Source organism: Lissotriton helveticus, chromosome 8, assembly GCF_964261635.1.
Source record: "Lissotriton helveticus chromosome 8, aLisHel1.1, whole genome shotgun sequence".
NCBI classification, from domain to species: domain Eukaryota; kingdom Metazoa; phylum Chordata; class Amphibia; order Caudata; family Salamandridae; genus Lissotriton; species Lissotriton helveticus.
Genome location: NC_136069.1, coordinates 1,280,081,943 through 1,280,154,031, shown reverse-complemented (window position 1 = coordinate 1,280,154,031; position 72,089 = coordinate 1,280,081,943).

The following is a 72,089-nucleotide window of genomic DNA, read 5'->3' as shown; positions in this document are numbered from 1 at the left end:
ATTGTTTAAGAGAGTAAGTATATGTAAGTTTCCTTAGAAGTAAAGTGGTAGTGTGTGTATAGCTGTATATGCAAATAAATGGATGTTCAATAGTTTATTTGCATGTGTGAGTATGTGTGTGAGTAACTTTTGGATGACTATCGGTGTGTAACAGGATGTATACGTGTATCACTACATATGATGAGTGAGTATATGTATGAGTGACTATATAGAACTGTTGGTGAATGAGTGCATGTGTATATAGATGGCGGAATTATTGAATTGGTTGTTGTAACTGGTATGGGTATCTCCATTTTTTTGAAAATTTTTGTTTCTATTTCTGAATATTTGTTTCAAGGATTACATTACAGTGAAAGGAGCTCTGTCACTCTGCAACAAGGATGGTGTCATGAGTGATGTCATGAGTGATGTCACTGACCATGTCATGAGTGATGTAATATGTGACGTCATCAGCAGTGCATTGCAGGCGCGCAAGTTATAGTGAGTCCAACTAACTATAACGGGGGAATTTCAATGGTTTTATGTCAGTAAAATTTCCAGCTAACTATAACTGGTGTGAAACCTATGGTTTTTTCAGTGAATTTAATAGGTTTTTTTAATGCTAATTCCTAACTATAACTGGCGTGAAACCTATGGTTTTTTCAGTGAATTTCATAGGTTTTTTAAATGCTAATTCCTAACTATAACTGGTGTGAAACCTATGGTTTTTTCAGTGAATTTCAATGTTTTTTTAAATGCTAATTCCTAACTATAACTGGTGTGAAACCTATGGTTTTTTCAGTGAATTTCAATGGTTTTTTTAATAGCAAATCTCTATAGGTATGAAAAGTAATATTTTTTATAACGAATTTTATATTGTATAATTATGTAATAGTTTATTTTTTTTATTTTTTTTTTACCCTGGGGCGCTCCCGGGGAGCGTCCCGGTAGCGCTATTCCCGCCAACGAAAACAACATTGTGACGTATCGCGTAGACGCGTGATGTGTCATATGACGCACAGCGTAAGCGCACCCGGAAGCACGCGAGCGCACACGATCGCGCAACGTCCTGACGCGCTTACGCTACACGACCCCGGGCGTGCCCCGGAGCGCAACTACGGGCGCGCCCCGGGGCACGTAGCGTAAGCGCGTCGGGTCATGTGACCTGAAAATAACACTTTCTATTGGTGCAGAACAGTTTTGGTTTCCAAATGAGTAAAGCCCGGGTCATGTGACCTGAAAATAACACTTCTCATTGGTTCAGGACAGTTTTTTTTCCCAAATGATGAAAGACCCCACCTTTTTTCTTTATTCTGACTTTGTCCTTTGACTGAGGAAGACCTGTTTCAGCAATACAGAGAATTATTTTGTACTTTCAAATGGCTACTGTAGCAGCAACAGCTGGAGCATCTGCACCACCACCACCACCACCACCACCACCAAGAGTACCACCACAACAGTACATTGGTGGTCAAGAAGAGGAGGAGGATGAAGAGGAAGAGGAGGAGGGGAGAAGATGGCTGCCTGAAGAAAATACCCCATACAAGCCAAGGCCACACATTGTATGGGAGTTTTTTTCAATCCCAGAGGGCAAGAAAAAAGTAAATGCAGCCAAGGTAACTTGCCGAATCTGTGGCATGGAACTCTCAAGGGGCAACCCAAACAAAAAATATTCATTTGGTAATATTACCATGATTCGACATATGACCCGCAAGCATCCTAACAACTATTCTGCTGCAGAGATCAGGGAACTGGCCAGTAACCTCCCCCAGTCTTCAAGGACCACCTCCAAAAGAAATCAACCCACTCCATCGGGACCAGAAACAACGGAGATGATGCCTTGTATTCAACCACGATTTGCAGATTTTAGTATCACATGTATTGAGTGTGGCAAGCTCATCGCCTATGGTGAAAAGAGCGTAAAGCTCATCGTCCTTGCTGGTGACAATCACAATTGCCCCAAAAAAAAGTAATTTTTTCCGTTTTTTGTTTTTTGCTCCAGTTGAGCCATTTTTTATTCTTTTTTTTTTGTTTCTCCCCATAAAAAATACAAAAAAAATATAAAACTGTTTTGAAAAGCCCAAAAAAGTACAAAATGTTCAAAACATTTTTAAAAAAAATATAAATCAACAAAAAGAAGAAAAAAAACAGTTATTTTTAGAACTACCTTTAATTTATAAAAATAAACCTATATTTTTAAAGAATCTCTGTCAATTTTGTTTCCTTAGGGTACGCGTACCGGGGCGCGCACCCCAAAAAAAGAAAAGAAAAATGTAATGAAGGAGTTAGCATGAGGGAAGAACACAAAGAGAGTAATGTTAAGAGAAAGAGAGCTACAGGATGAACACAGAGGGATTGTTTATTACATAGTAAAAAACAGAGAAGGTGTAATAAGGTGAAAGTGAGAAAAGTAAAATGACTAAAGGAGCGAAAGAAGGGAAGAGAGAGGAAGAAGACTAAAGTAGAGATAGTGGGAGAATGTGAGTGGGTGTTGAAAGAAAAAGAAAGGACAGTAAAAAATGGAGAATGAAGGGTAGTGGCGGAACCGGGATAAATGAAGAACGGTGAGGGAGGGTGAGAAAAGACCAGTTAGTATAAGTAAAGAGGGGTGAAAGAGGGTGAAATATTGAATTAGGATAAGACATGGGGAGTGACAAAGAGAAAGGACAAAGAGAGTAAAGGAAACAGTACCTGAATGGGTTTGAGTGAAACAGCAAAGAAAGGTAAGTAATGCAGTGTGTGTGACTTATAGGGAGTCAGTGGGTGTACGTCAGGGTGTGGGTGTGTAAGGTGTGTCTGTGGGTGTGGCTGTGTGGGGTGTTTCGGTGTGGGTGAAGGTGAGGGTGTGTGAAATATCTGTGAGGGGTGTATGGGTGTGGGGTGTATATGTGCGCGATGTATGTGTGTGTATGGAATGTGTGTGTGTGTGTGAGGAGTGTGTGTGGGGGGATTTTTTGTGTGTTTGAGGTGTGTGTGTGGTGTGTGTGTGGGGTGTATGTTACAGGTGTGTGTATGTGTTGGGAGGGGGATGAGGTGTGTGTAGGAGTAAGGTAAATAATTAAGAAACACAGAATGAGTGAAGAAGAAAAGGAAGGGAACAGAGGGTAAGTTAAGTAAAGAATAGGGATTGAAAGAAGTTGAATATGAGAGGGGAAATAGGGAAATTGGAATAAACATGGAGAATAAGAATAAGTGAGGGAAGCAGAGTAAAGAAACAGGAGTGAGGTTGGTTGAGAAAATATTATTGAGCTTAAAGCAAAGGGTGATGACAAACATACTTACCATATAATAAATGTAACTTTAATTACATTTTTTACTACACTTTGTATCTGTGAAAGAGAGAAGAAAAAATAAGTTATAATTAGTAAAATATGTATTTTAAATTAAAAGTTACAAATGAAGAGGTTAAAAATCATAACAGTGTATTTAGAAATAAAGTAAGAGTGAAGGACACAGAAAGGGAAATAAAGTAAGGTAGAAGGATAAAAAGAGAAAAAAAGAAATAGAAGGAGAGCAAATTACTAAGAGTAAGGCATATAGATTCACTGACAGAGAGGAAGAGAAGAACAGAGAAATTAACTGAAGGTAAGAAAGATACTAAAACAATGTGAGTTAGCAAAACTAAGTCAGGAAACAGTAGTAAGTAAAAAGATAATAACAGAGACGGAAAGGAGTCTAATTAAGGATGCATTTAAAAGAATGAGGAATAGAAGATAACTGAGAGTAAGTGAAGAACAGTCAGAGTGAAAGGATGAAGGGAGAGAGGATAATATATAATGATTGAGGGAAATGGAGTGAGGAAGTTAGTAGACAGACACACTAAGAGAAAAACTGAGTGAGGTGGAGTACAATAAGTGAGCAAAGGAAATGAGTAAGGGAGCAAAAAAAGGAAAGAGAGGAGAAGACGACTAAAACAGTGGTACTGAGCCAAAATATTTTGGTGATGAAAGTAAAGAGAAAAACATTGAAAGAAAGGAAATGAGGGATAGTAATGGAACCAGAGTAAAAGAAATGGGATGAAGAACGATGACAGAGGAGCAGTGAAGTTGTTGTAAAAGAAATGATAGAAGGTAGATAAACACAAATGAACATAACACAAGGAGAGTGACGCACTGAGGACATAGAGGTAGTGAACGAAAAATAGAGAGAAGAGGTCAAAAGAAAGGAGCAAACAAAGATAAGCGAGGGAGAGTGGGTAATTTATAGTGATAGAGTGCGACAATACTGCTGAGTGAGTAAAGAGGAATTACTAAAAGAGCAAAGGAGGAAAGTACGGAAAAGGGAAGTAAAGCAGAGAGACTGAAAGCTGAAAAGTTATGCAAGGGAGAGAGGGGATGCAGACAGTTGAAATGAGAATGAGGGGTTGTGAAAGAAGTGGAGTAAAGGAACGGGGTTGAAAGAGAGTGAAAGAAAGACATAAATGAGTAAAAAAAGCTGAAAGAGGGTGGAAAAAGAAAAGTGAGTGTGAGACAATGGGAATATAATTTAAATGACAGAATACAAACTATAGATTAACTTGTACAACATGTTACATAGTTTATTTTTGCTGTTCTCAGAATATATTGAATTTCACTTAAAAAAGTGAGTTCAAACTACTCATCATATTACAGCGGGGAAAAAAAACACAATCAAAAAGATTGTGTTTTAAAAAAAAAAACATCTAAAGTTATAAATAACAAATGTACACTAATCTTTGATGCACTTACTTTTCCTTTAGGCCAAATAGTATATCATGAAGGTCCTTTTCGTTGGAAAGTACTCTGCTGTTCTAAACAAATTCCATTTCATCGACTTTCTAGAAGACAACCTTGAAGGACATCTGAAATATTTTCATTATTTTCATATACTCCTTCTGTTCAGTCATAACTCTTTGCTCATTCCTTCACCATTCCTTAAGGCCAAATAGTGTCAGATGTATCATTATATTTTCAAATTAATTAAAACAAACTCTAAAATTACCGTTTTTCCGACGTTCTGAAAGAAAGGCCCAAACAACATTTTCATAATATTTAAATTTACGTAATTCCATCTCTGACTTACTCATGTTCATCATTTCCAATAATACTGATATCACTACCTATAAGATCCACTTACAGTACCTATATGACAAATCAATTATTTATATTATCTTGATCACTTTTACTCAGAATATAATTTTAAATAGCAAACTAACCTTTATTAACGGCTCCCGTCTTCATAGGCCAATTACCTTTACTTACATTTCGGTTCTAAAAACACTAGATATGAATTTTTTAAGTCAAAAGGCAAACGTTGTTTAAAAGTCAAATGAGTGTCATTACAAAGGGTCCAACCTTTACAACTTTTTAAATAACATGTGTAATGCCCTGATGTTGTTGAAGGACCATCATGATAAACAATAGCTTTAGTTCCAAACGTTCTTCCTGAAATTGATAACTGAGAAGCCACAACATTTTTAATAGAAGTTGTCAATTTCGTTCCATCAGCTCTACATCGTTGGAACATTAAAATGACATAGTGACCATAACTTTGTAGAAATAATGTGGACAGCATTGTAGACTTACATTGGGTACACACCATATTGTGATCAGCTGCTTTAACTAGATTATTGAAAGACACTGATTTGCAGTCTGGTAAAGTCAAATGTATAAATCGTTCAGTGTCTATTCTAGCAGTACTTGATAAAGTACAGTTATCACAGTCATGTTGCCATTGATAAGAAAGGTTAAAAAGATTTTTTATATCTACTCCTTCATCTTCCAATACATCAAACATATACATAAAAAATTCCTGACAATCCTGCTGAATTATCTGTGAAAATTGATTTTGACCAGAAGATATGTCTAGAAGATTTCTAATTTCTGAAACACTTTCTATTTTTTCTCTATCACTGCTACATTTCTCTAACACAGAATTCATTAAACAGCAGAATGTTTGATCCCGATTTTCAACAATCTGTTCTTGTACATTTTGAAGAAAAAAAACAACATTAACTACTACATTGGCATAGCAGTTGACACCAGAACTGTTTTCAAACTGAAATCCAACAACATCTTCAACAGAATCCTTTTTCTTTCTGCTTACAATTACAGTTTTATCTACTTTTTGTCTTTTTGCTAGTACCTCACTGCAATTATCTCATTTCTTCTTTTTCGGCCTACCACACGTTTTTCAAACAGAGGATATTGAGGCAAATGTGGAGCATACTCTCTTCTTAACCTATTGTATTCTTTAACACAATCTAGATCAGCACAAATCTTTGTTTCATCACACTCAATCAAGTACAATTCTGATAAAGTTCTGACTCGTGATAATGCCACATATGCCATACCATCTTTAAACACAGAACTTCCAATGTTCACCAAAGCACTATCTACACTTAAACCTTGAGATTTATGAATTGTCACTGCATATGCCAAACAAACAGGAAACTGTTTTCGGCGAACATATAAGTCTTTCACAAGCAAAAATCTAGCTGAACAACGGCAAATTTGTTCTATTTCCTCAATGCCATCAAATTTAATTTTTAAAATTTCAATTCCATCTCTATTTTTGTAATTCACAAAACCAACAACATGACCCATTGCTCCATTTACCAGACCTCTTTCAACATTTAAATTCCTTCTCAAAATGATACGACAATTTAAACACACATTCAGAGTCTTTTCAAAACCAGCAGTTTTAGATATAATCTTCTCTAATGAATCCAATTTTGATTTCAAATTTTCTGACAAAATAATTGTTGCTCCCATATGCTCTATTTTATCCATAGCTTCCAGTTTCACTATCTCTTCATTTTCTAACTTTAACATTTTGTTGTTGAACATGGAACATTCTTTCAGAGTAGGCATCAAACATATGCCAGATTTCTTCTCGTTAATTTTCTTAAAAATATTCTCTGGAAGAATGTGTTCATTTGGGTACAAATTAGAAATTAATCGTCCATGTAAAGCTTCTTTCCCATGCTGACTTATTTTTCCGATTCTTACATCTTGTAGAATATTTTTATAATCTTCATCCTTTGCCTGCCGCATATTTTGGAGTAGTTCTGCATATTTGAAATTTAACCATATATTAACGTTTCCAATGCTTCCTAGGCACTTCCTGGTATCTTCATGCGTGACCATTTTAAACACTGGTTGACCTTTCACTGGAGTCAACTGCAGTAGATCTCCAAAAACAACAATGTGTTTTCCTCCAAATAAGACATCATAGTCTGTTCTAAGAATTTCTTGCATTCTCAAATGCACAAAAGCAAGCATTAGATTTGAGACCATGCTTACTTCATCAATGATAAGAAGTTTCATTTTCTTCAGGATTCTCGAAACTTCAGAACACGCATCTCCAGATAGATTGTGGTATTGCAATTTGTTATCATGCTCCACTGGCAGCATCAGTAAACGATGTAAAGTAATCCCTTTAATATTATGTGCTGCCAGCCCAGTTGGAGCGGTAACAACACAAGACAGCGGTGATTCAGTCCTTTTCTGCAGATAAGTTGCAATTGCTTTAATCAGAAAACTTTTTCCAGTTCCCGCTTCTCCACTCACGTACAGTCGGACAGGCTTAAATGATGTACATGAGCACTCTTTCCTCTCATGACTCAATCAATGTTCAACCTGTTCTGTGACTTCGTCATATATCCGTTTCTGCTCAAGGTTTAATTGTTTTACCAAATCTTCTAAATTAATTACATCCTCTTGAGCTTGCTCCATAGCTCTTTCCACCTCATCCATGGCAGTGGCAGCTTCATTTTGGATAATTGGTCCTCCTAGTGGATCCTGACTCAATGAAGCAGAACTCTGACTGTCTTGAGAACTGTCTCTCGCAATCTCTGCAGCAATTGTTGCTTCTTGCTCTATTTCTTCATTTAAGATTTGCAGATAATTTGGAAAAACATGACATTCTATGGTTTCCTTGGTTGCATTAAAAGAGTCTTCATAACAGAGAAAATCTCCAAGTAGTTCCTCTTCTTTACGCCATGGTTTAAAGAGTTGCAAAAGAGCCAAATAGTAAAATTCTCTTTTGTCTGGATTTTCACAACTCAATTTTCGATGATTAATCAAATGACCTTTTCTCTGTTTCACTAAACATCCTTCATATCCAATGACAGCATATATTCCATTATTGATATCTTCTCTGATGTTCCTCTTATAAATATATCTTTGCAGAACTTCATAGAGACAAGCGTTCTCAAGGTGAGGACTTCTATTTGGATAGTATGTATCCAACATGTTTGTCTTCAAAATATCTGTACTTTCTGGTTCTTTCTCTGCCAAATACTCTATCTCTTGTACAGATTTCAAAACTCGGTTTCGTGTTGCAGCAAGACCTAGACTTATCCAAATGATGGTTCTAGATTTGGCATAGAGACTTGCTGATGACAATCGATCAGAACATTCGTATGCTCCAATTTCTCGATGCGACAACATCTTCAGACTGTAACTATATAATTTCTTGCTTAGACTCTTTTCATGTGAAATGTCCTCCCACATTTCCTGCAGTTCTGTCTTTTCTTTTTTTGTGATGTAAGACGTCACATATCGAGCCACAGCAATAGAGTTGTCAGCAACGAATTGAATATCCATGTTAGCATTCCACATGGACAAAATCACTGGGTTGTAGTCGTTGATGTACTTGGACTCTTCGTTTTCTTTTTAAATTGTATGTATTTTTTGGTGATTTCCTCGTCACAGTATGTCGCAGAGAAGACATCAAATTATTTACTCTTCCTTTAGAAATCACTGGTCGTGGAAAGCCGAAACGACATTTTGTGTAGAACTTGTCCTTGTTTCTGAATTTTCGACGACAGTACTGTCCACAACGATGGAATTGAAAGCATAAAACGTGTTGCCTTAAACTGTTTTCTTCGTTAGTTTTCTGAACAGCACATGTTGAATACTCTTCAATGAAGCTCAGCACTGTCTCATCCGAATCTGTTCCAAATTTGGGTGCATCTTTAATCCACAACAACATATGTATATGAGGAGCACCTCTCGCTTGATACTCCTTTCTCCAAAAGAAATCCAAAACCTCTCCAAGGGGAGTATTTTTTTTGTTGGTAATAAAAGACATCATAGCTTCAAATCTATGATTGAAGTATCGGCATACATTCACTGTATCCAAAGAACACAGTTCTTCAGCAGTTTTGAATTCTATATTTTGAATATTTGTATTTGCCTCTCGTAGAAATTGAAGTAAGTCGTCCCATGCATACTCAGCACAGCTAAGAGTGAGGAACCATGTAGGAGTTCCTAAGTTTCTTAGCATACATTTCAATTCCCCATGACGACGGAACCAATACTCATTTGTACCACGCTGACATGCCATGAGATTGATTAAATGAGATTCCAAAATATTATCTTGCAGATTCACTTTCTCCATAAAGTCCCTCGCCGAAACATTTTGCAAATGTGCTCCACTTTTCAGTATATGGTTTGCTGCATAAGAAAGCCCAGACAAGTCACTTTCATACAGTAGATGAAACAAATAGGGAATGCATTGACGAAACCTTGGATCTTCAGCATATAATCTTACAGTTCGGTATTCAGATGCAGGAATTTGAAGTGGTCGATCGTCATATCGTCCACCTCGACCTGTTGGAAATAAATGTGGAAAACAACAAGCTTCCAAACTTTCTTCCCATACACTAATGGGACTTCCTTTTGCTGCTTTCATTTGAAACAAGTCAATTGCATTCCCCATCACTTCTTTAGAATGCAAAGGATGAACAGTATAATGTTCATATATTTCTTCACTTCTTGATACATCAACTTTTTCAATTTGGCCAGCTGAACAATCACTGTCTTCATCTGCAGCTGTTTCCTCTGCTTCAAACATACATGTTTGTAGTACTCATTGTTTTTGACCAAATACAACGTTGCCTTTTTGATTTTCCTAACATCCACTAAATCTTGCCAGATTTTCTTACTCTTTGTCAGAACCCCATTAACTTAAATAACCAGAGGTTCCTCTTCCACTTTCTCTACACCAATGGTATCAATATTTTTCTTGAAATCTAGAGGCAAATAAACAACTCTTCCCTTTAATCCTCTCTGTAAATCTGAAGGAGGCAATTTCCCTATCTTAGGCTCCATGCGAACAATAGCCTGAAAAGGATGGACACATTGAATCAAAATAGACTCATATGTATTTAAATCCATCCATTCAGAAGGAATGTCTACCAACTCCAGATTATTATGAACAGCTCTAGCAGGCATTCTGTTTTGATTTAATTTATCATAACAATATTTACAAATACACTGATCAGAACTCAAATCAAAACAATTCTCCACCCACAAATAAGTAGCAAAATCCTTCCACTCATAATTATTTATCTTTTCACTTTTTACGTATAAATCAACTAATCTAGTTTGATGCTTATAATGAGTTCGTCGACAACACACACAAGTAAAATTCGGCCTTTCACTTGATTTCACCTTAAACCTGGTAATTTCCTGGTCAAACTTTTCTGTACTTGAAATCTGTACATTGTCTTCCACAATACCTTGAATTTCTGTGTCAATTTCTACACTGTCCTCTTTTTCACCAAAATAAGAAATCTCAATTTCTTCACAAATCTTCTTCACATCTAATTCAGTTCCATGCAAAAGAGCACTGTTTAATTGTTTAAGCTTAAGTGCTGGACTTTTTGCATAATACAACATTCTCACTAATTTCCTCATTTTGGTATGATGCACTGCTAACATCCTAAAATGATGAAAAACACTCTGACAGACTTTTCTAGAAAGACAAGCCAGTGAATGCCCTTGCAAACCTGTGTTTTCTCTCAATCTGCAAGGATCTAAATCTTGCAACAACTTCATTTTCTGTTTCAGACTTTTCTTACTATATGTACATAAGAAATTACAAAACAAATCAATTGATTCCTGTCGCACACTACAAATACGACTACACTTCCAAGTGTACACTGGACCCTTAGTACGTCTCCCTAAAACTTCATCAGTTAACACCTCTTCTGGTTCTCTAGGCACAAGTTTCTCTTTTTCAATCGGACAACCGTCTTTCACCTCATATGCTCGACCACTGGTGTCAACTGCATGCACTAAATCATTCTCCTGGAAGTAACTCTCCTCATTAAAAAATGGCTCACAACTTGAACTGTGCATCCATTCTCCTGAAAAAACTTTACAAAAATTAGTCCGATTAATTACTCTTTTCCATCTACTGTTTGATTTAAAAACATCAATTGTCTTGTTAAGTGTCCTAATTCTATTGATTATTAAAATAAATATTTTTTTCTTAACTTCAAAAGCCTGATCAACAATCTTCTCTACATGTTTCTTTTTCTTATAAAAAGCAGCTCTCTGTTTTCCTTTCCTAATGTTTTTTAACAAATTTAAAACCACCCTATTGCGAAACATTCATTTACGAATGTCTCTAAACTGATTCTGCCTTCTATTCCGATACATATTATTCTCTCCTGCTCCAGTTGTTAAAAATGGCAATGTATATGCACATAAGCGGCGTTCATTTGTGTTCACTGTACCCCTTGTTGTAAGCAGAACGGATATCGCGAAGCACTGACTGTGTTATCCCGCCAGCATAGACTCATGCACACACGTACACGACAGCCATTTTAGGCACCATGGCCTCTCTGCCCGTTTGTTAAACCCCCGGCACCCCTCCCCGCGCGCACTGCTCATGCATCGGCCATAAAACCCTCTGCGTGACCCTGCTCTAGAAGTAACACTCCTGCTGGACCCACACCCCCCCATTTCCTCCCAAGAACACCCTTCCCCTCAGCTGACGAGCCCCCTCCAGCTGCACTTGGCCTTTCGACCTAGTCCCAAGTCCTAAGACCAAGCCTCGTGGATGTACACCCCTCCTTTTTCCTGCCCAGCATAACAAAACCGTGATACACCAACCGAAGTGCCCCGATCTTATCGCCTGCCCAACCTTTGATCTGATCATCCCCTCCTGCCCTCGTGTCCTGTAGGAATGTCCGGCTGAGAGATCACAATCTCTTGTTACATTCAGGAGGGGAGGATGACATCTGAGCGACTGGTATGGGAATAGGCCTGAAGCTGGGATTCCAAGCATGTTTTCTCCTACTTCAAAGCGTCTTTATTGCAATAAGGAATGTTTGTGCATCATAAACATGTGTATAAAAGACGAAGCCTCAGAGAAACTTGTTAGAGCACCTCCTGAAGACACTATGCGGGTGTCCGAAATGACAGGCTCTCCTCATGAGAAATAAAACTCTGTTCTTGTTTTCCTGCTTCCAGCGCCCGTCTCTTTATTTGGTAATTGTTCAAGATGGGAACTAAGAGGCGTCCTGCGCCAGCAGCCTGGGCATCAGGTGCGTTATGGGCTGACTTTTCCACAGTTGGCGTCCCAACGCGGGGCCCATCAGCGACATAAGGTCCGGTAAGAGAGGTCCAGACGATGGGGTGAACATCTAAACGATTGGAGTATACCTGCCTTGAGAGGGCCCTCGTCCGGCTGCCGATTGAATGAACTTCACCGATTCCGAATGGACCTCTCTCAAGTGACCTACTGTCCTGACTGGAATCCCACAGGAATGCCGCGGTAAAAACATGGAGAAAGAGAACGATCGGGCGCTGGAAAAGGGAAGGTGAAGAACTGCCCACACGGTCCGGTCCGGGTAAGGTTAAGTAGGACGTCTTTACGTCCGACTGGTAGGATGGCTTTATCCATCTGATTGATTGATTGATTGTACTTGACGTATTGGTTCTCTTTGAGACATTTTCTATTTGCAAACAGCGATGAAAAGGAACGTTCCTCTCTCTTTGCAAATAGTAAAGGATAGGTAATGCAGACGTTTGTCCCCCATTGTAATCCGTCATGCCTATCTTTCTCCCCACTGATTGTTTGTTATCGATTTTTATCGATTATTGCTCTTTGAGATATTCCCTGTCTACAAACAGGGAAGAATAGAAACATTTTGCCCCCTTTGCAGATAGTGAAGGATAGGTAATGCAGATTTTTGTCCCCGTTGTAATCCGTCATGCCTGTTTTTCTCCCCACTGATTGATTGATTGTCTGGACATTTCTTGTTCAAGGAATAGTTCTTTTGAGGTATTCTCTGTTTGCAAATAACGTAGAAAAGAAATATTCTGTCTAATCTTTGCAAGTAGTGAAGGGTAGGTAATGCGGACCTTTGTCCCCCGTTGTAATCTGTCATACCTATCTACTCCCCACTGATTGGTAAACTAGTTCCACCCGGACCATTTATTAGAGGTAGGTCATCTGGCTCGACCAGAGGGCACCCCTAATAAAAAGGACATATGCGACAATAACGAAGTAATAACCATATCCTGTTAACAGAAACTTTAGCATGAAACACGCTAGAAAAAAAAAGGGAAGAAAGAAATAAGAAAGCAGAATCAGTAGGCCACTGATGAGTTTTTGATTTCACTACAAATAGGAAAACGTAAGAAATAGCTCACGATAAAACACATGATTTCGCTAGGAATAAGAAACGTTAGAAATAAGCCCGTAATAGGAAACATGAAAATGGTGAAAGAAGCCAAGCTTGACATCGCAACGGCCACGAGGCAACCAGCCTCTTAGCCACCCCTCACTGCTCCAAACATGTCTGTCCCACCGCCTGCCACGCCCCAATAACGGTAACATGAGATAGATACAAGTCAGCAGATACCTACCCCCATTCTGGAAACTCCCGAAGTGCAACAGGTCCGCGGCTACGCCCATCCGGAAGACGAGATCTTCGGCACGTGTAGGGCGGGTCCTGCTGCCAGCCGTCGGCTGGAGGTCATCGCATAAGGTGGGCCAGAAGAGGAGCCGAGGCCGACAGGATCCGGCCGTCCCCTCTTCTTTCTTCAATAATGGCTGCGACAACACGGGGGGGATGTCTTGCCCATGCCATCGACCCCCCCTTCGCATCTCCTGGTCCAGTCACGGCTTGGTATGAGCTCCCCGTTCGGCCCTGAAGCGGCGCCTTGCAGGCCACCGGGGGGGGGATGTCTTGCCTATGCCTCCGACCCCCCCCCTCTCATCGCCTGCTCCGGCCATCATGGATATTAGCGCCGAGAAGAACGGCGTGGGGTGCGCTGGGAGGGAGAGGCGGCGCGAACGAGCCTCTCCCTCCTCCCCAGGTGGAGGCCCCCAGTGGCACCCCCAATGCTCCACTCACCCGACGAGGGTTCGGCCACTCGTAAAATGGCGGTCGACCCTGCAGGAGCGGGCCCGGCGTGAAGAGATGGCCCGGTTGCTTGTAGATTAAGAAATGAGTCCCACAATCAGAAGTGTTCTCCTCGACTTTGAAGATTCTATAAAAGCCACAGGGGCCCCCGACCCCCGCAGACACCCCCGATGGGGAATGACTGCCATGACTACCCTCGGAAAGATGAAAATATAGCCGCGAGATGTCGGCGCTCCCATACTGACGCCAGCCTCAGTTCGAATGACTGAAATCCTGCAGACTGCAGTTCGGATCAGTTCCGGTGAAAATCCAGTATGACCCGGTATAAGAAATTGTTCCCTCCCTCCCCCTTTGACTGATGGTTCATACCACCGATCCTTTCTGTTGCCCTTTAACGGAACTTTTTGGACTGCCGAAAGAGGCTCTGGGCCAACCACGAGTTGGTGGACATTTTGACTATGCCTGGATCTTCCTGGCTGCACCCAAAATGGCGCCGGTACAAATGAAACTTTCAACTCCTTGTTGTACTCCGATTGCTCAGCCTTGATGTCGTGAGATATGTATGCAGTTTTTAAAAAAAAAACACATGGATTGATATAGGATGTGTACTGATTATATGTTCGAACAATGAATTGATATGGGATGTGTACTGTCAGGTCGGACAATGAATTGATATGGGATGGGTACTGATTATGTGTTCTGACAATGAATTGATATGAGATGGGTACTGATTGAACATTCGGATAATGAATTGTAGTTAAGTTTTGGCGCATCATGATTATTGAAAAATTCGAACTTCAACACTTATGATACTCGCTCACACTGAAGTTTCGATATGATTTTATTACACTTGTCGCACTTTTAGAAATTATGAAATAAGCGACCACCGACTCCATTAGGTTTTTCACTAATAAGTATCCCCACATGTACAGTTCCAGCCTGCTCCGTGGCCGGCCCACGGGGTTGTAGGCCCGTATTTATGCACCGACATTTGTATTGAAGATTTTTGGAAAAAGCAAATGTAGTTGTCACGCGTAAATTGGTAAGTTTCGAATAAATGACCACTATTTCCGATATAATTAGATTACAGGTGAAATGGCTCAAGTCGGCCAGTAAGGGTTAAAAAGTATAGTACGCAGAAATATTGCAAAATATGAACGGTCCAGGTTTTTGTTGTATGTGTTTTTCATTTTTGTACAAGCCTAGGGCAACTGCTAAAGATCCTGGTATCTAGCCTATGCTTTATATGCTACCTGTGTCAGGAAAGTTGTTTTAAAAATACCCCTAAGTCGCCCCGAAGGAGTGCCACCTGACCCCCCTAGTGAAGGACTGGACTTTTATCAGTACCAGCGGTGCCAGGGAACAACACCTATAACCTTCATGGGATACCTGTTTCGGCGCACAAACTACAGAGACACGGGACACTTCCTTCGACGTCAAAGATTCAAGGTTTATTACTGCAGGGAACACAGAAGTCACGACAAGTACAACACGTGCAACTTGGGGAGACTGCTTCAAATTGGTTCTGTGTATCGCTCCTTTTATACAGATTTTCCCCATAGGACATCATGATACACAAAGTTTACAACCGGTTCCCATAATTATTCCTCAGAGGGGTCGCTTTGGTCACTTTGAAGCACATAAGGTCCGGAACATGAGTGCGGAAACATTTGGTGGTTCCCAACTGTAAAAACCCATCTTCCCAACATTAGCAAATTCCAACCGGCAGTAAAACAGATCGAAAATAGGAACTAAAACAGGTGGAGAGGAAGATGGAAACAGTGGGCGAGTCGAAAAGGGTGTAAAAGGGGAGGTATCGGGAAACACGAGATACAGGCATCAAAGGGACGTGCCTAATGAGATGCACGGCTGAGACAATAAACTGGCACGGCAAGATGAGCCTCGAGCGGGGCCATCTGCCTTACAGTATCATCCCCCTCATCATAAAGAAACTTACAAAGAACATGCGTCTTCCGCAAATATCGTGGGAGTCCCAGGGTCACGAAGCGGACAGTGTCCGTTCGCTGGCTACTTGAGGGCAAGAGACAAAATGGATGCCGTATCTAAGATGGGACCCGTAGGTACAGGTGAATAACCCACATAACTAACGACCAGTTTAAGTTAGCACAGCGAAACTGCGCACACTTACTAAACTCGTCATTTACGGTTCTTAGATACCAGACTCGACCATATGAGTCGAAAACATCACCTAAAATTGTCACGGAACCTCAGACGCTCCTTTTGCCCTCATGTAGGCAAGCACTAGTCGGAATCATATTCGATATTCATCAGACCCTCGAGATGTTGTTGCAGCATAGCTCTGTCCAATCGAGACCCTTTGGTAACAGGTGGCTGTCTCATACACGTTGTGGCACAGAGGCCACATAAGGCAGGACCGCACTGTACACAAAGGCAACACGTGAACAGGAACACTACAACGACTCCAATGATCGTCAGAATTTTCCAACCCCAAGTCGACATCAGGCCCCAAAACCATCCAAGTAGCGTCCAATCCCCTACATCCACGTGTATGGATTCGGAAATTTTATGCAACCTTGAGATGGCTTGATAGACAGTCGGAGCGTTATCAGGAATAAAAATACAGCAGGCCGAATGGATCACCTTACAGACCCCACCTCGATCTGCTAAGATCACATCCAAAACCATACGGTTTTGTAACGTCATAAGTCTATCCGCCTGAAGTTCTGTGGTGATATTACCAAGGGCACTGGCAGTAATATTAGCTGTCGATTCTACCACTCGAGTCAACTGTCTCAGATTCCTACTATTAACCATAGGTCCCCAAAACGGAAGGAAACCCTTGAAAAAGTCTCCTGCCTCTTGACCGGCAGTATCCTCTTCGTTAATTACGCCTCTCACAACTCTAGTCTTGTGATAATCTGCGTCTACAGTGAACGTCGGAGGCAACAAGTTTGCGATAAAACATGAGCCCACAAAGTCAGAGGGCAACCATGCATATGCACGATCATGACAGATAAAGTAGGTACCCTTGGCAGCCAGGAACACAGGGGACGAGACCATTGGCAATATATAATTTTCAGTGCAAGCACTCTCTCCAAGTCGAGCTTTCGATCTACGGCCACGACCTATTAGACAAAAATTACCAATGTGGGGTACGACCCATATCGGAGGTGAATCTTTAAGCTGTTTTTCATTAGTGAACACACTATATTCGCCTCTACTTAAAATCCTATAGGCTTGTACCTCTTCTTCAGGGATAAGCGAAAGATCATAGATATCGCTATCTAAATCCTCTATCGCTATCGACAAAGATTTTTGGTACGAGGTAGGACCAGAGTAAGGGGAACGTGGTTCTCGAATGGGGTGGAAACCCAGTGCGCTTCGAAACATTGTTTGAAATGCTCGAGCAGACCCTTGGGAGCTATACGGTAACACTAGATATGGAATTCCCTTATCCGTAGTATGGGGCATCAACCCACATACCCAACAATTAGTAGTGTTAACCACTAACTGATGCTGATGAAGGAGTTGAATAAAGGAATTATTGCGGAATTCTGCACGTCTAGCCTGCTCGTGTTCAGGTAAGATGTGAAAAGAATGAGGAGAGTCAGTGGGGATGAGTTTAAGGTCAGGGGTAGGAGTAGGTATGATAGAAGACAAGAAGTGAAACATTGTGTAATACACTGCACCCACCAAAAATGCAGAAATAGTCATAAACAATACGAATATTTGAAATATGAAACATTTGGTACGACTGAGTTGCTGCAGCTTGAATCTTCTTGCTTGAGCTTTTTCCAAGTCCATCAGCTTCGAAAATGCCATTCCCTATGACCGTCCGCAACGTTTCTTGACGCACTTCGTTCTGTGTAGCAATAGTCAATTCCTAGGAGTTCCCAGGCATCGACGGTCTTTAACCTAGCGTCAAGACCTACTAACCAGGAGGAAGTACACGCGCGGCCCTACGGTCTTTATTTCATAAATATATATATATACGCAAAAACAATGTCTCTCAGCTGTGGAAACAAAAAGGTGTAAAGAACGGAGCTCAATAAATATACAAAATAATTGTAATAACGTGAGTGTTTTACAGTGTTCAGGAAAAACGGGATAATACACTTATCAAGGGACAGAACGGATTTTTTATTAGTCTCTGGTGTTTGATCGCAGAAAATAACGAGTTTTCCCAGATCGTGTCTGTTCATTAAACAAAAGATCCATCGGAGGGACAACGCCCTGTTGATCAGTTGAGTGTTCTGGTCTTGAGTTTTCTGATGACAAGTGTTCAGTAATGCCTTTTGGCTGCACTGAGGATTCTCCGACAGGTTGTGCGTCGCTGAATGGTACAAACGCTGGCAATCCTTCGGTTTCAGTTGATGCAATGCCTTTCCTTACCCACGAGTCTGCTGGCAACGGAATGGGGACTTTCTTGGTGTGGGTGGCGTGCACCCAATTTTTCTTTCCCTCGAGACGAACTGCAGTTCTCGTGGCAAGGAGGACTTGGTAGGGTCCAGTGAATCTAGGGTCCAAATTGTTCTTGCGTGAAAAGTTGCGCGTTACCACCCAATCTCCGGGCTGGAGTTGGTGGCCTGGACCCTCCGTCTGTGTTGGCAATGCTTTGTGAACCTGTTGGTGAATTAACCTCAGTTTAGCAGTCAAGTCATGAAGATAATCAATCAACATTGGATACTCAAGTTCACAAAAAACACCTGGTCTAGGGACCCCCCAAACATTGGCAGGACGACCGAACACTATTTCATAGGGACTGAGCCCTACTCGGGAGTGTACAGTTGCCCTTGTTGACAGTAATGCTAAGGGTAAAGCGTCAGGCCACGAAAGACCTGTCGTAGCCTGAATCTTTGCTAGTTTTAGTTTAAGGGTGCCATTGTACCCTTCCACCAATCCTGCTGATTGTGGATGGTTTGCACTATGAAATTTTTGAACAATCCCTAATCCGCGACACACACTCTTCATCACGCTCCCAACAAACTCACTTCCGTTGTCTGACCACACAACCCGAGGCATTCCGTAACGGGAAAAATATTCTTTGAGTAAAATTTTTGCCGTGGACAAAGCCGTATTATCCTTAAGGGGGTAGGCCTCAATCCATCGGGAGAATGCGCACACCACAACCAATACATACTTCAAGTTATTACATCTTTCCATGTGAATAAAGTCCAACTGGATAACTTCGAAAGGGTATGCAGGAGGAGCAAAATGGCCAGGTGGAGTGGGAGTGCCCTTACCAGGATTATGCATCAAACATACCATGCAATTCTTAACCAAACGTTCAGCACATTTCGTAATACCATCATTCTTCCACACAGGAAACAGCAATTTACAGATACCTTTCGCGCTAATATGTGCTAACCCGTGTGCCATAGTCACAACAGCCAGCACATACGCATCAGGCAACATCCATCTTTTCTGTTCCGACAAGTCAATCCAACAATCATTCGCATCCAACTTTCCCGTACTTTCTTTCCACTTCGTCTTTTCAGTCTCGGTAGCCTCATTCTGAATGGATTTCACACTCTCAATAGTGTTTTCACACATACTTGATTCTGTAGGCCACCTTACCGAACTCGTCACATACATTCGAGTGCTAAGGTTCCGAGCAGTCTCCTTAGCAGTCTCATCCGCAAACGCGTTACCACGACCAACATCATCCGTCACTTTACAATGCGCACTACACTTAACAATCGCCACTTGCTTAGGCAACGTAAGTGCATCCAGAAGATCATTCACAAGCTGGCCATGCTGAATCTTCTTACCATGTGACGTAAGGAATCCTCTCTCTCTCCACAGTCGTCCAAAACTATGTGCCACACCAAATGCATACTGGCTATCTGTAAACACATTCACTCGTTTATCTTTAGACAATACACATGCTCTCGTCAAGGCAATGAGCTCAGCAGCCTGAGCTGAATTTTGACTCAACCTTGCGCTCTCCACAATTGTTTTTAATGTAACTATAGCGTACGCAGTTGTCACATCACCATTCGGTAATTTAAAACAAGAACCATCCACATACAGAGTACCATCAGGATCTATCAATGGAGTATCTTTTAGGTCAATGCGACCCTTGGTTTCTTCCTCAGTTCTGAGGTAGCAGTCATGTACTGCTTCACTGCTTGATTCTGTGTCGATCGGCAGCAATGTTGCTGGACTCAACACATTACATCGTTTTATCCGTATATGACTGGCCAACAACGTCAACTCATACCCAGACAATCTTGCGCTCGTCAGATGTTGAGTTTTCGTTCGGTTTAATAGAGTGTCGACTGCATGCGGAACCATTACCGTGAGCATATTACCCATGACTAGACCTGCAGACTGTCGAATGGACGCCGCAGCTGCCGCTGTTGCCCTTAAGCAACTTGGCAAGGCTCTTGCTACTGGGTCTAAAGTCGAAGAAAAGTATGCACATGGGCGTTGCTTACCACCAAAAGATTGTGTCAAAACACTCAACGCGCAACCATCCCTCTCGTGAACGTATAGTGTAAACGGCTTACTGTAATCAGGAGTACCCAACACAGGAGCCGAACACAACGCATCACGCAATTCAGAAAAACTTTTCTGACATTCTTCAGACCAAGGTACTGGAGATGAAACATCCTTGCACGTAAGGGCTATCAATGGTTTTGCCAACAATGAAAAATTTGGAATCCATTGTCTGCAGTAAGACGTAATACCTAAAAAGGCACGAACATCTCTCTGGGTTTTCGGCACAGTCATTCGGGAAATCACTGCAATTCTCTCTGGGGTCAACCTTCTCCCTTCTTTTGACAATAAGTGACCTAAATAGGTAACTTCTTGGCAACAATACTGTAGCTTCGAAGGTGATACCTTGTGGTGCAAGTCATGTAAATAGTGCAATAATGATACTGTAGCCGTTTTGCAAATAGCTTCTGTATCAGCTGCCACTAAAAGATCGTCTACGTATTGAATCAAAGCTGCACCTTTAGGCAATATAAAGTCATCAAGCTGACTTTTAAGTGCTTGGCTGTAGATTGATGGACTCTCACAGTAACCCTGTGGAGCGCGTTTTAGCCTAAAACTGCGACCTCCTAATGAGAATCCGAACAGGTCTCTGCTTTCTTCTGCGATCGGAATACTAAAGAAAGCATTCTTTAAATCGATCACTGTGAACCAGGAGGCAGATGCCGGAATCATTGTTAGTAAAGCCGTAATGTCGGGAACCACAGGAAATTGCGGAACCACTATTTTGTTTACCTCTCTCAAATCTATAACAAAACGATACACAGGAGGTTTAGTTGGGTCAGTTCGTTTCAAAATTGGCAATACAGGGCTATTGCACACGTTTCCACGAGTTTCTTCAACAACACCCTTTCCAATGAGATCATGAATGATTCCTAACAGTGCTCGTTCGCCTTCAAGAGAAATACGATATTGAGGTAAACGTGGTAATCGCGCATTTTGTTTCAATTGAATCATATAGGGTGGAATGTCTAACAGGCCCACATCATTGGGACCTGTGGCCCATAAGGACGCTGGGAGGGAATTCAATTCCGGTGGGAATTTATCGACCGATAAATACATGGGAGAGATCACTCTCCTCCCCAATGTAAGTTCCACTCCTTCAGGGGAACAATACAATGTTGCATATAATCGTTTCAACAAATCCAAGCCCAAAAGATTTTCACCACAGCCTGTAGATAGAATCAGTGGAGCCGTTAGCTCACGTGGTCCAATCATAAGAGGCAAAGGGTTAGAGACTGGGTTACTAACAGGGGCGCCAGAGAATCCAACGGAAACATTCGTTAAGCCAGACAAAGGTGCGCCAGGGAGTTTTGAATGCATGATGGAACTTTTCGTCGCACCAGTGTCTAACAGAAAAGGCTCAACTACACCCGATGTAGTCACTGCAACGTAAGGCCCACTCTGATCGACCGGAACTGACACTACTCCCTTTCTTTGTCTTAGGCTGTCCTAGTAGTGGTCATTTACAACAGTCTCGTGGTCTATATAATAATCATCAACATTATATTGTGCAGACCGAACTGATCCCGCATTTCGCTGGTCAAAATAATTATTTGCATCCGATTGATTCTGATGACGATCAATCTGATTGTGGGATGAACCACGACCTCTACCACGTGGTGCCTGCTGAGGACCACTGCCACGATTTCCTCGAGCTGACACACCATTTAAACGGTCTTTTAAAGCAAGACACTCATATTTCAGATGTCCCTCTTTCCTACAATATGCGCATTGATTATATCCTAGTGTAGATCTGGGATCAAAGTTGTCAGGACGCTGCTGCATCCTATCAGGCTGTGCACGGGGTCGATACTGCTGTTGCGCATCATTTTGGTTCGATCGCGGAGGGTATGCTTGTTGCAACAAGACCTTCGTTTTGAGTTCTTTCGTTTTCTTTTCTACACGATCACTTTCTTCCTTTTCCCTATTCTCATAATACTGAGCCGTTGCCAATATTTGCGCAGGGGTTGAGACTGCCCACGCACTTTCTGAATTCTTTAATTTGTTGCATAGCTCAGGCAGCAAATTTGACACAAATTTGTCAACGAATAACCGCTGACCTCCCTCAGCGCCCATGTCCTGGCCGCTGTGGTCGATAAACGCTTCCTCAAACCTCGTAAAGAAATCCGAGACGCTTTCGTCTTTCTTTTGCTTACAAGCTGACAACTTATCCCAGTTCACCTTCATCGCTGGCATGAGAGTTTTCATGAGCGTAATGATTCTCTGAGGCAAATCCAAGATCAATTGTTCAGGTTTAGCTCCACCAACTTGTAATGCATCAGCTGCTAGCAGTGCAGCCCAATCACCCCCTAATTCAACAGCGTGATTGGCTTGACGAATTTTAGCCCAAACTGGTTGCGGTACAACGTTGCCAAACAACATGTCGATGTCGGCAATATTCATAATAGAAGCTTCCACCAGTTGTGATAACTCCTTATAATAACCAGCCGGATTTTTACGCGGATCGGGTAAGGATTGCTTCACCTGCAAAACTTCCGATCGTTTCCATGGAAGATGTATCCATACCCTTTGAAAATGCGGCAGAACCGGAGGGTTAGCTTGCGGATCTCCAGGCACCCACAGTGGCGGGACTTCTCTCATGGGATACTGACCAGGAACCGCTTTCCAATTCTCAGTGGTATCATCTAATGACACTCGAGAACGTGCTGCGGGTCTAAATGCTAATAAACGTTCCACGGCACGTCGTACATCGTCACCTACAATCATACCATTTGAAAAGTTACTCTGGAGTTCAATTATGTCGGACGGTACATTCTCTACTTCATCATCGTACCATTCCTCCCTCAAAAAGTTACACATTTCCTCAAATACGAATCTCTGCGTAGGCTCATTAAACTGAGAAAATGTCTCAAAGACTATACGTGGAGTGTAATTAGCAGGATGTCTTATCCATTTACGTGCCATGGTTACTAACGTTTCTTTCTCCCTACCACTAGGGATCTGACTCCGTCTCTGAGGAGTTTCAGATGTATCAGACAAAAATAACGGACCAGAAAGAGGTGAATAAAGGGTAGCAATAGAATTAGGAACACGCTTACGAACAGAAGGAGAAAGAAAAACAGGAGCAACAACATTAGAGGTAAAAGAAGACATAGTAGGAACGGACAAGGTAGTCGGAGAAGCAGAAACAACAGTCTGAGAAGGTACAGGTACAGGAGCAGTAGGAACGATAACAGATGGAGGTACAAACGTAGGATTAACAGCGGGCTGGCCCGCAGCCGCTGGAGCAACAAGGGGAACAACAGGGGGTACTACAGGAGGAACTACAGGAGCAGTAGCACCCTGTACATAAGGAGGTGGTGATTTCATCAAGTATGATAGCAAGGAATCCTCCTTCAAATCTTCTTCTTTCTTTTCTGATTTATTCGGTAAAGCTGGGTAACATTTACCTATTTTCATATGATGCAATCTAGTAGCTATTTCCAGGTCTTTTTCTTCTTTGTCTTGTCTACATTCTTTTATAGCTTGCATTATCGGAACAAATTCCTGCTTTTTATCCTTTTTAAGTTGTTTGATTTCTTTCTGTTTGGCCTCTTTACGCCATATTCGAAAGGAATCAAACATAGCTGGCCTAGCTTTCTTTAAAAATAATTTAGCCTCAAGATTATCTAATATCAAAAGTTCAAAAGTTCCGTGTGGTGGCCATCTAAGGTCACCGTCCTTCTTCGTGTAGCGGATCCAGTAATCATTATAGATTATGGGACCCACACCGTGTCGACTATATAGATCATGTATCGGAGTTCCAACTGGAGGTATCGGACATGAGTCCTCCAACCGGGAGTCCATTGCGCAACATTTGAAAATACGAAACAAACCACTATGGCTAGGCATCGTGCTCACTAACCTAGTATCAAACTTCAAGGATTACCGAAGCAATAACACCTCGTGTAAGTCAAAACCCTCGGTTTTTGGCAATTGCAACTGTCAAATAATACTAAGAACCAATACTAAGAACCACAAATGCAATGGAACCATGCAATACAACAAAGCCGTAAGGCTATTACAAAGCTCGGAGAGCTATTACAACAAAAACCTTAAAGGTTAACACCAAAGCTTTCAAAAAGCTAAAAACAATCACTAAGGACTGGGAGCGACCCACAAATACTTAACTCAGAACTTCAATGGCGTCACCAGGAAGGCCCGTCTATCGTCTCGCTTTGTACAAAGATCTACGCCGGGCGTCGAAGACAGGTCGACAGTCAGGGCATCGGTCCGTTGCAGCCGTCAGGAGGCGGGAATCTTCGCAGGGAAAAACTTCGGGCCACTTATTTCGACAACAGGATCGATGAAGCGGGGTGCACCTTCCCTCGGAGATTTCACACGAAGTTCCTCACGAACATCAGGCTTTGGACCGGACCGGTACCGCTGAAGTCGCCCCACGTTGGGCGCCAACTGAAGGACTGGACTTTTATCAGTACCAGCGGTGCCAGGGAACAACACCTATAACCTTCATGGGATACCTGTTTCGGCGCACAAACTACAGAGACACGGGACACTTCCTTCGACGTCAAAGATTCAAGGTTTATTACTGCAGGGAACACAGAAGTCACGACAAGTACAACACGTGCAACTTGGGGAGACTGCTTCAAATTGGTTCTGTGTATCGCTCCTTTTATACAGATTTTCCCCATAGGACATCATGATACACAAAGTTTACAACCGGTTCCCATAATTATTCCTCAGAGGGGTCGCTTTGGTCACTTTGAAGCACATAAGGTCCGGAACATGAGTGCGGAAACATTTGGTGGTTCCCAACTGTAAAAACCCATCTTCCCAACATTAGCAAATTCCAACCGGCAGTAAAACAGATCGAAAATAGGAACTAAAACAGGTGGAGAGGAAGATGGAAACAGTGGGCGAGTCGAAAAGGGTGTAAAAGGGGAGGTATCGGGAAACACGAGATACAGGCATCAAAGGGACGTGCCTAATGAGATGCACGGCTGAGACAATAAACTGGCACGGCAAGATGAGCCTCGAGCGGGGCCATCTGCCTTACAGTATCATCCCCCTCATCATAAAGAAACTTACAAAGAACATGCGTCTTCCGCAAATATCGTGGGAGTCCCAGGGTCACGAAGCGGACAGTGTCCGTTCGCTGGCTACTTGAGGGCAAGAGACAAAATGGATGCCGTATCTAAGATGGGACCCGTAGGTACAGGTGAATAACCCACATAACTAACGACCAGTTTAAGTTAGCACAGCGAAACTGCGCACACTTACTAAACTCGTCATTTACGGTTCTTAGATACCAGACTCGACCATATGAGTCGAAAACATCACCTAAAATTGTCACGGAACCTCACTAGTACGAACGACAACGACCTCGTACCACTGTAGGTTGTCCCTTTTTCTCAAAGGAGAGCACGAGCTCGCCCCCCACGTTGCACCGACTGCCCTTTGTTCTGACCCCCCCCCCCCCTGCGCACGATCCGTAATACCACACTTGGGCGACCTATGCTATCCACAGGCTTCCGATAATCATCTCTCCCACACTAAATGGTCCATCTGGGCTTAAAACGCCAAGTTGGCAAGGACCGCATCCAGTGGAGATAGCCCGAGTATGTAGTAAGTAGAAGCCTTTTCGAGTTTATGCGCGCTGATGTGTCTTTAAAATGCTGCCCCCGCCACCCCCTTCTTTTTTCCTCTTTCTGCAGGTCACATCGGAGCATCAATTGAAGTACGAAAGAGAAAATGGTGATCTAGCGGACAAAGAGATGGGAAAAAGGGGTTCGATTGTGGTACCTACACACGACGAGCGAACCATGACTGTTTCTCTCCCTGAACTTAACGCTTGGGAGGACAGCCTGAAGCGGAAACTACAAAATATGACTTCGCTCGGCACCCCGAATGATGCAACTAAGAATGACGTGCACTAATGAATAAATTCCTACGTTTAACTAAATAGGGAAAGTTTAAGGAATATTCCGAGGTGAGGTTTACCCAAGTACCCTCCGCTTGGAAGACTAGGAATGTTGCCAGTGTTTAAAATCTACTACATCCTTTTCGCACCCTCATAGACATAAAACTCAAAGCTGCCCCATTGTTCTCCCAACTGACACCCACTGTTGCCACAGCCTGGAAATTGATTCGAAAATGCCACCGTGAGCATTAGCCCGACCAGGGTAGTTCTTGACCAATTGCCAAAGGCGTAAGTGTGTGCAACCACAGTCACCAGTGAAGACAGCCGACGATGAAAGAGAGGAAAAGGGTAAAAAGAGCTTGGGATGCTAAGGAGGCGCAGCATACAGGAAGAGATCATTTTTGGCCAATAACTGTTCTATGTTTTGTCTTGGATTTTTGTATATAATACCTGTAACTGTTCTATGTTCTGTCTTGGATTTTTGTATATAATACATGTACTGTCTCCCCCGCCTGAGTTTGTGTGTACGTAATGTATGGATCTACGTCGTCCCTCTACCTGTGTTTCCGTATTACTTGACCCCTGCTGTTCTGTGTTATGTGCGCACTAAATGGCCTATTATTGTACACGTCTCTCTCTCTCTCTCTCTCTCTCTCTCTCTCTCTCTCTCTCTCTCTCTCTCTCTCTCTCCATGTCATACGTGTACCGAATGGTTCGTTTAGAGTGCGGACGACTCTCTCTCTCTCTCTGAGGGTCTCCCTGTTCCCTCCTCCCTTGTGTGGTAACGTTGTGCCCCACCGGCACAAACCTAATTGGGTCTCTTCGAACACAAAGGTGTTCGGCAAAATTGACAGGAACTAAAACAATTGTAACTTGCCATATTACTACCTCTCCTTTCTGCAGAACGATAGAACCCGAGTTGGTAATGAAAGAAAGGACAGGTAAGACGACTGATGTCCCCTAAATCTGACCTTTTTATAGGGGGACTATAACGTCAATGGTCTTCTGTTTTTCAGTTCGTTAGAAATGCAATCCCCAATGCCCAGATTGCCTCACCCCTCTGCACTTAAGTGCGGATGTCCAAAGCGTCCTCGCTTCTCCCGATTGACCCCAGCTCCCTGTCCAAAGCGTCCTCGCTTCTCCCGATTGACCCCAGCTCCCTGTCCAAAGCATCCTCGCTTCTCCCGATTGACCCCAGCTCCCTGTCCAAAGCGTCCTCGCTTCTCCCGATTGACACCAGCTCCATATCAGCTATCCCCTAAGCGTAATTGATGACCTTGATTAACCGTCGCTCCCCAAGAAAAGCATGTTTAACTTCTGCCCCCCTCTCATGATGATAACCCCCCCTGCTTGCAAGAGTTAGCCGACCCCGAAGGGAAATGTTATATTGTCAGTTCTTGGGTTTAAGGACTCGATTTCGAGTTTGATAGAATACACTGTCGATGGGAGTCCGATTTCTATCCAAGTACGTCACGAATGAACGCCAAATAGGATTACGAATTCAGTAGAAATGCCCTCCTACATACTCCATAAGTGATGACTTCTGACTGTGACCGATGAACATATCCCCCACCTACTTAGGAGTGGGGACGGAATTGAGATGTATAAATGTCTTCTCCTGCCAGTTTTTCTAAAACTTGTTTTGTACCCATTCAAAGATGCAATCATCGGAGGAGAGGAGCTGGACGTAACGCACAGCCTGGCCACAGATCATGAAGCACGTATGACCTCAACCAAAGATGGAGTCGCAGAAGCAGCGAGACGCGGGACGAGGCACCACTCTCAAACTCAGCAGAAGAAGGAATGAAGGGCTGCCTTGAAGCCCTCGATTTGCTGACCCACTTGTGCCTGAAGTCCCCGTCCCTTTTGGGCCCGACTGATGGGCCTGCCTGCTCGTCATCCTTTGCTCCTCTGGTCCCTTGGTGCGTTCAAAGATCTGATCCCACTCCGCCCTCTCTTCCCTCGATTATTCAACAACATCCCCTTTCCGCATAACTTTTGACTCAGAAAAGAAGAGCAGCATTTAGATAGAATAAGGTTTTGCCACAGAGGAAGAAAGACACGCAGGTGCCCAGCATGAGGCACCCCTAAGAAGATCAGTTAGGAAACAGGACTGTGATCTAACAGCAGAGGACTGATCGCACCCTGCAACGCGAAAGGACGAATCCGAGCTGGACCTATAGCTCCACCGCCGGTGCTCAACAGCGCCAACGAAAGAACATGGACTACCAGAGCCTACCAGTGATGGCTCGCTGTTAAAAAGACATTGTGACGAAGACCCCCTTCCTGAACTTTCTACCCACCCCTTGACTAATTGCTTGTATCGAACTGAATTCCTCCCTCAACCATTTTTGTATTGCTTTCAAAAATGTTTCATCGGTCACTCATGTATTTAGTTTTCCAAAAATCTCTTATAGCACTGACGAAACCCGAAGGTATCAGAGCACTTTTTACTGTATGTTGATGTCACCGGAGAGAAAGTCAGAACCTGATTCTATAATGTGTCGGAACCTTTTTCTTGATTGATCCCGACTAAGTATTATGCCGATCTCTAGACTTGTATGAATAACCCAACAAATGTAAATTCATATGTACCGCGTTCTGCCAATCGTATTGACTGTATGTGGTTACACGCAATCTGCTAGTATTGACAAACGCTATTTCATTGGCCACACATGGCTATATGTACAAAAGAACTAGCTTATGTAAAAAAGCGGCGACTGTTAAAAATGGCAATGTATATGCACATAAGCGGCGTTCATTTGTGTTCACTGTACCCCTTGTTGTAAGCAGAACGGATATCGCGAAGCACTGACTGTGTTATCCCGCCAGCATAGACTCATGCACACACGTACACGACAGCCATTTTAGGCACCATGGCCTCTCTGCCCGTTTGTTAAACCCCCGGCACCCCTCCCCGCGCGCACTGCTCATGCATCGGCCATAAAACCCTCTGCGTGACCCTGCTCTAGAAGTAACACTCCTGCTGGACCCACACCCCCCCATTTCCTCCCAAGAACACCCTTCCCCTCAGCTGACGAGCCCCCTCCAGCTGCACTTGGCCTTTCGACCTAGTCCCAAGTCCTAAGACCAAGCCTCGTGGATGTACACCCCTCCTTTTTCCTGCCCAGCATAACAAAACCGTGATACACCAACCGAAGTGCCCCGATCTTATCGCCTGCCCAACCTTTGATCTGATCATCCCCTCCTGCCCTCGTGTCCTGTAGGAATGTCCGGCTGAGAGATCACAATCTCTTGTTACATTCAGGAGGGGAGGATGACATCTGAGCGACTGGTATGGGAATAGGCCTGAAGCTGGGATTCCAAGCATGTTTTCTCCTACTTCAAAGCGTCTTTATTGCAATAAGGAATGTTTGTGCATCATAAACATGTGTATAAAAGACGAAGCCTCAGAGAAACTTGTTAGAGCACCTCCTGAAGACACTATGCGGGTGTCCGAAATGACAGGCTCTCCTCATGAGAAATACAACTCTGTTCTTGTTTTCCTGCTTCCAGCGCCCGTCTCTTTATTTGGTAATTGTTCAAGATGGGAACTAAGAGGCGTCCTGCGCCAGCAGCCTGGGCATCAGGTGCGTTATGGGCTGACTTTTCCACACAGTAGTAAGATTTTTTGAGGGCCTCTCCTTTGTTTTCAAACTTACTCTCTCCTTCTCTTTTTCTACATGCTGTCCAACATTTTTTTTTTATGTACATATGTTCCGTAAGAAAGACTTAGTTATCTTACCAGGAGCTTCTTTCCTGTTTTTTGAAGTCTTTGTTGTGGAGGACTGCTGTAATTTCGATGCTGTTTTTGTTTGTAACCGCATATCATTTTTCCTTCTTCTTTGCCTTGAGAGCATCTTTCCTTACTCTTGAAATCTTGATTTCAATCTGTGTTAAAGAAAAAAATAGTACATTATAGACCACTATTATCAAACAACAAAGCAATGACAAAAAGCAAACGGTCTATTCAGGTTTACAGATCAAGTGAGGATTCTCCAGGGGTGCAGAAGAGGTGAGACCTGTATTGAAGACTGTAGTGGAAGAGAGGTATGTCCACAGGTACAAAGAAAGTGAGACCTGTGTCTAAGAATGCAGTAGGAGATAAGCTTCATGAAGTCTAGTCCACTGCACTCTTACACACAGGTTTCAGCACCTATGCTTCCAAGGAAAGGCCTCTCTCCCACTACAGTCTTGAACATAGACCTCATCTCCTCTGTACCTCTGGACATGCCTCACCTCATCTACACAATCTACTTCCTAATCTAAGGTAACACAGGTGACTTTATTGTGAAAGCATGAAATATATGTATTTAATCATGCAGACACTATTTATTCCTTCTCAAAAAACTAAAAGTCATTGATTTTCACTAAAATCGTTTTTTAAATAACATTTTAGACACACAGTGCAGGTCCTATGTACAAGCATTCAGTGTCCATGACTACAGTGGAGAAGACTAACCTCCTCTCACCCTTGGACAAGCATTACCTCATCTCTGTCCTCTGAACAGGCCTCAATGTATTGAGTATAATTGATAGTAAGTAGGTGCAGATGAGGTGGCGCATGTCCAAGGGTGTAAATAGGCTGAGGCCTGTCTAAGCATGCCAATTAGTTGAAGTATATTCAGGGTTGCAGATGAGGTAAGATTGTCTAGGGGTGCACAAGAGGTATGGCCTCTATTGAAGAGTGTACTAGAAGAGAGGTCTGTCCACGGGTGCAAAGAACTTGAGACCTGTGTCTAAGAGTGCAGTGGGGGATAGGCTTCATGAAGCCTAGTCCACTGCACTCTTAGACACAGGTCTCACCACCTACGCTCTCCAAGAAAAGCCTCTCTCCCACTACAGTCTTGAACACAGGCCTCACCTCCTCTGTCCCTCTGGACATGCCTCACCTCATCTGCACAATCTACTTCCTAATCTGAGGTAACACAGGCAACATGATTGTGAAAAGGGCACATTTTTTTATGTAATCATGCACACACTATTTATTCTTTCTCAAAAATGTAAAAGTCATTAATTTGCCCCAAAAATGTTTTAGTAGTGTAATGAAAAGCTTATACATATGACCTTTTCTCTGTTTTTCAAATGGTATTCTAAAAAAGATTATGAGGCCTAAGCAGGAGTGCAGATGTGATGAAGCCTGTCCAGGGGAGCACAAAAGGTGAGGCTTGTGTCCAAGACTGCAGTGGACAGGACTAAACTGGAGTAGTGTGCAAAAAAAAGATGAGCCTCATTTATGAGGCCCTGCATCAGTTTTGCACTGCTGATGCGTCACTTTTTGTGACACATCGGCGGCATAAAACATGTGCCTTGTTGCGCCATATTTAAAAAGTGACGCATGTAGGTAAATGCGTCACTTTTTAAACCTCTGCGCCACATTATACCTCTGTCAGGTGTAATGTACACAGAGGGGTCATTTCGCCGCAAAAAGCCTCGTAATAGTGACGCAGTGAAATCTATGAGATTTCACTGCGTCACTTTTAGGACACTGTTACGTCAAAATCTTGCGCCTGCCTCACAGCAGACAGAGGCAAACGCTTTCACATGGAGCTTTCCCCATGTGAAAGGATGCATAGCTGGAGTACAAGCATTCCATTTCAGTACTGAAAACTCACTATTTTACAAAATACATTTCCTCTCTCTTGCAAACAATCCTACCAAGCATTACCAAAAAAATGACACAAACCAACAGCAAAGAAGCTCAGTGTGCTTCCTAATCTGAGGTAACACAGGTGACATGATTGTGAAAAGTTCAATTTTTTTATGTAATCATGCACACACTATTTATTCTTTCTCAAAAATGTAGAACCCATTGATTTGCCCCAAAATCGATTTTTCAATAACATTTTAGAAACACAGTGCAGGTCCTACTATTTATTCTTCCTCAAAAATGTAAAAGTCATTACTTTGCCCCAAAAATGTTTTAGTAGTGTAATGAAAAGCTTATACAGATGACCTTTTCTCTGTTTTTCAAATGTTATTCTAAAAAAAGATTTGGAGACCTAAACAGGAGTGCAAATGAGATGAAGCCTGTCCAGGGGAGCACAAAAGGTGAGGCTTGTGTCCAAGAGTGCAGTGGACAGGACTAAACTGGAGTAGTGTGCAAAAAAAGATGAACCTCATTTATGAGGCCCTGCGTCAGTTTTGCACTGCTGATACGTCACTTTTTGTGACGCATCGGTGGCATAAAACATGTGCCTTTTCGCGCCATATTTAAAAAGTGACACATGTAGGTAGATGCGTCACTTTTTAAACCTCTGCGCCACATTATACCTCTGTCAGGTGTAATGTACACAGAGGGAGCATTCCCCCGCAAAAAGCCTCGTAATAGTGCCGCAGTGAAATCTATGAGATTTCACTGCGTCACTTTTAGGACACTGTTACGTCAAAATCTTGCACCTGCCTCACAGCAGGCATAAGACTGAGGCAAACGCTTTCACATGGGGCTTTCCCCATGTGAAAGGATGCATTACTGGAGTTGCGTCATTTTTGTGACACACTCCAGCAATTCGTCACTTTTGCGCTTACAGATACATCAGAAATACTGACCTATCTGTAAGTCCTAGAAACATGATGCATCATACATTAAATATAATGCATCATTGGTGTCACAAGGAGTGCACAGTTAAAAGTGACGCATCGCTGTTTTCGTAAATAAGGCTCTCAGTGTGCTTCCTAATCTGAGTTAACACAGGTGACATGATTGTGAAAGCTTCAAATTATTTTATTTAATCATGCACACACTTTTTATTCTTTCTCAAAAATTTAAAAGCTATTAATTTGCCCCACAATCGATTTTTCAATAACATTTTAGAAACACAGTGCAGGTCCTATGTACAAGCAATCCATTTCAGAACTGAGAAGTCATTATTTTACAAAATACATTTCCTATCTCTTGCAAACATTCCTACCAAGCATTACCCAAAAAATGAAACAAAACAACAGCAAAGAAACTCAGTCTGCTTCCTAATCTGAGGTAACACAGGTGACATCATTGAGAAAGGTTCAAATATTTTTTTGTAATCAGGCACACACTATTTATTCCTTCTCAAAAATCTAAAACCAATTGCTTTGCCCCAAAATTGATTTTTGAATAACATTTTACAAACAGAGTGCAAATCCTATGTACAAGCGTTCCATTTCAGTACTGAAAACTCACTATTTTACAAAATACATTTCCTCCCTCTTGCAAACATTCCTACCAAGCATTACCCAAAAAATGACACAAACCAACAGCAAAGAAACTCAGTCTACTTCCCAATCTGAGGTAACACAGGTAACATGTTTGTAAAAGATTCAAATATTTTTATGTAATTATGCACACACTATTTATTCCTTCTTAAAAATGTAAAAGCCATGGATTTGCACTAAAATCGTTTTTCAATTACCATTTTAGGAACAGAACACAGGTCCTATGTACAAGCATTCATTTTCACTACTGAAAGCCATTAATTTGACCTAAAATCGTTTTTTAATTAATATTTTATGAACAGAGCACAGACCCTATTTACAAGCATTCATTTTCACTACTGAAACCCATTGATTTGCACTAAAATCGTTTTTCAATTACCATTTTAGGAACAGAACACAGGTCCTATGTACAAGCATTCATTTTCACTACTGAAACCCATTGATTTACTCTAAAATTGTTTTTTAAAATAACATTTTAGATACAGAGTGCAAGTCCTATGTACAACGATTCAACTTCACTACTGAAACATCACTATTTCACAAAATACATATCCTCTATTTTACAAATTTAGAAACCATGCATTTTCAAAAAGCATCACACAAACCAACAGCAAAGAAAATCAATGTGCTTCTTAATCTGAACTCTCTATCTAAATGAATCATAACTTTGGGAGATTCAGAACAGTGTTAGATACACACACCAATATTTCTTTAGCAGAGCAAAAGGTATGTTCTCCAGGCACTGCAACCATTAATGGCACAGAAAACCTCTAATTCTACACACATATTGCTCATGGTAACCAATCAAAACTCTTCCCTCTCTATTTTCAAACCAACACCCTTCCCCCCCTCAGGCCTTTCTACCTGTTATCATAGCAACTCCCTCCTCACTGAGCTCTCAGGGTTAAAAGTTTATTCTACAATGTTGCAAATAAACTCAGCAAGGATGTTTGAGCTCTCAATACACCAGCTTATCCGCTGCTATCTTTCTTTAAATGACTTTTTCTTAACCATTCAAATGACTTCTTTCACAGAACAGAACCATGCACCCTAACTTTCAGTTTTCAACTATCTGAATCCACCAATCTTTGCTTGTGATTCAAGAGCACTGAAACTCTACTTTATTTTTCCAAACTCCTACTGTTCCAACTGCCATTTCATTCCTACACTTCATCTGACTGCACCAGAACCTCCTCTCACCATGTACCCTGTCTGGATTATTGGACATAGCTACATTCACTGGGCTCAAAGGTATGCAGTTACCAGAAATGTTCACAACCTTGATTTACCAAATGTGCACATAAAATGGATTGACCATAGAGGATTGAGATGTCATCAATTGATACCATTGGTGAAAACCTTTTACCATCTGCCACACCCTAACCTCATAATTTTGCACTGTGGTGGAAATGACCTAGGCACTTTGACTGGGGTAGGTCTGGAGATGCTTTTAAAGGACACCTTTGGGCAATTGATGGCACTTTTTCCACAAACTGCCTTGGTATATTCCAATATATGCCAAAGACAGAAAATCAACTGGCCCAACCAATTTTGTCCACAATTTGAGAAAGCACGGAAACATGTGAATAAATCTGTTTCTGCTTACATGAGAGACTATGGAATGGGTTCAATATACAACAATAACTTGCGTTACAACATGCAAGATATCTACAGAGGAGATGGTGTGCACTTCTCAGATGAGGGGAATAGAATATTCCTCCTGAATTTAAGACTGTGCATTGGTACCTACTTGTAGGTACCTAAATCAGCCACAGAACCCAAAAGCTCTTTTCAGGGCTACCCTACCTCTGATCACTCCAAATGATTATCTTTTTCTAACTTTTTTCACTATTTTTCACCAAAGTACGCTCCCCGGTACGCTTCCCGGTGCGCGTACCGGGCGCTCCCCCGTGACATTTTTTTAATTTTTTTTTAAATTTTCGCCTTTATGGGCCTCCTAAGACCCCCTTAGAAAACCTAGGGGGTCAGGGAGTGCCTACCGTGCCCCCTTATACCCATTCCCAACGTTGTTTGTCCTCCATTTTCTGTCTCAAATCTACCGAAACACAAAATGGGGGACTCCCGTAGCGCTGCCGGTACGCGTACCGGGGCGCGCACCGGGAAGGGCTCCCAAAGAATTTTAAAAGTTTATTTACATAAAAAGCACTGGAGACACTTTCACCAAATATAGAATAGACCATACTACATACCAGTCCCTACCATTTTCCCAAATTTGGTGGAATTCCATTGAGCCATTTGGCCTGTAGCCCTCTCTAAATATCCTGAGGTAAATTACTTGACAAAAACACATTTGAAGTGTTAGAATTTACAACCAATTAAAATGTTACTTTCATTTTCTACTATTATTTCATGACATTTGATTGGTTATGTACATGAATATATATAAAGAAAGAGAGGGAAACACAGCCATTTTGACTACTACTTCCTGAAGTACATTTCAAAAGGATTTTCACGGAGAACTTAAACTGTTTTTTCAAAGGTAAGATGTTATTTTGAAAACTGAAGTATGTTGTGCACTTTAAGTTAATTTGGAAAACATATTCCGATAGTTATATACTATCCCTCTGTAATAGTTATAGATTGACATAGGCTTCTCTGTTATAGTTATGGATGGAGTTAGGCTTGTCTTGTATAATTATGAATTTACTTAGGCTTTATGACATACACTTTTTTATATTTCTACTTCCAGCCTGACACCATACACTGCCCAAATATAACTTCACTGTTAAAAAATCAAAACTACCTGTCTGAACTTAAACCCAACAGTGCCCTATCTCTACTGATATATTTATTTTTTATGCAAATTACAGCAAGAAAATGGAAGGAGAGCAGAATATTTCCTTCAAAATTGTTCTGGAGAACAACGCTGAAAAAGTTATTGAAGACAATGATGACTTAGATTTTATGGATGAATCACTGGACCATGAATTAGTTCAGTGTGTAGAAGCAGTAGATTCGCTGATTGAAAATGAGGACATTTCCGACAATGTGTTGTTAGAAGTTCTGTTAAATTTTGAAAAACAATCACAAAAATAAATTTATATTTAATAATCAAAAATTGTTCGAGACATTATTCATTTTTATATGTAATTCATAAACTAGTACCAAATTGATTATAATATAAAGTCAGACTTATAGTATACTGTGCAACTTTTTTATGTTACATAGTAATTTTGCTCATAGTTACTTCCTTTCTCCCACTATATTATCTCCAATGTGTATTTGACATCTCTTTTTCATCTCCTGCCTCCATGTTGTTTCTGCTTTCCTGAGAGACTATGATATGGATTCCATATACCACAATAACTTCTGTAACAACATGCAAGATATCTACAGAGGAAACGGTGTACATTAAATTTAAGACACAGCATTGGTACCTACATGTTGGTAGTTAAAACACCCAAACAACACAACAACTCTATGCAGAGCTACCCTACCTCTAAGCACTTTTAATTATTATTTTCCTATTTCACTGAGTTTTCCCCGTGGTACGCTCCCCGGTACGCTCCACGGTGCGCGTACCGGGTGCTCCCCCCGCGAAAATCGAATTTTTTATTTTTAATTTTTTTGTCCCGCGGGACCCTTTTATCGCCCCCACATCAAACCTAGGGGGTCAGGGGGGGTGTACTCTGCCCCCTTTTGGTTATTTCCCCCTTTGTTTCTTGCCACCTCTAGTGTCTCGATCCTACCGACACACAAGATGGCGGCCACTGCGGACTGTTTCGAATGTTTACAGACACCCAAGAGCCAATCAGCTTTCCGTGCGCAAGTCGCGTAGCGCGCCCGGTGCGCTCCCCGGTGCGCGTACCGGGGTGCGGCTATAGATATATATATTTTTTTAAACCCAAATTACTCAAAATCCTCTGGAGCACATATCTTGAGACATAGCAAAGGCACATCGGGCTACCAGTCCCAACAATTTTGCCAAGTTTGGTGAAAATACATTCAGCCGTTCGAGCTAAAAGTGAGTCCGACCGCCCTATGGAAATTAACATGGGGAAACACGTTTTGGGACCCCCCTTTTATCTCGGCCCCCGATTGACGAATCCCCTCCAAACTGTCGGGGAAGGAGCGGAGAGCCGCAAGGCAAATTTGAGGAACATTTCAGACAGATTCCTCAGACGGCGCCAAAGTTATTCCCAATAGAATGTTGCGATTTCCCTATGGAAAACAATCCTAACTATAACTACCTACTGGCGACCGCCAGTAGGTAATATATATATATATATTCACTGAAAAAACCATAGGTTATAGACCATATATAGTTAGGAATTAGCATTTAAAAAACCTTATTTTACTCACACAAAACCATTGAAATTCCATATATAGTTAGTTGTACTAACTATATATCGCGCACCCGCAATCCACTGCTGATCATGTCACATATTACATCATTCATGACATGGTCAGTGACATCACTGATGACATCACTGATGACATCTCAAATGACATCACTGATGACATCACTGATGACATCTCAAATGACATCACTGATGACATCACTTATGACATCTCAAATGACATCACTGATGACATCTCAAATGACATCACTGATGACATCACTGATGACATCTCATTTAACATTACTGATCACATCACTGATGACATCATTCATGTGATAATACGATGAACCTCTTCAGACTCTAATATAACCTTAGATACACTCAGTGTAAACAGACACTCATAGACTGTCACTCATCCATGGAGTTACTCAGACACTTAGTCAGTCATGCAAAGAATCAATCACACCTCCATTTCCTCAACTATACAGTTATAGACACCTTACTTATTCAAACATATACTAAAACATATTTACTCACTTATACAATCCTGGATACAAGTTCACAATGATCCATACAGCCACTCACACATTCACTGGCTCTTATGCACAGTTATTTATATATGTCAACTCTCACATGTACTGTATTTTACATATGTACTTACTTTGACATATAGCACTGAGATATCCATTCACTCACCAATACACTCATGCACACAGTCAACCGCCCATACAGCTGTTTCCACATGCACTTTTGAACCCATACATCTAGTCAATCAAATGCTCACACATCTATGCAGAGAGTCATACACCTCCCAGCCACCCACACACACACTCAGTCTCCCATACAAATGCTTGGGCAACCAATCAATAACCCATATAGTTAATCATATAGCTACTGATCAACACATGCAGCAGTTTACAGAACAACAGACATAATGATGCACAAATTAAGACAGTTTAGTCACTAACCCATGCACTCAGTGAGACACATTTAATCAGTCACTCATACAGTCAGTCATGCCCCTACTAAATCCTTCATCAAGACACTTATACATCCACTCATTCTTCAATATGTAAGACATATTTTAACTTTACAGAATTATACAGTCACTGGATGTAGTCATCAGTGATGTCATTTGAGATGTCATCAGTGATGTCATTTGAGATGTCATCAGTGATGTCATCAATGATGTCACTGACCATGTCATGAATGATGTAATATGTGACATGATCAGCAGTGGATTGCGGGTGCGCGATATATAGTTAGTACAACTAACTATATATGGAATTTCAATGGTTTTGTGTGAGTAAAATAAGGTTTTTTAAATGCTAATTCCTAACTATATATAGTCTATAACCTATGGTTTTTTCAGTGAATTTTCAAGGTTTTGTAAATGCTAATTCCTAACTATATATGGTCTATAACCTATGGTTTTTTCTGTGAATTTCATTGGTTTTTTAAAAGCTAATATCTGTAGCTGTAAAATGTATTCTTCTTTAAATCCAAAAATATATTTTATATGTTTATTAATAATTTTTTTTTTTAATATTTTTTTTGTTCGCTCCCGGTTCGCGAACCGGGAAGCTTCCCGTTAGCTCATCTTGATACCGCGACCCAGTCCGCGAACCGGTAAACGTTCCGTTTGCGCAACTGCCGCGTTAGAAATCAACATCGTGATGCGTCGCGGAAGCGCGACGTATCACGTTGTCGCGTAATGCGTCTTATGACGCGCCGCGTTAGCGCACCCGGAAGTGCTCCGGTACGCAAACTGAGACGTGAAGCGCAGCTCCCCGGAAGCGATCCGCGACGCGTCGCGAAAGCGCGACGTATCGCGTTGCCGCATAATGCGTCTTATGACGCGCTGCGTTAGCGCACCCGGAAGTGCTCCGGAGCGCGAACCGAGGCGCAAAGCGCAGCGACCCGGAAGCGATCTGGGGCGCGTTCCGCAGCGCGTAACTTAAGCGTAAGAGGTCATGTGACTTGTTAATAAAACTTTTCATTGGTTCATTTCACTTTTGGTTTCATAATGATGTAAGGCTAGGTCAGGTGACCTAAAAAAAAATAACACTTTTCATTGGTTTAGAACTATTGTTTTTCCCAAATGATGAAAACCCCTCCTTCTTTCCTCACTCTGACTTTCATCTTTGTGAGAGGAAGACCTTTTTTGAGAGTTGAGCAATGGCTTCATTAGTTGCTTCAGCTGGTGCACCCCCACCACCACCTCCACCTCCTCATGGGAAGAGAGGACCACCTCCCCAGTTCATCAGCAACACAGAGGAGGAAGAGGATGAACTAGAGGAAGAGGAGACAGAAGGACCAGCTACTAAAGGGTGCCCGTGATCTCCCCTTGGCAAAACATCGCCCGATCCCCGCCCTGCTGTATGCGGATGACGCCGTCCTTCTTGCACAAACTCCCCGTGAACTCCAAAGGTCCCTTAATAGTTATTCCCAGTTTATGAGAACTCTTGACCTCCACATAAATGTGAAAAAAACTTTTGTAATGAATGCTGGGGTTGGGAAAAAACAGCAAAACTCCATTTACCTTGATAGTCAAAAAATTGACTCAACCAAAGAATACTCTTATCTGGGGGTCATGATAGACAATAAACTCTCCTGGAAACCAGCAATAGAAGCCAGAAGCCATTGCTTTAAAAGAGCACTAGCCGCTTTGGTATCGTTCTCTCAAAAATTAGGAAAACGCCCACCTAGAGAACTGATAACTATATATAAAGCCAAATGCCAATCCACAGCTCTATATGGAGCAGGTTTATGGGGACACATGGACGTCACCTCTCTGCAAACTGCAGAAAACAAATTTCTCAGATTTATCCTATCTGCCCCCAAAACCTCCTCCACTTACGCCTGCCACTTGGAACTAGGGGCACCATATATTGAAGACCTTGCCAAGTTACAACCAATTTTACTTTGGCGACGTATCTGGACATCGGATAAAAATGCCCTCACAAAAATCATAGTGGCGGACGCAATGTCTCTGGATTATGTTTTGAGAATTAAATGGCTGGCCTACATTCGGACCTTTCTTCGAGATCTTGGAATGGAAAAATATTATTTTAATCCCGAAAAAATTGGAGAACTCGCAAAGGAGAATTTAAAACAGCGAGCGTTGGACCATTTGATCAAACTAAGACTTCAGGTTGAGGCTGGGAAACAGTCGGCGCAACACGCCATGTTGGTTCAATCTACTCTTTCAATGCAGCCCTATTTAAATCTTGACATTGGTACCTTTGAACGATTCCTCCTGATAAGATTCAGACTGAACTTATTTCACAAACTGGTGGTTTTCCCAACACCAAACGTGTGGGACCCAAATTCACCTCCATGCCCATGTGATGGGATATCAGGTCAATCCACGCTTCATACAGTTCTGTTCTGTAAATTTTATCAGGAACACCGCAAACTCTGGCTACTGACCCTCTTAAAATCGTGGGGTCTCAGACAATGCAGAGTGGCCATGTTGAGCCTGCAGCTTTTGGATACCGAAGCCACATGTTACCATGTCCTTAATTTTTTGAAATGTATATACAGACATAGGAAAAACCTTTAAGAAAATATACTTGTACTGTATATACTAATGAAATTTCTTTCTGCAATCATTTTAAGTAACTGAATCTAGATCTCTTTGAAGATTTTTTAAAATTGTATTGCTTTTATGGATTGTAATAATCCGAATAAAGTTTATTATTATTATTATTAGAAGGACCACAGTTCTTACAAGAGGTGCCCCGGGTTTCCCATCGGAAAGCCAGTTTTATTTGGCAGTTTTTTTCAATCCCTCGAGGGCAGAAGAAAGTAAATGCTAGGTATGTCACCTGCCTCATTTGTAAAGACCGGTTATCTAGAGGCACTGATAAAAAATATAGCTTCGGTAACTATACCATGCATCGCCACATGAGCAGGTGGCATCCATTGAACTACAGCCAAGCAGAGATACGTGACATGCAGGATAACCCAACAACAACTCCTGTGGCCAGGTCAACATCACAGATATCGTTGACAGGAGCAGAGGCACGGGAAACCGTGCCAAACATTCAGGAGAACTTTGCTCATATCAAATTTACCTGTATGTATTGCGGTGCATTGCTGTCATGTGGTAACATGAGCATTTCGTTAATCAACCTAGTTTATGTAAATCACAATTGCCCTAACCGCCCCAGACAGTAATTTTTTTTTTGCTCCTGTTGAGCCCTTTTCAGTGCCTGTTTTTTGTTGTTTCCCCTCCATCAAAAACAAAAAAAAACATAAAACTGTTCAAAAAATACAAAAAAAACAAAAAAATAAAAAAAATAAAAAAAATATAAAACAACAAAAACATTAAAAAAAAAGTTCTTTTCAGAACTACCTCCCCTTTCAAAAAAAAATTGCTAGAATGTTTAGCACTCTGGCAAGCTCTATTTCTTTTAGTTCGCTTCCCGTTCGCTTCCCGGTTCGCGAACCGGGAGCGAACCAAAAAAATAAAAAAAATAAAAAAAAGAAGAATAAGTATAAGGGAAGTAAACAGAGAGTAATGTTAAAAGAAAGACAGCTATAGGGAGTAAACCAGAGATACTGTTTAATAGATCTATTTACCGAAGAAAAGATGGAAGAGGGTATAATTGTGAAAAACAAAATAGATAAGGAAGTGAAAGAAAAAAAAGAGAGTAGAACAATAACAAAGAAGAGTTTCTTGGAGAATGTGAGTGAATGTTCAAAATCAGATTAAAACATGTGGAATAACAGAGAGAAAAAACAGAAAACAGAAAAGAAAAAATAACAGAAAAAGATTAATTGAAACAGCAAAGAAATGTAAATAACATAGAGCCATATCATCAACATAGGCAATAAAAGTTTTGCAGCTTTTATCGGCAGAAATGTGTCGCTAAAGCCGCTTTTGCGGCGGAAAACTGCCGCTAAAACCACTTTTGCAACAGTTTTCTGCCAATAAAAACAGCAATAATTTTATTGGCTGTGTTCATAATATGCCCCTTAGTGTGCTTCAACTACACAGAAAAAGCATAATGAACAAGTAGTGAAAGAGTGATCAGTCAAAGACACTAAGAGTAATAGAGACGGAGTGAGTGAACAAGAGAGAGCAACTATGAGAAGAGAGGGACTGAGAAAAGGAGTGGAAGGAGTAGAGTAAGTAGGTAATAGAGAAAAGAATGAGGGAAGTAGCAAAGGCAGGAAACGGAGGGTTAAAGAAATGAAGCTGTCGAACTACTAGTAGGTGAATGTGATAGAAATGTAACGAAAAGAGTACAAAACATTTACCTTATAATTGTCGTTAACTTACTCACTTGTTATTTCTATACTTTCAATCTGTGAAAGAGATAACAAACATTTGAAAAATATTAAAACATGTATTTAAAAATTAGAAAAGACAAGGGAAAAGATTGAAGGAGAAACAGTTTTTCAACAACTTTGACACTTACAGAAGCTTCTGCTTCTCCAGGCCCCCTACACAGTCCTAAAGATATACATTTTAAACTAACAGTATCTTGATTCAGATGAAGTGAGGCCTATCTTGGAACATGGTGCATCTTTTGCACTGCTGTTGTCTCACAAAAGTGACGCAATGGCAGCGCAAAAGAGGTGCACAATCATCATAAAACTGTTCCTAACATTTTAAATGATTGTTTCAGGATGGCAATAAGGTGTGTCCTATCCAGACGTTTGTTTGAGGTGAGGCCTACTCAGGGTTCCAAATGAAATTTCGAGTTGTTGAAGAGAACAGAGGACATAATACATGTGAAGGCCTACCAATGAAGTAAGTCATGTCCACTTCACTCTTGAACAAAGGCCAGACCTCTTCTGTGTCCGTGGACAGACCTAAACTTCATCTGCACAATGTCATTCGTAAACTTAGGAAACACAGGTGATGTAATTGAAAAATGTGGAGTTTCTTTTCCTCATTTCACAATCACATCACCTGTGTTGCCTTTGGTTAGGTATCTCATAGTGCAGATGGAGTCTAGCATATCAAAGAGTACATAGAAGTTGAGCAGTATATACAACAATTTTGACATTTACAGAAGACTTAGCTTCTTATCTTGTTGGAGATGAAATGAGGCCTGTCTTGCAACATGGTGCATCTTTTGCATCACCGCTGCATCGGTTTCATGTGGCACGGGTTTTTTACAGCATGACACATCTGCCTAGATGCATCAATTTGTAATTTTGTCGCCTCATAGCAAATCTTTTGCACCGCCGCTGCATCACAAAAGTGACGCACAGTGGCGCAAAAGAGGCATACACCTATCATAAATCTGTCCCTAACATTTGAAATGATTGATTCAGGATGACGATAAGGTGTGGCCTCTCCAGAGGTTTGTTTAAGGTGAGGCCTACTCAGGATTGCATATCAAATTTATGCTTGTTGAAGAATACAGAGGAGATAATACATGTGAAGGCCTACCAATGAAGTAAGTCATGTCCACTTCACTCTTGAACAAAGGCCAGACCTCTTCTGTGTCCGTGGACAGACCTAAACTTCATCTGCACAATGTCATTCGTAAACTTAGGAAACACAGGTGATGTAATTGAAAAATGTGGAGTTTCTTTTCCTCATTTCACAATCACATCACCTGTGTTGCCTAGGCTTAGGTATCTCATAGTGCAGATGTAGTGCAGCATATTAAACAGTACCCAGAAGTGCAGCACTGCATGCAACAACTTTGACACTTACAAAAGCTTCAGCTTCTGCATGCCCCCTACACAGTGCTAATTATATACATTTTAAACTGATGGTATCTTGCTGGAGATGAACTGAAACCTATCTTGCAACATGGTGCATCTTTTACACAAAAGTGACCCACAATGGAGCAAAAGAGGCGCACGGCCACCATAAATCTGACCCTAACATTTTAAATGATTGTTTCAAGATGCCAATAAGGTGTAACCTATCCACAGATTTGTTTCAGGTAAGTCCTACTCAGGGTTGCAGATGGAATTTAGGTTTGTTGAAGAATACAGAGGAGATAATACATGTGGAGGCCTACCAACGAAGTGAGTCATGTCCACTGCACTCTTGAACAAATGTCAGACCTCCTCTGTCTCCAGGAACAGGCCTAAACCTCATCTACACAATGTGATGTGTAATGTTAGGAAACACAGGTAATATAATTGAAAAACGTACAATTTGTTTTGCTCATTCCACAATCATATCACCTGTGTTTCCTTTGCTTAGGTATCTCATTGTGGAAATGTAGTCTATCATATGAAAGACTACGTAGAATATGAGCACTGTATGCAACAACTTTGACACTTACAGAAGCCTCTCCTTCTCCATGCCTCCTACACAGTTCTAAATGTACATCATAAATGCAAACAGTACAGAATTAATTATACATGTTAAATGGTTTATTTTTGCTGTTCTCAGAATGTATCAAATTTCACTAATAACAGTGACTTGAAGGTATTCATCATATAACAGCGGGGAAAAAAAAACACAATCAAAATGATTGTGTTTAAAAAACCCATACAACATAACAAATCAGAATTCCGAACTCCTTAAAGTTAACTTACTTTCCATGACGTCGAAGGATGTCCTATGAACAGCTTACACTCTGTTGTGCTGTTATTACTTTCAGACCGCTACTTTCTGAAAGAAAACCTCCATCGTTTTGAAAAACATGTTACATACAATAAATGACTTCTTGCTCTCTACCACACGTTTCCACAAGGCCAAATCATGTCAGAGCCATTTATAACTCTTAGAATTCTTGTAAGCCAATCCCGTCATGTTGTATTTCCGCAACTTTCACAATTAAAATGTTGAAGATCATTTTCACAATCCTGGACTAGTAAGATCTTCCCCTTCTTGCTCACTCATGTTCCACATTTCCTATGACACTGATACTGCTTACTATGAAGCAGACTTACACTATCTCTATGACTACTACAATTATTTAATTCTCTACATCACTTTTAATCACAAAGCAATATAAAACATTAGACAGCATTGCAGACTTACATTCCCTCTACTCCATGTTTTGATTGGCTGCTTCAATTTGCTTATAAAAAGAAACAGTTTTTCTGAATTCATTCAAAGAGCAATTATTTCTCCATGACGTCCAATGTTATGGTAAGAAGTTATGTCTCTGTACTACACTTATCCTCAAGGCCAAATCGTGTAGGAGCCATTAGAACTTCTTGAAATTCCTCAGAGCACATCCCGAGATTCTTTCCCTAAAATTTTGGTTTTAAAAACACCAGGTAAGAGTTTTTAAGGTCATACGGCAATTTTTTTTTTAAAATTAAAACAGAATCATTGCAGAATGACCAGCCATTTCTAGACTTTAAATAAGCTGTGTAATGTCCTGATGTTATTGAAGGACCGTCATGATATATAATTGCTGCAGTTACAAAAGTCCTTCCTGATATTGACAACTGTGAAGCCACAAAATTTTTAATAAAAGTTGTCAATTTTGTTCCATCAGGCCTACATCGTTGGAACATTAAAATAACATACTGGCCATATGTTCGTATAGATAATGTGGACATCATTTCAGATTTACATTGGCTACACTCCATGTTGTGATCAGCTGCGTTTACTAGTTTATTAAAAGAGACTGATTTACTGTCTGGCAAAGTTAAATATATAAATCTTTCTGAGTCTACACTAGTAGTACTTGATACCCTACAGTTCTCACAGTCATGCTGCCATTGATAAGAAAGCCCAAACAGGTGATCTACATCTACACCTTCAGCATGCAATACATCAAGCATATAAATTAAAAACTCCTGACAATCTTGCTGAATATTTTGAGAGAATTGTGTTTGGCCTGAACATCTGTCTTAACAGATTTCGAATTTCAGACACACTTTCTATTTTTGTTCTATCAGTGCTACATTTCTCTAACACAGAATTTAACAAACTGCTAAATCTTTGATCAGAATTGACCACAATCTCTTCTTTTACATTTTCTAGAGAAAACAAAACATTAACCACTACATTAGCATAGCAGTTGACACCAGAACTGTTTTCAAATTGAAAACCAACAACATCTTCAACAGAATCCTTTTTGTTTCTGCTTATAATTTCAGGTTCATCGACTTTTCGTCTTTTTGCTACAACCTCCCCAGTATTGGTCACATTTCTTCGTTTCCGGCCTACCACACGTTTCTCAAACAAAGGATATTGAGGCAAATGTGGCGCATACTCTCTTCTTAACCTATTGTATTCCTTAACACAATCTAGATCCGCACAAATGTTTGTGACATCACACTCAATCAAGTACAATCCCGATAAAGTTCTAACTCGTGACAATGCCACATATGCCATACCCTCCTTGAACACAGAACTGCCAATATTCACCAATGCACTGTCTACACTTAAACCTTGTGATTTATGGATTGTCACCGCATATGCCAAGCAAACAGGAAACTGCTTACGGCGAACATATAAGTCTTTTACAAGCAAAAATCTAGCAGAACAACGACCAATTAGCTGTACTTCCTCAATGCCATCAAATTTAATTTTTAAAAATTCAATTCCATCTCTATTTCTGTATTTTACAAAATCAACAACATTACCCATTGATCCATTTACCAGACCTCTTTCAACATGTAAATTCCTTCTTAAAATTATACGGCAGTTCAAGCACACATTCAGAGCCTTTTCAAAACCTGCATTTTTAGATATAGTCTTCTCTAATGAATCCAATTTTGTTTTCAAATACTCAGACTAAATAATTGTTGATCCCATATGCTCTACTATGTCAATAGCTTCCAGTTTCACAATCTCTTGCTTTTCTAAATGCAACATTTTGTTGTTGAATTTGGCACATTCTGCAAGAGTTGGCATCAAACATATTCCAGATTTCTTCTCAGTAATTTTCTGAAAAATATTCTCAGGCACAACATCTTGTTCTGGATATAAATTTGACAGTAATCGTGCATGTAAAGCTTCTTTCCCATGCTCGGTCACTTTTCCAATTCTAACATCTTGTAGAATAGTCTTGTAAACTTCATCCTTCGCCTGACGCATATTTTCATGCAGTTCAGCATAATTGAAGTTTAACCATATATTGACGTTGCCAATGCTCCCTAGGCACTTCCTGGTATCTTCATGCGTGAGCATTTTGAACACAGGTTGCCCTTTCACTGGTGTCAGCTGCAGAAGATCTCCGAAAACAATGATGTGTTTGCCACCAAATAACACATCATACTCTGTTTTGAGAACTTCTTGCATTCTCAAATGCACAAAGGCAAGCATGACATTGGAAACCATGCTTACTTCGTCAATGATAAGAAGTTTCATTTTCCTCAAGATTCTTGAAACTTCACAACAAGCATCTCCAGATAGCTTGTGATATTGTAATTTGTTGTCATGCTCCACTGGCAGCATCAGTAAACGATGTAAAGTAATCCCTTTAATGTTATGTGCTGCCAGTCCAGTTGGAGCGGTGACAATACAAGACAGCGATGACTCTGTCCTTTCCTGCAAATAACATGAAATTGCTTTAATAAGGAAACTTTTTCCAGTTCCCGCTTCTCCACTCACGTACAGTCGGACAGGCTTCAACGACGTACATGAGCACTCTTTCTTCTCATGACTTAATCCATGATCAATTTGCATGGTAACTTCGTCATATATTTTCCTCTGCTCAACGTTGAGTTGTCTTTCCAACTCTTCTAAGTTAACCGCATCCTCCTGAGCATGTGCCATGGCTCTTTCCACTTCATTCATAGCAGTGGCAGCTTCATTTTCGATAACAGGTCCTGCTAGTGGATCCTGACTCAATGAAGCAGAACTCTGACTGTCCTGAGAACTGTCTCTGGCAATCTCGGCTGCAATCGTTGCTTCCTGCTCAATTTCCGCATTCAACATTTCTACATATTTGGGAAAAGCAGGACATTCTATGGTCTCCTTGGCAGCATTGAAAGAGTCTTCGTAACAGAGGAAATCTCCAAGCAGTTCCTCTTCTGCACGCCAAGGCTTGAAAAGTTGCAAAAGTGCTAAATAGAAAAACTCCTTTTTTTCAGGAGATTCGCCACTCAATTTTCGATGGTTTACCAAATGGCATTTTCTTTGCTTGACCAGACATCCCTCACTTCCTATTACAGCATACACTCCTTTCTCAGTATCTTCTTTGATGTTCCTCTTGAATATGTAATTTTGAAGAACCTCATACAGACAAACATTCTCGAGGTGACTGCTTCGATTTGGATAATATGTATCCAACATGTTGGTCTTCAAAATGTCGGTACTGTTTGGCTCCTTTTCCGCCAAATACTCAATTTCCCGCACAGGTTTCAGAACTCGATTACGCGTTGCAGCAAGACCAAGACTCGCCCAAACGATACTCCTGGACTTGGCATAGAGACTTGCTGAAGACAACCGGTCAGAACATTCGTAAGCTCCGATTTCTCGATGCGACAACATCTTCAGACTGAAACTGTACAACTTCTTACTGAGGCTCTTTTCATGGGAAATGTCCTCCCACATATCCTTCAATTCTGTCTTCTCTTTTTTGGTGATGTAAGATGTCACATACCGAGCCACAGCCATACAGTTATCAGCCACAAACTGTATATCCATGTTAGCATTCCTCATGGACAAAATCACCGGGTTGTAGTCGTTGATGTACTTGGACTCTTCGTTCCTCTTCAAATTGTATGTGTTTTTAGGTGATTTCTTCATCACATTATGTCGCAGCGAAGACATCAAACTGTTTACTCTTCCTTTAGAAATCACCGGTCGTGGAAAGCCGAAACGACATTTGGTGTAGAACTTGTCCTTGTTTCAGAATTTACGACGACAGTACTTTCCACATCGATGGCTTTGGAAACGTAGAACTTTTTCTCTTAGGCTTTTCTTTTCCTTTGCGTTTGGAACAGCACACGTAGAATACTGTTGTATGAAACTCATCACTGAGTCTTCTGGATCCGTTCCAAATTTAGGTGCATCCTTGATCCACAGCAGCATATGTATATGAGGTGCACCTCTTGCTTGGTACTCCTTTCTCCAGAAGAAATCCAACACCTCTCCAAGAGGTGGATTCTTCTTATTCATGATGAAAGACATCATAGCTTCAAATCTATGATTGAAGTACCTGCATACATTGACTGGATCCAAAGAGCACAGTTCTCCGGGTGTCATGAATTCGATGTTTTCGATGTTTCCATTTGCCTCTCGTAGAAATTCAAGTAAGTCTTCCCAGCCATACTCGGCACAGCTCAGAGTGAGGAACCATGTGGGAGTTCCTAAGTTCCTAAGCATACATTTTAAATCACCATGACGACGGTACCAGTACTCATTAGTACCACGCTGACACGCCATGAGATTAATCAGGTGAGAATCCAAAATACTGTCTTGGACATTGACTTTATCCATAAAGTCACTTGCCGAGATGTTTTGCATGTGTATACCACTTTTCAAGATGTGGTTCACTGCATATGACAGTCCAGACAGATCGCTTTCAAACAGGAGATGAAACAAATAGGGAATGCATTGTCGAAACCTAGCATCTCCTGCATACAATCGCAAAGTCCGGTATTCAGAAGCAGGAATTTGATGAGGTCGCTCATCATATCTTCCTCCCTGACCTGTTGGAAAAAGCTGTGGGAAACACCGAGCTTCCAAACTTTCCTCCCAAACACTAATGGGACTCCCTTTGGCTTGTTTCATTTGAAACAACTCAATAGCATTCCCCATGACTTCCTTGGAATGCAAAGGATGAACACTATAATGTTCATATATTTCTTCACTAGTACAGGGTTCTACTTTCTCAATTTGACCAGCACACAAATCGCTATCCTCTTCCTCACTTACTTCCTCTTCTGCAACATATACATTCTTATAGTATTTATTATTTTTTTTCAAATACAATGTTGCCTTTTTAACTTTCCTAACATCCACTAAATCTTGCCATATTTTCTTATTCTTTGTCGGAACCCCATTAACTAAGATAACCAGAGGTTCCTCTTCCACTTTTTCTACTCCAATTGTGTTAATGTTTTTCTTCAAATCTAGAGGCAAATAAACAACTCTTCCCTTTAATCCTCTCTGTAAATCTGATGGAGGCAATTTCCCTGTCTTTGGCTCCATTCTTACAATAGCCTGAAAGGGATGGATACTTTGAATCAAAATAGATTCATAAGTATTTAAATCCTTCAATTCAGAAGGAATCTCAACTAATTCCAGATTATTATGAACTGCTCTAGCAGGCATCTGGTTTTGATTTAATTTGTTACAACAATAAGTACACACACGTTGATCCAATCCCAAATCAAAACAATTTTCTACCATCAAGTATGTTGTGAAATCCTTCCATTCACTATTATTTTCCCTTTCACTTTTTGCATATAAATCCACTAACTTAGTCTGATTCTTATAATAAGTGCGTCGACAACACACACAAGTGAAATTTGGCCTCTCACTTGATTTCATCTCAAATGTCGCAATTTCCCTCTGGAAATTATCTGTACTGGAAACCTGTACACTATCTTCCACATTACCCTCTTCTTCTTGGTCAATTTCAACATTCTCCTCTTTACTCCCAAAGTAACAAAACTCAATTTCTTCACATATATTCTTCACATCTATTTCAGAACCATGCAAAAGAGCAGCGCATAATTGTTTAAGCATAATTGCTGGACTCTTAGCATAATACAACATTCTAACTAATTTCCTCACTTTATTATGATGCACTGCTAGCACCCTGAAATGATGAAAAACACTCTGGCATACTCTCCTGGAAAGACAAGCCAGTGAATGACCATGCAAACCTGTTACTTCTCTCACTCTGCAAGGATCTAATTCTTGCAACAACTTCATTTTCTGCTTCAAACTTTTCTTATTAAATGACCGTACAAAATCACAAAGCAAATTGATGGAATCCTGTCGCACACTGCAAATACTACTACACTTCCAGGTGTACACAGGACCCTTAGGACGTCTTCCTAAAACCTCATCACCTAACACCTCTTCTATCTCTGTTGTCGCAAGTTTTTCTTTTTCAACTGGACAACCATCTTTCACTTCATAAGCTCGACCACTGGTGTCAACTGCATGCACCAAATCATTATCCTGGAAATAACTCTCCTCATTAAAAAATGCCTCACAGCTTGAACTATGCATCCATTCTCCAGAAAAAACTTCACAAAAATTACTACGATTAACTATTCTCTTCCATCTACTATTTCTTTTGAAATCATAAATTGCCTTGTTTAGCTTCCTAATTCTATTGATTATCAAAATAAATAACTTACGTTTAATTTCAAATGCCTGATCAATAACTTTCTCAACTATTTTTTTTCTCTTATAAAAAACCACTTTCTGTTGACCTTTCTTAATATTTTTTAACAAATTGCCAATTATCCTGTTGCGGAACATTCGTTTACGAATGTCCCTAAACTGTTGTTTCCTTCTACTATCATGCACAGAGTTATCTCTTGCTCTAGCAGTAACATTTTTCATTGGCCTTTCCTTTCCGTTTGAATTGCTTCTCTTTTTCTGGACTGAAACATTTTCTGTAGTAATATTTTTTTTACTACAGATATTTCTTATGAATGTTTTTGTACTCTTACCCGGTGCTTTCTTGGTGACTTGACAAATCTTTTTGTTAGAGGACTGCTGCTTTTTTTCATTGACCTGCTGTCTTTGACGTTTTGCAGCCTTTCTCAGTCTTTCTTTGGTTGGCATGCTGAAATCTTGAAATGATCTGCAGTTGAATCTGTGGTAAAATATAATAAAAAATGTTATTAACCACTATTACCCAACAGTAAATCAATAACAGTCATCAAAAACTTAACACACTACTTGACATTTTTACATAGAAGATTTTTTAGTGCTTGGCAAATTTAGAATACAGAAATAGCAGAAAAGAAATGGAATTTATATTCATTTTACCTGTGCTGTTTTATATGTGAATCTGATCTAATTTTATGAGCATATTTTAATATTTTATTGAAGACACTACACATAACCTGTTTTTGAAGGTGTCTTTATTTTTAAATGGAACGGTTTAAATTTTTACTTTTCATTTATTATAAATTTTTAAAATAAATGTTTATAGTTCCATAGGCTCAAGCACGTCAGCTTCCCATCCTATGTCATACAATTCTGACAAATCTGCATCCTCATCACGTTCTTCTTCATCCTCAGGATTTAAATCATCCAAGGGATCAACATCCACTGATGTTTCAATTACGAGTTCAATGATGAGGTCGAAATCAACTGATTGCTGATTGTCGCTCATGTTGATGTTGTCTTTATCTTTAAAGAAAGACAACAACAATGAGATGTTGCAGAGTAAGAGACAAATCTCAGAGATTATAATAGTAAAATTGTTTAACAAGAGTAAAATTTTGCAGCTATTATTTAGCCATGTCCAGCGATGCTGAGGAGGTGAAGCCTATGTCCAATTTTTCAGTGAACAGGACTCATCTCTTCTTAACCTTGGATAAGCCTCACCGACTCTGTGTCCCCTGCACATACTTAAATGTAAAGGGGCAGATTTATGTTAACTGGCACATCCCCAGGGATGCACCAGTTAACGTGCACCGCTGCTCTGCCACCCATGGTGTGCCGCATTTACAATCAGATAGGACAAAGCTGCGTCAAAACCCTGCGCCTGCTTGAAGCAGGCATAGGTCTTGACGCAGCATTGTGGAGATGGGGCACCCCTGAGCCTTGCTGGAGCTGCATCGCACTTGCGATACAACTCCAGCAATGCGCCACCTTTACGGCACAGATGCGTCACGCATCTGTGCCGTTTTTGCCCCATGGTGCGCCGCATTGTAAATGCAGCACACCATGGGTGGCGGAACAGCGGCGCAGGATGACTGGCACATCCCTGGTGATGCGCCAGTCATCATAAATCTATCCCTAAGCTTCTTATCTTGTTAGAGATGAACCGCCATATGTATCATCAAACTATTTTGCATTTCCTAAATAGCGAATTTTAAGGAATAAATAGCGATTCTTTACCATTCCTAATTTGCGATGAGCAAATTGCTAATTGCAAATTACCCATTCATTTCCAATGGCCAGGAGGCCCATAGGAATGAAGGTGCAATTTGCGATTAGCAATTAGCTCATCGCAAATTAGGAATTTTTCCAAGGGTGCAGGGTTGTCTCACGAACACCCTGCTGCACCCCTGAAAAAGAAATTTGGGGGCATATGGCGCACATACATGCCCTAAGGGCATGTATGGGCATCATATGGCACCTTTTGTTTTTTGGAAAAAAAGATTTTCGAAAAGAATTTGCAAATTACCACCAACTAGAAGTTGGTGGTAATTTGCAAATCCTTAATGGCATTTTTTGCATATTTTTTGTTTGATACATTGCATTTAAGGAATCGCAAAATTTGCAAATCCTTAAGTGCAATCGCAAAATAAAGAATAGCAAATTTTGCTATTCCTTATTTTGCATCAAACTTGTTTGATACATACCATTTGTCTAATTAGCATTCGCAAAGGCAGAAATTCGCAGAATTTCTGCCTTTGCGAATGCTAATTAGCTTGATACATATGGCCCCAAGTGAGGCCTGTCTTGCAACATGGTGCATCTTTTGCATCACTGCTGCATCGGTTTCATGTGGCACGGTTTATTTACAGCATGACACATCTGCCTAAATGCATCAATTTGTAATTTTGTCGCCTCATAGCAAATCTTTTGCACCGCCGCTGCATCACAAAAGTGACGCACAGTGGCGCAAAAGAGGCATACACCTATCATAAATCTGTCCCTAGCATTTTAAATGATTAATTCAGGATGACGATAAGGTGTGGCCTATCCAGAGGTTTGTTTAAGGTGAGGCCTACTCAGGGTTGCAGATCAAAGTTACGCTTGTTGAAGAATACAGAGGAGATAATACATGTAAAGGCCTACCAATGAAGTAAGGGATGTCCACTTCAATGCGCCAGTCATCATAAATCTATCCCTAAGCTTCTTATCTTGTTAGAGATGAACCGCCATATGTATCATCAAACTATTTTGCATTTCCTAAATAGCGAATTTTAAGGAATAAATAGCGATTCTTTACCATTCCTAATTTGCGATGAGCAAATTGCTAATTGCAAATTACCCATTCATTTCCAAGGGCCAGGAGGCCCATAGGAATGAAGGTGCAATTTGCGATTAGCAATTAGCTCATCGCAAATTAGGAATTTTTCCAAGGGTGCAGGGGTGTCTCAAGAACACCCTGCTGCACCCCTGAAAAGGAAATTTGGGGGCATATGGCGCACATACATTTTAAAAACATTCCTTTACCTCAAAAACGATTTTCAAGTCATAATTTGAAAACACTGCCCACGGGGAAATGACTTAAAATGTCCTTAAGACACAAGAAAGTGTTTTTTTAAAGCCTTTGCAACTTTTTTGGGTCACTTTTAACATGGCTATGTAACTCAAACAATCAAAATCTAAATTTACCATGCACAGGTGGGAGCATATTTACAAGGAATTTGCTCCACGGGGAAAGGTCTTTTAATTTAATATGGGAAAAATAACATCAGAGACACTGAAATGCCTTATAAAGAAGCATACACCATTATGTCCTTGTCATACATTTTAAAACCATTCCTTTTCCCCCAAAACGATTTTCAAGTCATAATTTGAAAACACTGCACATGGGGAAATGACTTAAAATGTCCTTAAGACACATGAAAGCGTTTTTTGATTGCCTTTGCAGCATGTTTGGGTCACTTTTAACATGGCTATGTAACGCAAACATTCAAAATCTAAATTTGCCATGCACAGGTGGGAGCATATTTACAAGCAATTTGCTCCACAGGGAAAGGTCTTACATTAAAATGGGAAAAATAACATCAGCGACACTCAAATGCCTTATAAAGAAACATACACCATTATGTCCTTGTCATAAATTTTAAAACCATTCCTTTTCCTCAAAAACGATTTTCAAGTCATAATTTGAAAACACTCCACAGCTCCTATGCAAAAAAACACCCTGTCAGTACTAATACTTCACATTTTCTCCAATTACAATTTCTCAAAGAAACAAAATCTATTGTAAAACACTTGAGACAAAGCAACATTTGAAAAACACAACTTTCTTCATAATTTTCTCCTTAAAGCACACTATTCTCTATCTAAATTAAATAAATCTTTTCTCACCTTAGCAAATACTTTATGAGTTTCAAAACAGTCTCAGAAACACACCAATTTGTCTTCAGCAGAGCAAAAGGTATGCACTCCAGAGTCTGCAGCTATCAAAAGCACAGAAATGCTGTAATTCTTCACACATATCTCTCATGTCACCCAATCAAAACTCTTCCCTCACTTTTTTCAAATCAAAACCCTTCCCCCCTCTGCCCTCTCTGCCTTTTTTGCATAGCAACCACCTCTTGGAAGACCTCTGGTGTTTGCAAGTTCACACAACAATGTTTCAATTGAACTCTGAACTCTCAGTGCACCTGCATATCCAGTGCAATCTTTCATTTAATGATTTTTTCTTGACCACTCAAAATACATCTTTCAAAGAACTCATCCATGCACCCTAACTTTCTGTTTTCAGCAATCAAAATCCACCAATCACTGTTACTGCTTCATTAACACAGAAACTCCACAGTTTTTTTTCATTTTAAACTCTTATTTTTTTAACTGCCATTTCATTGCCACACTTCATCTGACTGCAGCAGAACCTTCTCTCACCATGTTTTCTGTCTGGATTGTTAGACATAGTTACATCTATTGGGCTCAGAGGTATGCTGAGAACAGAAATTTACCTAACCTCAATTTACAAGATGTGGAAATTAAGTGGTTTGGCCACAGAGGATTAAAATGTCACCAATTGATACCATTGGTGAAAACCTTTATGCATTTGCCAAAACCTGACCTGTTAATTGTGCACTGTGGAGGTAATGATTTGGGCACTTTGACTGGGGTAGGTCTGGAAATGCTTTTAAAGGACACCTTTGAGCAATTGATGGCACTTTTTCCTCAAACTGCCTTGGTATATTCAAATATATGCCAAAGACAGAAATGGAGGTGGTCAAACCAATTTTGTCCACAAATTGAGAAGTCGAGGAAGCATGTAAACAAATCTGTTTCAGCTTACATGAGAGACCATGGAATGGGCTCCATGTACAACAATAACTTGCGTTAGTACATGCAAGATATCTACAGAGGAGATGGAGTTCACTTCTCAGATGAGGGCAACAGAATTTTCATTCTGAATTTAAGACTGTGCATTGGTACCTACTTATAAGTACCTAAATGTACCATAAACCCAAAAGCTCTTCTCAGAGCTACCCTACATCTGATCACTCACAATTATTATTTTTCTCTAACTTTTTTCACTAATTTTCAACAAAGTACGCTCCCCGGGGCGCTACCCGGTATGCGAACCGGAAGCTAACCTCGTGAAATTTTTTTTAAAAATGGTTTTTTTCGCACATATAAGCCTCCTCAGCCATCCTCAGAAAACCTAGGGGGTCAAAATACGTCTACCGTGTCCCCTTCTACCCATTCTGAACATTATGTGCCCTCCATCTTGTATCTTAATTTGACCGAAACACAAAATGGTGGACTCCCGTAACGCTTAAGGTTCGCGTACTGGGGCGCTCGCCAGTTCGCGTACCGGGGCGCTCCCCGGGAAGCGCTCCATTAAAAAAGGTGGGAAAGTAATTTACAGAAGAAACCCTTGAGACACTTTCACCAAATATAGATTTCCTCATACTACATACCAATCCCTACCATTTTCACAAATTTGGTTGAAATTCCATTTAGCCATTTAGCCTGTAGACCTCTCTAAATACCCTGAGGTAAATTACTTCACAAAACACATCTGAAGTGTTGGAATTGACAACCAATTAAAATGTTACTTTCATTTTCTATTTTTTTTTTACCTGACATTTGATTGGTTATGTACCTGAATATATATAAAGGAAGCGAAGGAAACACAGCCATTTTGACTACTACTTCCTGGTGTACATTTCAATTGGATTTTCACTAATCACTTCAACTTCTTTGTAAAGGTAAGTTGTTATTTTAAAAACTGAAGTATATTGTGCACTATAAGTTAATATGGTAAACTTTTTCTGATGATTATATACTATCCCTCTGTAGTAGTTATAGATTTAGATAGACTTCTCTGTTATAGTTATGGATGGAGTTAGGTTTCTCTTGTATAATTATGAAATTACTTACGTTAAATCACATACACTTTTTTATATTCCTACTTCCACTCTGATACTATACACTGCCCAAAGATAAATTCACTGATAAAAACTGCCTATCTAAAATTAATCCCAACAGTGCCCTATCTCTACTAATATATATTTTTTTTATCCAAATTTCAGGCAAAATGGAAGGCGAACACAAAGTTTCATTTCAAATTGTCCTGCAAGAGAGCAGCCAAGAAATAATTGATCCAAATTATATAGAATTTATGGATGAAACTTGGGACCAAGAACTACTGCAATGTGTGCAAGCAGTAGATGACCTCCTTCAAAATGAGGACATTTTACACCCTCAGAGATTACAAACTATGTTCAATGAAAATAATGACATTTCAGACAGTGAAATGTTAGAAAGTTTATTAAATTTTGAAACACAATCACAATAATAAATAATTGCTTAAAAAATAAAGAAATTAAAAAATAATCAACAAAACCAACAATCAATTAACATACAGTATTTGAAAAGTCTATCATTCTTTTTTCCTTATAGTACGCTCCCCAGATCGCTTCCCGGTTAGCGAACCGGGCGCTCCCCACTGCGGGGCCCTTTTAAAGCCTCCACATCAAACCTAGGGGGTCAGGGAGGATCTACTATGCCCCCTTATGGTCATTTGCCCCTTTGTTTTGGCCTCCTCTTGTCTCTCGATCGTACCGAGAGACAAGATGGCGGCCGCTCCGGACTGTTTAGAATGTTGACAGACACCGGAGAGCCAATCAGCTTCGCTTCGCGAAGTTCCGTTACGCGTCAAGTACGCGAACCGGAGCGCTGCCCAGAGCGAACTTACAGATATATATCTTTTTTTGAACGTTAATGTCTCAAAATCCACTGGAGCACATATATTGAGACCTAGCAAAGGCACATCGGGCTAACAGTCCCTACAATTTTGCCAAGTTTCGTGCAAATCCATTCAGCCGTTCGGGCTAAAAGTGAGGCCAACCGCCCTATGGAAATTAACATTGGAAAAACACGTTTTGGGACCCCCCTTTTTTCTCGGCCCCCCCTTGACGAACCCCCCCCAAATTTTCAGGGGCTGCTCAGAAACAAAATGTTCCATTTTCCTGAAAATGTCAGCCAATTCCGTCCACAAACGCCAAAGTTATTAGACATAGAATTTTCAAAAATCCCATAGGGAAAAAATCCTAACTATATATACCTACTGGCGACCGCCAGTAGGTAATATATATATATACACACAATAGTCTCTCTCCCACCAAGTCGTAAAAGAGTGTGACCATGCTCTGGGGGACTGAAAAAGCGGCTTTATTCGATAAATGGATTCTTCAGTGCCCGTTTCAGTTGTGTCCTTGTGAGGCGTTCTTTGCTGTGACGTTGAATCAGCTGTGACCACTCCCAATCATCTGATCACGCCCCTCCCTTGCCTCACAGGTGTGAAGCTCCTTGTGCTTTGCCTGCTCCTTCAGTGCATGCTGGACAATGTAGTTCGCCGCAGGGACCCATACAGTGAAGGGACCCACTGAACACCAGGTGATGTCTCCAATTCGAGTTGGTCAGCACTCCACAGCCACTGCAGTGAAAATACTGGTAGCAAAGTTCTCCTCAGTCCCCCTTATCAGGCAGGCATTTCTGCCTACTCTCTCCCAATGCACCGGGACCAGCACCGGGGGGAAGGCGACACGAATGCCGTTTGCAGCAGACTACCAATATATATATATATATATTTTCCAAAAGAAAACATGCACTGACTCAGTGACATGTATGCAGGCCCACAGACGTGCTTAAAATACAGATGTTCTAGCAAGTACTTCAGCGTAACACGTTTCAACTTTTTACATGTCTTAATCTTATGCCAAGGTCAGAGTGAGCCATTGGATCTTTTTCAGCTTGGTTTTCCGGCATTTAAGCATATATATATATATATATATATATATATATATATATATATATATATATATATATATATATATATATATATATATATATATATATCAGAGAATCCTGTCAGATTGGCCGCCACGTCTTCATTCACGCAATGCCAGCAAACAGGACATGGACCCGGTATTGGTGCTTCAAATATTTATTCGCCCAAAAGTCAGAGACGCGCTTCGCAGCGCGAACGCCGCTTGTTCACTCGACAATTGATTTTGACTGAGGAAGCATTTTTAAAATGACAGTGCTGAATTTTGTGTTAATCACGTGAGTTACATTCTCTATGGACATGGAAGACATACTGTTTAGCGCGTATTTACATTGCAGCATGTCCGCTCATTTCCAACTGTCAGATGTTCTTTTAAACATAATTATACATGATAAAATAAACATGCACATATATATAGAAATTCTTCATAACTTGATACATATATATCAGTAAAATATATATATATATATTACCTACTGGCGGTCGGCAGTAGGTAGTTATAGTTAGGACCTAGTTTCCATAGGAAATCCGCAACATTCTATTGGGAATAACTTTGGTGCCGGTTGTTGGATCTTTGTGAATTTCTCAAAGAAGATGGCCCGCTCCGCTCCGCTCCTTCCGTGAAAGTCTTGGGAAGATTCGTCAAGCGGGGGCCGAGAAAAAAGGGGGGTTCCAAAACGTGTTTTCCCCATGTTAATTTCCATAGGACGATTAGACACGGCTACAGCCCGAACCGCTGAATGGAATTACACCAAATTTGGGAAAACGGTAGGGTCTGGTACGCAGATCACCCTTTTGGTTAAATGGTGTAAATCCCTCCAGTAGTTCCTGAGAAAAAAAAAATATATATATATATATATATATATCTGGGAGGAGCCTAAACACACATTTATTTATTTATTTATTTTATTAAATTTGTATGAGTGCAACAGCTACCCAACAAGGGTTTCCCGGCGCTAACCAAACGAGCAGCAGAGTAAAAAACAACCTACTGGCCAAATAGCCACGTTTTTAGTGACTTTCGAAACAAGAAAAGATAAGAGTGCAGGCGCAGAGAAAGAAGAAGAGCGTTCTATAACACGGGGCCCAAATATGAAAAAGACCGCCCGTCCATACGGGAAAGTCTTATCTTCGGGACCTGGAATTTAGCTTGCGTGGCAGACCGAAGAGTGCGGGACGGAGCATAGGGAAGGGCTAGGTGTTTGAGATAGCGGGGGGCTCTGTTGTGCTTAATACGGAACATATAGGTCAAACCTTGAACCTGTTCTGTTTTTCGGTTGGGAGCCAATGTAGCTTATTAAGCAGGCTAGAGGCCGAGGAAAATCTGGAGGCCTGACACAGTAATCTTGCGGCCGTGTTTTGCACACGCTGCAGTTTGCGCATGACATCTTTATTAGCTCCCAGATAAAGAATATTACCGTAGTCCAGCCTTGAAGTGACAAGGGCCTGGGCTACGGTTTCTCATCGTGAGATCTGATTGGCTGTCAGCACTTCATCCAAGAAGTGTTAGCAGCCATCTTGGGACCAATATACATGATAGCACCTCATTAAAAAGCATTGCAGTTAATAGAAGGTTTTAGGACTTTAGTTACATTATAAATCATTTGTTGATGGTACCATACTCATTTTAGGAATTGTGGTGTGTTCTAAGGTGATTTTACCAGGTGAAAAAGCCTTCTGCTGGGATATCATGAATCATGTTTGAAAGAAAACTATTATCTCATGCTTTTTCCACAGTGGTTTGGAAGGGGATCTATAAGCTAAACTGAAAGCATATTTTCTGTAAATTCACATTATCTTTCTCAGTCATGTGAGAATGAAGTCTGACATTCTCAGTAAAACATGTACATCCAACAAGGACAGAGACTGTCAGTTGATTCCTTTGTGTTCTACTGCAGCTTCCCAGAGTGTTCTAAAGAACAACTAGAGCGCTAACAGTCCTACTTATTACAAAGGTATGGCACACCTGAAGCCATCTTGATTGGAATAAAGTGGTAACTCTTAAAACATTTAATTTAAAAAGGAACAAAATGAGGGGGTATATTTTTCATAGAAAGTATGATTAGTGCTGCAGAAAGAAAAATTAGGGCACATTTTGAGCGACTTCTCAAATCCTCTTCTATTTCGTTAAAAAATTCTGACATACAGTCTCCCAAGATGGCCACCAGAGACAAAAGAGCCCACATGTAGCCCAAATATCACCCAGATGTAGCCCAAGTGTAGCCCAATGACAGAATGTCCCATAGTGTTCTAAAGAACTAGAGCGCTAACAGTCTTACTTATGACAAAAGTATGGCACACCACCAGCCATCTTGATTGGAATGAAGTGGTAAGTCTGAAAACATTTAATTTAAAAAGGAACAAAATGAGAGGGTTCATTTTGTCATAGAAAGTATGATTAGTGCTTCAGAAAGAAAAATGAGGGCACATTTTGAGTGACTTCTCAAATCCTCTTCTATTTCATTAAAAAATTCTGACATGCAGACTGAAACATGCACTTTCAATACCAGCAGCAGACTTCCCTGGTGAGCAGTAGCTTTACTACAGTGATCTAATAAGCAACTAGCGTGCTAACATTCTGAATTTATGGCAAATGTGTGTCACATCTGAATGCCTTCTTGATGGAATCAAAGTAGAAAACTGAAAGTATTTCCTACTGAGGAGACTGTAGTAAATGAGGAAATTAGGAAACTTCATAACAAATAAGTCTCCCAAGATGGCCACCAGAGACAAAAGAGCCCAAATGTAGCACAAATATCCCCCAGATGTAGCCCAAGTATAGCCCAATGACAGAATGTCCCAGAGTGTTCTAAAGAACATCTAGAGCGCTAACAGTCTTACTTATGACAAAAGTATGGCACACCTGAAGTCATCTTGATTGGAATAAAGTGGTAACACTTAAAATATTTAATTTGCAAAGGAACAAAATGAGGGGGTTCATTTTGCCATAGAAATTATGATTAGTGCTGAAGAAAGAAAAATTAGGGCACATTTTGACTTCTCAAATCCTCTTCTATTTCATAAAAAACATTCTGACATGCCGACTGAAACATGCACTTTGAATACCAGCAGCAGACTTCCCTGGTGAGCAGTAGCTTTACTACAGTAATCTTATGAGCACTTAGAGTGCTAACATTCAGAATTTATGGCAAATGTGTGACACATCTGAATGCCTTCTTGATTGAATCAAATTAAACAAGCATTGAAAATTCAATAGATCTCGCCCTCGTTTAAGTTAAAGCCTTTCTGTTTGTAATGAGGTGGCTTTTTAGCTTTGCTTTTATTAGTGTTTTTCAAACTTTCATGTAAATAACATGCATATATATGCATATATGTATATGTATGCATGCATTTATATTTGTATTTATATAGATATGCAGATTATATGTGTTTATATATGTATGTATATATATATACACACATACATATATATAAATGCATATGCATATATATATACATATATATATATGTGTATATGTGTGAGTGTAGAGAGAGGTAGAGAGGTAGAGGTGTAGAGGTAGAGAGGAAGAGGTAGAGAGGTAGAGGTAGAGAGGTAGAGACTAGTAGGGAGAGAAGTAGAGAGAAGTAGAGAGAGGTAGAGAGTAGAGGGAGTAATAGAGAGTAGAGAGTGAGTAGTAGAGAGTAGTAGAGAGCAGTAGAGAGAGTAGCAGAGAGTGAGTTGTAGAGAGTAGTAGAGGGAATAGTAGAGTGAGCAGTAGAGAGTAGTAGAGAGTGAGTAGTAGAGAGTGAGTAGTATAGAGTAGTAGAGAGTAAGTAGTAGAGTGAGTAGTAGAGAGCAGTAGAGAGTGAGTAGTAGAGAGTAGTAAAGAGTGAGTAGTAGAGAGTAGTAGAGAGTGAGTAGTAGAGAGTGAGTAGTAGAGAGTGAGTAGCAGAGAGAGAGAATAGTAGAGAGTAGTAGAGAGTGAGTAGTAGAGGGAGTAGTAGAGAGTAGTAGAGAGAGAGTAGTAGAGAGTGAGTAGTGGAAAATGAGTAGTAGAGTGAGTAGTAGAGTGAGTAGTAGAGAGTGAGTAGTAGAGAGTAGTAGAGAGAGAGTAGTAGAGAGTAGTAGAGAGTGAGAAGTAGAGAGTGAGTAGTAGAGAGTAGTAGAGAGTGAGTAGTAAAGAGTGAGTAGTAGAGAGAGATTAGTAGAGAGTGAGTAGTAGAGAGTAGTAGAGAGTGAGTAGTAGAGAGTAGTAGATAGTGAGTAGTAGGGAGTGAGTAGTAGAGAGAGAGTAGTAGAGAGTAGTAGAGTGGTAGAGAATGAGTAGTAGAGAGTGAGTATTAGAGAGTAGTGGAGTAGTAGAGAGTGAGTAGTAGAGAGTAGTGGAGAATATTCCAAAGTTTGGCGCAGCACCACTTGCACAAGTCCAATCAAATCATATCACTTAGAGTCCTTATTGAAGCGCAGAATCTTGGTGTATATTCAAATGCTTTTATTTTCCTTAAGTTTATGTACCACAGCCAGCCGACGCGTTTCGTTCTGTACAACAGAACTTCTTCATGGCGTTCTTATTTCTGTCAAGTTATGTCGGTATCCTGTTGTCATATAAATAGATATTTCTTCGAAATGTTAGACGAGTCGTAAGTACATTCTGATTCAAAGTGACTAGGTATCAATTTTATCCACACAATTCGGGCAGACTTGAGTAATTTATAGCATCCTCAAAGCCAGTCTTTCAAAAATTCCAAAGTATAGGACATGATAATCCAAATCCAAATGTTTCTCAAAAAAAGTCATTTTCAATTGTTCGGAATATCGGCGTTTGGGCAGATATGACCCACGGACACGGTTTATGACTTTTCTTGAGAAACATTTGGATTTGGATTATCATGTCCTATACTTTGGAATTTTTGAAAGACTGACTTTGAGGATGCTATAAATTACTCAAGTCCATGGATGCTGCGGGGAACACCCCCAGCAACACCCATTGCACGCCCCTTTAACGCAGGACACTGCATTAAAGGGACTGATATTTATCAGGCAGGATTACGCCACAAAAAGTGGCTTAGTCCTACCTGATAAATATCACTCAGTATTCTGCGAAACCGGAACATCACAAAAAGTGACGTTCCGGAGGCGCAAAGGGCTCGTAAATAAGGCCCCATAGGTTTCACACTTGTTATAGTTAGGAATTAGCATTTAAAAAACCTTTGAAATTCACAAAAAAAACATAGGTTTCACACCAGTTATAGTTAGCTGGACATTTTACTCATACAAAACCATTGAAATTCCCACGTTATAGTTAGTTGTACTCACTACAACTCGCGCGCCCGCAATCCACTGCTGATGATGTCACATATTACATCATAATACTAAATACTAGAGTAATACTAAATGCACTACTAAGACCAGGAGGCTCGGCGAGAGCCAACGCCCACCAGGGCACGTGGTTGCAGTTTAAATGAACGTTGAAGGCTGCTTGTGGTGAACTATTATGCCTCTGATGAAATGCGGTCACGCATGAAACGCGTCAGGCAGCTTGGAATTTTGGCTAAGACTCCCTTCCAGCGCTGTGTAGCTTCCTTTAATAATAATAATAATAATAATAAATCATTTGTAGAGCGCCTGGCTACACAGAGACTGTGTGTCCCCGCGCTAACTGCTAATAAAATACAGAGATCAAGAGGCAGCTGTGGAGAAGAAGCTCAGGAGAAGTTACATGTTGGGGAACAGAAGAGTTTTCAATTTTCCCCGAAATCTCAGTTCAGATGGCTCCATCCGCAAGTGGAGCGGGAGCTAAGTACCTGAAGGATCTGCCACCCATTCTGGCTCTGAAGATACGAGGGAGTTTAAATAGCATCATGCCAGATGATCCTAGGTTCCGGGTAGGGCGGTGTATTGTGAGGAGATTTTTTAAATATTCAGGGCCTTTGTCCTGAGCGATGCGATGAGCATAGCAAAGGGTCTTAAATGTAATCCTCTCCCTAACCGGGAGCCGGTGAAGTTTGGCCAGGGCAGCTTTTGCGGAAAGTCTACGTGAGAGTCCGAGCACAAGGCGTGCAGCAGCATTCTGCACACATTGCAGTTGATGTAAGCCCTTTTGACTGAGCCCAATCAGAAGGGCATTCCCTTAATCCAAATGGGGAGTCACTAGCGCGTGGACAATTGTTTTTCTGGCTCCGGTAGGAAGGATATCCAATACTTTTCGAAGAACCCTTAGTATGCCAAAGCACCTTCCCGTTACCCTGTTGACATGGGACTTGCCTGAGAGATCCGAGTCCAGCATAACACCTAAGTTTCTTACCGACTCCACAGGAATGGGGGGGTTCCCCAATTCGCTAGGCCACCATGAGCGAGACCAAGCTGATGTTGCTCTCCCGATCACCAGTAGTTCAGTCTTTTCGCCATTTAGACTAAGGCAGTTGTTATTCATCCAGAACGCTACTGCGGACATACAATTCGAGAAATTGATGGCATCTTCTCTTCGGTCGGGAGTTAGCTTAAACACCAGCTGGGTGTCGTCAGCGTAGCTGACAATGCCCACCCCGAAACCTTCTACAATGTGAGCCAGGGGTTCCATATAGAGGTTAAATAACGTAGGGCTCAAACTAGAGCCCTGTGGAACCCCATGGCTCACCTTCCGAAGGGAGGATCTGAAGGGTGGGCAGTATAGCTGAAAGCTTCTGTCGGCCAGAAAGGAACGTAGCCAGGCAAGTGCTAGACCCGTTACCCCCATGTCCGAAAGACGAGACAGCAGCGTTGAGTGCAGCACGGTGTCAAATGCTGCACTAAGGTCCAATAAGACCAACGCTGCCGTCTCGCCTTCGTCCACTATCTGCCGAAGACGTTCAGTCGAGTATAGAACTGCCGACTCAGTAGAGTAGCCTGCTCTAAATCCCGATTGTGAGGGGTGGAGGAGAGCTTCGGCCTCCAAATACTCCATGAGCTGTCTGTTCGCGATTTTCTCTATTATTTTAGCGCAGAATGGGAGGAGGGAGATGGGGCGGAGATTTTGGAGCTGAGAACTGGGTATGTTGGGCTTCTTCTTTAATGGTATAACTTGCGCAGTTTTCCATACCTCCGGTACGTAGCATTCCTGAAAAGATAGTGTCACCATGTGACTGATATAATCAATTAATATACTTTCCATAACTCCCATGCACCGGTTCGGTGGACAGGCGTCAGTGGGGGAGCCGGACTGTATACCATTAATAATACCTAAAAGTTCATGTCTGTCAGGAATTTTAAAGCTAGTAAGGGGTGAGTTGTGTGTTAGGATAGTTCTAGTATCCTCACTGTTCTTTAAGAGAGTTTTGTTGTCTACAAAGGTGGCATGAATTTTATCCACCTTAGCTACAAAGAAATCGGCTATTAGATCACATGTCTCAATTGAGTATGTGTCTTGGGTCTCAAGTCTCGATGGAATCGTGAGTTCTTTGTAGATACTAAATAATTCTTTCGTGGGATTGTCTGCTTGCTCAATTCTATTTTTAAAATGGAGACTTTTTTCCAATCTAACCAATTTCTGATACTTTTTTAACTCTGTTTTGTAACATGATTTAAGTTCAGGAGCATAGCTCTTTCTCCATCTCCGTTCTATGGTTTTGCATTGAGCTTTGGCCATTCTAAGTTTCTCTGAAAACCATGGAGCGGTTCTAGATTGTCTTACTGGTGGTTTGGATGTCCTGGGGGCAACCTTGTCTAGTGCTTTCGACATCCACGTCTCATAGCTATCCCATACCTCCTGTAAGGTGTTACCTAGTGCCGGGGGATGCTTTGCTAAAACACTGTTGAACAGTTCAGGAGTGAATTTCTTCCAGATTTGACGTTTCTGAGGTAGATGTTTTATGGGTTTGGTTCCTGAGGGTTCCTTTTGTATCTCAAATGGAATAATACTACAAGAGTTTTACCTACCTGCAAGTGGCTTTTCTAAATGGGTAACCAATTGTGATGGATTTTTACGTCCGGTCCCGGTCGGAGAAAAGCCATGCCATTATTCTCTGGACCTGTGCAGATGTCGAACGATGCAGCACATTAAGGGCAGGAAGGTCGTGTTGGGAATTCATATTGTGCAGGTGCTGTACTGGGGAAGCTTTCCAGACCCACTTGGTTTTAATTATTGCAATTTGTTTCCCGACGGGCAAAGCCACTCACTGGAGTTATACTAAATGCACTACTAAGACCAGGAGGCTTGGCGAGAGCCAACGCCCACCAGGGCACGTGGTTGCAGTTTAAATGAACGTTGAAGGCTGCTTGTGGTGAACTATTATGCCTCTGATGAAATCCGGTCATGCATGAAACGCTTCAGGCAGCTTGGAACTTTGGCAAAGACTCCCTTCCGGCGCTCTGTAGCTTCCTTTAATAAACGAGAGTTTTACCTACCTGCAAGTGGCTTTTCTAAATGGTCAACCAATTGTGATGGATTTTTACGGCCGGTCCCGGTCAGAGAAGAGCCCTGCCATTATTCTCTGGACCTGTGCAGATGTCGAACCATGCAGCACATTAAGGGCAGGAAGGTCGTGTTGGGAAGTCCTATTGTTCAGGTGCTGTACTGGGGAGGCTTTCCAGACCCACTTGGTTTTAATTATTGCAATTTGTTTCACGACGGGCAAAGCCACTCACTGGAGTAATACTAAATGCACTACTAAGACCAGGAGGTTCGGTGAGAACCAACGCCCACCAGGGCACGTGGTTGCAGTTTAAATGAACGTTGAAGGCTGCTTGTGGTGAACTATTATGCCTCTGATGAAATGCGGTCACGCATGAAACGCGTCAGGCAGCTTGGAACTTTGGCTAAGACTCCCTTCCAGCACTCTGTAGCTTCCTTTAATAAACGAGAGTTTTACCTACCTGCAAGTGGCTTTTCTAAATGGGCAACCAATTGTGATGGATGCATTTATATATATGTATGTGTATATATATATATATATACATACATATATAAACATATATAATCTGCATATCTATATAAATACAAATATAAATGCATGCATACATATGCATGTTATTTACATGAAAGTTTGAAAAACACTAATAAAAGCAAAGCTAAAAAGCCACCTCTTTACAAACAGAATGGCTTTAACTTAAACGAGGGCGAGATCTATTGCATTTTCAATGCTTGTTTACTTTGGTTCCATCAAGAAGGCATTCAGATGTGTCACAGATTTGCCATAAATTCTGAATGTTAGCACTCTAGTTGCTCATTAGATTACTATAGTAAAGATACTGCTCACCAGGGAAGTCTGCTGCTGGTATTCAAAGTGCATGTTTCAGTCTGCATGTCAGAATTTTTTTAATGAAATAGGAGAGGATTTGAGAAGTCAAAATGTGCCCTAATTTTTCTTTCTTCAGCACTAATCATAATTTCTATGGCAAAATGAACCCCCTCATTTTGTTCCTTTGTAAATTAAATGTTTTAAGTGTTACCAATTTATTCCAATCAAGATGACTTCAGGTGTGCCATACTTTTGTCATAAGTAAGACTGTTAGCGCTCTAGTTGTTCTTTAGAACACTCTGGGACATTCTGTCATTGGGCTATACTTGGGCTACATCTGGGGGATATTTGTGCTTCATTTGGGCTCTTTTGTCTCCGGTGGCCATCTTGGGAGACTTATTTGTTATGAAGTTTCCTAATTTCCTCATTTACTACAATCTCCTCAGTAGGAAATACTTTCAGTTTTCTACTTTGATTCCATCAAGAAGGCATTCAGATGTGACATACATGTGCCATGAATTCAGAATGTTAGCACGCTAGTTGCTTATTAGATCAATGTAGTAAAGATACTGCTCACCAGGGAAGTCTGCTTCTGGTATTGAAAGTGCATGTTTCAGTCCTCATGTCAGAATATTTTAATGAAATAGAAGAGGATTTGAGAAGTCACTCAAAATGTGCCCTAATTTTTCTTTCTGAAGCACTAATCATACTTTCTATGGCAAAATGACCCCCCTCATTTTGTTCCTTTTTAAATTAAATGTTTTCAGACTTACCACTACATTCCAATCAAGATGGCTTCTGGTGTGCCATACTTTTGTCATAGGCAGACTGTTAGCGCTCTAGTTGTTCTTTAGAACACTCTGGAACATTCTGTCATTGGGCTATACTTGGGCTACATCTGGGTGATATTTGGGCTACATTTGGTCTCTTTTGTCTCTGGTGGCCATCTTGGGAGACTGCATGTCGGAATTTTTTAATGAAATATAAGAGGATTTAAGAAGTCACTCAAAATGTGCCCTAATTTTTCTTTCTGCAGCACTAATCATACTTTCTATGGCAAAATATACCCCCTCATTTTGTTCCTTTTTAAATTAAATGTTTTAAGAGTAACCACTTTATTCCAATCAAGATGGCTTCAGGTGTGCCATAACTTTGTAATAAGTAGGACCGTTAGCGCTCTAGTTGTTCTTTAGAACACTCTAGGAAGCTGCAGTAGAACACAAAGGAATCAATTGACAGTCTCTGTCCTTGTTGGGTGTACATGTTTTAGTGAGAATGTCAGACTTCATTCTCACATGACTGAGAAAGATAATGTGAATTTACAGAAAATATGCGTTCAGTTTAGCTTATAGATTCCCTTCCAAACCACTGTGGGAAAAGCATGAGATAATAGTTTTCTTTCAAACATGATTCATGATATCCCAGCAGAAGGCTTTTTCACATAGTAAAATCACCTTAGAACACACCACAATTCCTAAAATGAGTATGGTACCATCAACAAATGATTTATAATGTAACTAAAGTCCTAAAACCTTCTATTAACTGCAATGCGTTTTAATGAGGTGCTATCATGTATATTGGTCCCAAGATGGCTGCCAACACTTCTTGGATGAAGTGCTGACAGCCAATCAGATCTCACGATGAGATGTGTGGTTAGGCTCCGCCCAGATATATATATATTTTTTCTTTTGATTTTCTCAGGAACTACTGGAGGGATTTACACCATTTAACCAAAAGTTTGATCTGCATACCAGACCCTACCATTTTCCCAAATTTGGTGTAATTCCGTTCAGTTGTTCGGGCTGTAGCCGAGTCTAATCGTCCTATGGAAAATAACATGGGGAAAACACGTTTTGGGACCCCCCTTTTTCTCGGCCCCCGCTCGACGAATCGTCCCGAGTCTATAAGGAAAGGAGCTGGCTATCGTCTTTGAGAAATTCACGAAGAATCAACAACCCGTCGTCCAAGTTATTCTCAATAGAATGTTGCGGATTTCCTATGAAAACTAGGTTCTAACTATAACTACCTACTGGCGACTGCCAGTAGGAAATATATATATATCTATATCTATATCAAAGCTCCAAGGTTCCCACCAGTTGGAGGCGCACTCTGACATCCACTGCAGTAACCATCATGAGGTAAAAGGCTCATGGAGGCATCCATGGAGGATAGACAAGCCGGATGTGCGAGTGGAGGCCCATTGGTGGGCTTGAAACATTTTAGACAGCGGCACATAACTGAAGGACACACTACAAGACCCACAAACCAAAGCGGATTAATTCGAGTCGCCCATTGGAGGGCTCATATTTTTAAGTCGAGGTGTGGCCTCTATACCAAAATTACTGTTGCGTCGCTGAAGAGTGCAATGATATATATATATATATATAGCTGTCGCCACTGGGTAGCTATAACTAGGATCGTGTTTCCATAGAAAATGCCTATTTTGCGTTGCTAACTTTGGCGCTGGTCTACGAATCTCCACAAAAGTTTCCAAAATGGTGCTACGTTTTGACTAGTTTATGAAAACCTTGGGTAAAAGAGTCCTTTTTTAGACTGAGTAAGATGGAAAGGGAAGAAGTGAGCAAAGGAAGCCCAGTGTACGTAGACACAGCCCTTTGAAAATGGAACTTTATCTTCTAGGGATTCCCAGTTCACATGACCGCTTTCTATTGACTAGATTTCTACTGTATTTATTTTATCTTCTCCTTGCACATCCCAGAGGGAATAAGAAAGGTGAGACTTTGCTCCTGTGTGACTGCGATGGTATGTTTCCACAGGACAGCTTAATTTTTCAATGTTTTGCAGAAAAAATTAAGTGCCATGGAAGACCTTCTTATTCCCTATTTTAAACAAGCCAGTTTTAATCAAGTACAACATGCTTTTCCCTTTCATTAATGCCTTCAGGGATCACAGTATAGTATGGTCATTAGCTTTTAAAGGCT